Source organism: Onychomys torridus, chromosome 8, assembly GCF_903995425.1.
Source record: "Onychomys torridus chromosome 8, mOncTor1.1, whole genome shotgun sequence".
NCBI classification, from domain to species: Eukaryota; Metazoa; Chordata; class Mammalia; order Rodentia; family Cricetidae; genus Onychomys; species Onychomys torridus.
Window position 1 is genome coordinate 102,828,225 of NC_050450.1, and position 70,999 is coordinate 102,899,223.

At 45.7% G+C, this 70,999-nt stretch overlaps 3 protein-coding genes and 1 pseudogene across 3 annotated transcripts; 1 reads left to right on the plus strand and 3 right to left on the minus strand.

Annotated features, from left to right (window-relative positions):
• Nucleotides 1-4,864: 4,864 nt before the first annotated feature.
• On the minus strand, nucleotides 4,865-12,723 carry Cd300ld (CD300 molecule like family member d). The gene is made up of 4 exons (XM_036194569.1): nucleotides 12,625-12,723; nucleotides 8,294-8,629; nucleotides 7,310-7,424; nucleotides 4,865-5,059 (listed from the first exon to the last, which is right to left on the minus strand). Exons 1-4 carry the CDS (start codon nucleotides 12,683-12,685, stop codon nucleotides 4,930-4,932), a joined length of 642 nt encoding a protein of 213 aa, XP_036050462.1. The 5' UTR covers nucleotides 12,686-12,723; the 3' UTR covers nucleotides 4,865-4,929.
• A 4,381-nt stretch (nucleotides 12,724-17,104) lies between these two features.
• LOC118588786 (CMRF35-like molecule 3) lies at nucleotides 17,105-35,610 on the minus strand. Its single transcript, XM_036195328.1, has 8 exons — nucleotides 35,496-35,610; nucleotides 31,556-31,897; nucleotides 30,452-30,704; nucleotides 24,942-25,119; nucleotides 22,699-22,796; nucleotides 18,893-19,002; nucleotides 18,555-18,671; nucleotides 17,105-17,329 (listed from the first exon to the last, which is right to left on the minus strand). The coding sequence occupies exons 1-8, from the start codon at nucleotides 35,554-35,556 to the stop codon at nucleotides 17,184-17,186; spliced, it is 1,305 nt and encodes a 434-aa protein (XP_036051221.1). The 5' UTR covers nucleotides 35,557-35,610; the 3' UTR covers nucleotides 17,105-17,183.
• A 1,562-nt stretch (nucleotides 35,611-37,172) lies between these two features.
• Nucleotides 37,173-37,940, plus strand: LOC118588314 (annotated as a pseudogene).
• Nucleotides 37,941-40,973: 3,033 nt separating this feature from the next.
• On the minus strand, nucleotides 40,974-51,361 carry Cd300e (CD300e molecule). Its single transcript, XM_036194571.1, has 4 exons — nucleotides 51,256-51,361; nucleotides 43,631-43,978; nucleotides 42,865-42,973; nucleotides 40,974-41,387 (listed from the first exon to the last, which is right to left on the minus strand). The coding sequence occupies exons 1-4, from the start codon at nucleotides 51,293-51,295 to the stop codon at nucleotides 41,261-41,263; spliced, it is 624 nt and encodes a 207-aa protein (XP_036050464.1). The 5' UTR covers nucleotides 51,296-51,361; the 3' UTR covers nucleotides 40,974-41,260.
• Nucleotides 51,362-70,999: the final 19,638 nt, after the last annotated feature.

The following is a 70,999-nucleotide window of genomic DNA, read 5'->3' on the forward strand; positions in this document are numbered from 1 at the left end:
TTTTATGGATTCCGCTGCACATGCACTTAGGGCTCCCATAGCTACGCCACACGTGGACCTAGATTTCATGGTCACACTGCGTGCAAATTATGTGGCCACCCAGCACCCGGATTATGTAGGATGTAAGGCTCTTGCTTGGCTACTGAACAGTGCATGTGCAGTCATGTAGCAACAGGTGTGGCTCAGATTAAAGGTGTGCCATCCAGACTCAGGTCTGGATTAAAGGTATGTCATCCAGCCTTCTCCAATAAGACCATGCTTCCTCCAACAAGGCCACACATCCTAATAGTACTTCTCCCTATGAGCTTATATGGGCAAAACACATTCAAACTACCACATTCCACTTTCTGGCCCCCATAAACCTTTAACAATATCATAATGCAAAATGCATTTAGTCCACTTTCAAAAGTCCCATAGCCTATCAAAGTCTCAGCAATGTTTAAAAGTCCAAAGTCTCTTCTGAGATACATGTAATCTCTTAACTATAATCCCCTGTAAAGCCAAAGCAAAAAAGCAGGTCACATACTTCCAGTGTATAATGGCATAGAATATACATTACAATTCCAAAATGTAGGGAAGGGAGCATAGTGAGGAAATACTGCATCAAAGCCATGTGGCAGAATGTAGATGAACATAAATGGGTTAATTTAAGTTGTAAGAGTTAGGTAGTAACAAGCCTTAGCTATTGGCTGAGCATTTATGATTAATGTTAATTCTCTTTGTAATTATTGGGGAGTGGGCTGATGGGACAGAAAAGTTCTCCTAAATGTGTGTATACACCATTACACACATACACATCACACACACTCAATCATACACACTTAATGATTTTTTTTTAAAGGACAAGACTCCAAGGAGAATAGGAAATACATGGCTGATTTTTGCTGAGGTCTGGAGATACTGCTGTGTAGTTGGAGTTTTTCTGCCAAAGTATAGACTAACAGAAATGGGCTAAATATAAGAGTAAGAGCTAGACAATGGTAGGCCTGAGCTAATGGCCAAACAGTTTAAATAATACAAGTGTCTGTATGATTATTTTATACGTGGGTTGTGGGACCACGGGGGGCTTGGTGGAACCTGGAGAGAAGCTCTCCAACTGCACTGCTGTTTGTAGATCAAGGAGGCTGTGAGATGGGAAGCAGGACTCTGTGGCTTCCACCAATTCCTCTCCTTTTCAGCTACCCCTTCTGGGTTAGTTGTTCTGTGGCCTTAGAGACCTGGAACCATAAGGTTTACATGGGAGTCAGAGAAAGTGTGTTCTAGATTCCAGGGAGAACAAACATGCTAGGAAAAATGACCAACTCCTGTCTCACAAGATACTTCCCCAAGTGTCCAGAATGATGGTGGGGCTGACTCTTTTGGGTCCTTAACAAGATTCTATGTGTGCAGACAGTGCTAAAGGAATTTTTACATAGTGTGGGATCTGTGCTACATTTGTTATTTTGGAGCTTTGGATGGTGTCCTTATAGAATGGGCAGTAATTGGTCAAAATACAATGTGTAATGGATAGAATCAACTTGTACAGCCTGTGGGACAGAGGACACAACTAGACTTGGGATGACAAACCTCAGCTACTATTATCTATGTAGCATGGGGCAATTTTCTTCTTGTTGCCCATGATGTGGGAGGCAAAGAATATGAATTAGTGAGTGGTTGTGTTTTTTCATGATTTGTTTGTGCCAGTCAGAGGTGTTTGAGGAAGATGGGAGTGTGTTTGCCTGACATTTCTGCTCAGGGACATCCATCCCAGAAGAAGTGAGAAAAAAAAAATCTAAATCTATCTTCATATCATGAGCAAATGATAGAGATTTCTGGCGTTCTCCATGGAAGATTTTCTTTCTTTCCATTTATTTATTTATTTATTTAGTTTATTTAGTTAGTTATTTAGTTAGTTAGTTAGCAGCAGGGTTTGTTTGTGGAGCCCTGGATGTCATGGAACTCATCCTATAGAGCAGGCTGGCCTCAAACTCACAGAGATCCCCCTGCCTCTGCTTCCTGAGAGCTGGGATTAAAGAAGTGGGCAACCATAGTCTGGCTTCTTCCTCCCTTCCTCCCTTCCTTCCATTTTTTCTGTTTTGAGACAGTGACTCTGTATAGCCCTGTCTTTACTGAAATAGTCTGTAGATCAGGCTGGCCTCGAGCTCAGAGATCCACCTGCCTTTGACCCCCCCCCCCCCCAAGTGCTGGGATTAAAGGCGTGAGCCACTGCCGCCGCCGCCGCCACCGCCACCACCACCACCACCCCCCCCAGCCCACTTCTTTCTAATACACCCCTCCTACTTACATGACATCTGTGTGTGTGTGTGTGTGTGTGTGTGTGTGTGTGTGTGTGTATACATACCACTGAGTTTAATTAGAATTGCTTGTCTGAACATGGGTAGAACACAGACAACTTACCATCTATGACTCTACTGAAGCAGTGAAAAGCCTTCTCTCAACCAAGGCAGACTCATTAGAAGTCTAAACATGTCATCCAGGAGAAGATGCTCACATAGGGTCTATCCCCACACAAAGTGGGGAGCACATCCCTGTTAGGTGTGAGTTTGAGCTGTGGGTGTCAGAGCCCAGCATGATAAGAAGACTGGGAGTGGATGGGTGCATAACTCAGCACGGCTGAGGCTGGAGAGCTGGGAACAACTATTTTCAGGCTGAGCCTTTCAGTTTCCTCTGGCACTTAACCAGGTCTTTCTTATTTTGAAGCTTGTATTTGGATGGTGTGTAGTGCTTAGAGAGTGAAGAGATGCTTCTGAAGGAACAGGAGGACAGCTGAGTGACCTGGTGTGGGGACCAGCCCTAGAAGGATCAATGGTGTAGCAAGTTTTCCACTGTCCCAACAGCCAGCTACCGAATGACACAGAGACTTCTTTTATTTATGAATGCTTGGCCTATAGCTTAGGGTTGTTTCTAAATAGTTCTTATAAGTCAGATTAACCCATTCTGATTAATCTACATCCTTCCACGTGGCTCGAAGCTGTTACTTCTTCTCCTGTATGTCCTGTTTCTTCTGTATCTGGCTGGCAACTACCCTTCTCAGCATTCTCTCTGCCCCGAAAATCCTGCCTAGATATTGGTCATTCAGCTCTTTATTAAAGCAATCTGACATATCTTCAAATTGTCCAAAAAGATTATTCTACACCACAAGGGGCTGATGTGGACTCATGATTCCTGAGGGGAAAGCAGCCTTCACCAGTTAACTCCCCTGTGGCAGGATTTTCCTTTTTGACCACCAACCAGCTCTGAAATCATGACATGGAGATTTATTATTAGATATATGAATAGTTGACCTTAGCTTAGGCTTGTTTCTGGCTAGCTCCTTTTTTTTTTCTTTTTCTTTTGGTATTACTTTTATTATTGATGAAGATAATTGGCAAGAATCCAGTGGCTACCAGTAGATCCTGTCTAGCTTTAGTGAAGGAAGTTTGGGAGGCATGGGGGGGGAGGTGGTTTACATAGGTTCAGGGAGGCCCCATTCATGCCACTTTACGAGTCTGGCTAGCTTTTATGAATTAACCTATTTCTCATCATCTACATTTTGCCTCTGGGCATTTTAATTTCCTTTCTTTCTGTATGTCTTACTTTCCTGCTGTCTCTGTCTGGCTAGGGGCTGGCCACCTGGCTTCTGGTCTGTCCCTCTCTTTCTCCCTCATTCTCTTTGTTCCACACTTCTCTCAAGCCTGGATCTCTCCTCCTACTTATTCTCTCTGCCTGCCATTGCCCCTATCCCTCTCCTGCCTAGCTATTGACCGTTCAGCTTTTAATTAGATCTACCAGGTGCTTTATTTAGGCAGGTAAGGAGAAACAGCAACACATCTTTACATAATTAAACAAATCTACCATAAACAAATGTAACACATTTTTACAGTTAAAGTAATATTCTGCAACATAAACAAATGTAACACATTTTTACAAAGTTACGATAATATTCCACAACACTCCTCATTTGGTCTCACCAAGCCAAGTATCTGGGCTTCAGGGACCAAGACTGAGCTACACCTTAGGAACCTGGCCAGGTGGCACAGAGACTCAGTCAACTGCTCCATCTCTGTTTGGAGCAAGTGTAGTCACTGAGTTGTGTTGACAAAAAGGCAGAGTGTTTTCTATCCGTAAGCTACAGACATCCAAAATGGCAGCTGCAAACTTTGATGCCCCTGGGTGAAGCCACATTTCCCAGATATTTGGTTACACACCTGTAAGGTGGCCCACAGACTTGGGATGACATGTGTCCTCAAAGGAACTGAGCCCCTGAAAGGAAACATGACTTATCTTGTATTTTCTACTCCATGGGAGGCCATCAGAGGAAGAAAGGCCTAGGAAGGCACTGTCGGATGTTCTGAGAGAGGGAGAACCTGAGTGGGTTCCAGAACCTCAGCTGTCCCTGCTATAGGATGAGGAAGTAGTGTGTGGCCGAGCCCACAGAACCCCAGAGTTATGGTACTGCTGAACACAGTCATTTCCTCATAGAAATATTCTTTTCTAGGCTGGAGAGATAGCTCAGTTGGTAAAGAGCATGACTTCCTTGCAAGGACATGAGTGTAATCACCACAGCCTATGGGTTTTTATTTTGTTTTGTCGTGTGTGTGTGTGTGTGTGTGTGTGTGTGTGTGTGTGTGTGTGTGTGTGTGTGTGTGTGTGTGTGTGTGTGTGTGTGTGTGTGTGTGTGTGTTTTAAAGGTGGGGCAGTTTTGTGTGCTTGTACAGATAGGAGGTAGAGTCAGGTAGGTCCCTGGAGTTCCCCACCAGCTAGCCTGGCTTACTTAGCAAAGGTCCAGGTCAATGAGAAACCCTGTCACAGACATTAGTGGAATAACACCTGAATGTGTCCTCTATGTACACATATGCACCCACAATATGTACACACACACACACACACACACACACACACACCAGGGAGAGAGGTATTATTTTCTGTTTTTTAGAAGGTGTTTCTCTCTTAACCAATTTCACCTCCCCCAGAGAACCTCTGAGGCCTGTTCACCCAGAGGATGGCACTGAGCATGCCCAGGAGCAGGGGCACCTCCACAAAGACCAGGAGCTTGAAGTAGATGCTGCTCAGCAGGGACCTGCAGGAAATGAAGGAGACAGAAAGTAAGGTGTCACCTGGCATAGAGGTCTCAGGCTTCCGCGTGTCCATGTCGTAGCCTTCAGTGGCCAGAAGAAGGACAGACCTGGATGCAAGCAGGATGGCCTCCCTGCAAGTGTGTGGCAGGTCGTGCTGTCTGTAGGCTCAGCTCCTGCCTGGGGAAGCTTTGCCTGATTTCCCACCTCTCTTCTTAAACCATTCCCTTCTCTATTTGGCTGGTTGTGCGAGCCCACAAAGATTTCAACTTGTGGTTTGACTCAAGGTTAGAGGGTCAGAGTTTATGTTGCCCTCCAAGGCTGCATAATAGGGTGCAAAGGCATGGTTCACCAGCGTCTTATACTTCAAGGCCTAATCACAAGATACTTTGCCATGGGGCATGGGTTACCAGATGTTTGGAAGGGTCTACACGTGGCTGTACCTTGTGCTTTGATCTTGAAAGGGGGAGGTCTTTTGCCTCTCCCCTTGCTAGTGTATTAAAAGATCATTAGAAACAAACACATTGACCCAGAGCCCTCCTAAGGCTATCCTGTGTTTCTTTTTCCTTCATCCGACTTCTGTATTTCATGTCTAGCGTTTCTCAAATTCCTCACTCCCTCCTACAAGGGACCCTTCAATAGGTCAGGACAAAACCCCAACCCTGGCCCCCTGACAGCTGGTCTCCCAGAAGTCCTCCTCATCTAGTCTGCATTCCAGTCAGGCTGCAGGCTTCCCTGATCCCTGACCTTTTGACCTTGGCTTCTGCTACATTCTTCACCCAGATGTCCAACCTCATCACTGCCTGTGTGAGAGCTGACATACATCTTAGGAGACTTGGGTACACTACATCAAGAACTGGTTGGTGGCTGCTTCTGCTCTGTCACATTGGAGTTGACACTGATGCTGTAGTTCTTCATGTTCCTTTATTATACCCTGTGGGACCGTGAGGCCCTGAACAGTATTGATCCCCCCTTCCCCACCTCTGTCATCCTCATCCCCTTCCCAGGACTCCATCTCCCTCCTTGACTCTCCTTGATTTCTCCTTTGTCCCAACACAAGTCCATCCTCAGCCCATGGAAAGAATCTACAACTGCAGACACTCTGTGAGTCACAGGTTGGCATGAACGTGTTCCTGGAAGATGGAAGAGCTGCCACTTGTCAGACCATGCATCGGATGTCCTGACATGTTTCCCAGGACTGAGCTCTGTCCATGCTCTACAATCTCTTAAACTCTATACATTTCATGAGCCTCATACCCTCTGTCTCTCCATAACTAACACTCCATCCACTTGCAAAACAAATAACAAAAACACTTCCAAAGCACTAGGAGAGAAAGAAAAATTAAAAAGTAATCCTCAAGATAGCTTACAAGGTTGGAATGTTTTGAGACATGTTTTTCTACCTTAAGATTTGGTGGGCAGAAAGAACACAATAGAGGTGGGGATGGACTAGATAAGACCTGAGGGACAGTTCTCAGGGAAGGTTAGTGAGGTGACCTCTGCCTTGGCTATAGGGGGATGTGTGGACTTGTGTTTTATCTGTGTTCTTGACCTGGAGACTTGACCCCAACAGTCTGGGAAGGAATTAAGCCAAAAGTAGCTGGGAATAAGGTACTGGGAATTCCTCTGGACACCTTCAAGAGTGACGAGCATAATACTGGTCACAGCACAGCCCTCAGCTTCCCATTAACCTCTTCTGCACTGTGTAGACCCCACGCTGGCTCTTGGCAAAGTTGCATTGGAACAAGATTTGTTTATGAAGCTAGAGCAGGATATGATGGGAGAAGAATCTCTTCTAACTCAGAGGAGACCCAACCATGGCCCTCTGTCCTGCCCTCTGGGGGACACATGGGGAGACACCAAAGTCCAGGCTCAGTCTCTTTTGCCACTCAGATAAAAATGTTGCCTTCCTGTAACTGAGGCTTAGAAGGAAAATCTTGGTATACTAAAAGGTAAAAGGGTTGGGAAGTCCACCTCAAACTTTGACACCAGAATACAGCAGCCCCAGTGTCCCTCTAAGATCATTACTGAGTTTAGCAAATAAAATTACAAGATGGCCATGCCAATTTGGTATTCAGATAAGTGACTTTTTCAAAATTATAAATATAGCCATGTAATGCTTGGTTTATAAATAGGCTAGAAATGAAAGGTTTTCATGGATCTTGGGAGTCCTGGGCATCTTGTGTTTTATCCAGGGGAGAGGCCACAGGGACAGCCTAGTGATGAAAGAGCTGCTGGGGTCCAGCTTTGCTTACCAGGTGAGGGTGCCAGTTTGAGTCTCTCCATAGTTGACAGTGTTCTCCATGGTTGATTCTGTGGATGTCAGATCTGGGGCCATGATTGACATTATTTTAGTTGAAGTTTCTGGGGCTAAAGATACAAACAGAACATGGTTCACTCCTCCTGTGGACAGTCCAGCTCTGTGTATGGCCTGATCATTTCCCACTAGGAATTAAGGAATTTGCTCTCCAGTCATCATCCAAACCTTCACATTAATACTTTTCTAAAGAAAGATTATGTGGGGAGCAAAGCAGCCCCCCTTTAAAACTTGTTTCCTTCATGGCTCACTCATTACTGCCTGGTGTGCAATATGCAGAAAAACTCCAGTTTTGCAATATTTGTCTATTTTAAAAAATATTTATTTATATGTCTATGGATGTTTGCTTGCCCATATCTATGTGCACCATATGTATGGGCACAATGTGCCCGTCGTGTCCATGGAGGCCAGAAGAGGCCATCAGATCCCCAGGAACTGGAGTTGAAGATGGTTGTGAGCTGCCCTAGGGATCCAAACCCAGTCCTCTGGAAAAGCAGCCAGTGCTCTTAATCACTAAGCCATCTCTCCAGCTCCAATTTTGTCTATTTTCTTTATTGTAGTTTCAACAGACACAAATCTGATCCTTATCACTCTATCTTATGCAGAAATAGAGCTTCTGTGGCTTCATCTATTTTATGTTAATGGGATGGGGTTCAGGGTGGGAGTTCAGTTCAGGGGTAGAGTGCTTGGCTAGCACACCTGAGGTTCTGAGTTCAGTCCCCAGATCTGTACAAATAAGAATAAGCAAGACACACATGTGGGAGCAGAAAAACAATGCCTCCCTCCCCTCACCTTTATCTCAGTAGAAAACAGAACCAGCAGAGTTGACTGTGTTTATCTTTCCCAGTAAGACTTTTATAATAATGAGTTCAGGGTCCCTGATTCCTCACCCCAGCCAGGATCTTCTGGAATTTTTTCTTACCTGGGTCAATGTTGACATTAACTTCAAAATGGGGATCATGTCCAATTTTCTCAATTGCACACCAGTAAGTGCCAGCATCGCTTATCCTCAGGTCCTCCATGGTCACTGTGACGATGAAGTCGGTCTGGTCGTCCCTGATGGACACACGGTCCTTCTTCACCAACTGCTCTGATGTATCAGTTTCAATGAGGATCTTACATGTACTCCAATCAGCTCCTCGGCACCAGTACTTTCTATTATTCTTCCAGGATGAGTCATAAGGACACCGCACAGTCAAGGAGCCATGCTCACTCACCATGTTTGGACCTGTGATTGGATCCTGAGCAGTGGAGCAGCCTGGAAAATACAAACCTGTGGACCACTGATTTCCCCTTCCAAGAATGGGACACAATATCCTGTGCTGAAAAGAGTTCACAACTTAATATCAATCAAGAGCAATCCCTTTCTCAAGACAGATTATCGCCACTCTCCTGGTCAAAGACTCAAGAAAAAAAAATGGCTGAAGGGCCCAGTTACAGTTACTGACCAATCATGACTTCTTGTCATCCACACCTCTTCATTCCCCAATGGACAATAAAAGTATATTTCAAAGGATCCTTTTGCAACCATCTTTGTGTTATCCTGGAGCAGAGGAAGTGTCAGAAGGAACTGTGCATAGGATGTGATCCTGAGTTCATTTCAGTACCCATGACCCTCAGAAGGTCCATCTGAAGACATTACATTCTGTGGCCATGCAGAGGCCACGTCAGGTAGTCCAGCAGTCTCTAGGGTGTGTGTGTGTGTGTGTATGTGTGTGTGTGTGTGTGTGTGTGTGTGTGTGTATGTGTGTGTGTGTGTGTGTGTGTGTGTATGTGTGTGTGTGTGTGTGTGTGTGTGTGTGTGTGTGTAGGGGGGTACTTACATAGGAAGCACAAAACAAACAAAATAAATACCTGCTTTAAAACTAGTAAAGGAAGCCCTTCAGGGTATTAGATCAACAACAACAACGACAATAACACCGAAGTGTGTTCCTCATGGCACAGGTAAGAAAACAAAAATTACTAAATGTAATTATTTCAAACTAAAATGACTCAACCAACAAAGAGAGAGAGATTCCAGCCTGGAAGAGCATCTTTTCAGACCATGCATCTGACAAGAGGTTAATTTCCAGACTATATGAGCAAGAATTCAACTCAAGAGTCCACCAGCAGTCATAATCTAATAGAAAATGATCTACTGAGGCGCTGTGGTGAAGGCTTAGTCAGCAAAACACCTGCTGTGTTAGTCTAAGCATGAAGAACCTGAGTGTGTGTTCCCGGCAACCATGTAAATGTCAGGAGTGCTGGTGTGTTCCTAGAGCTCAGCACAGAGGTAGACTACAGTGATATTTTATTTGTGCTAAAATGTGATTTTATTTGTATGTTAATAAATAAAGTTGCCTGAGGCTCAGAGCTAATAGCAAGCCATTTAGCAGAAGTCTGGCAGTGGTAGCACATGCCCTTAATCCTGATCACAGCAGGCAGATCTCTGTGTGTTCAAGGACATAGCCAGCTTGGTGATACACACCTTTTATCCAAGTACCAACCATAGAGACCTGGAGGTCTGTATAGACAGGCAATGACAAAGAAGTCATGTGGTTGGGTTTAGAACCAATGAGAAGGCAGAACAGAAAGTGAATAAAAAATACAGACACACAGGAAGTAGGTCTTTCTCAGGGGAAGGAAGGCAGCAGCTGGTAAGCTAAAGGCTATTCCCTAGTGCTCTGATCTCTTGGGCTTTTAATTCTTTATTTGGCTCTGTGTTTCTTATTTAATAAGACTGTTTGGAATTACGTCTACAGTAGTCAGTAGAGATAGAGGATTCTGGAAGCTCCTTGGCCATCCAAGCCAGCTTCAGTTTCAGAGAGGAACCCTGTCTCAAAACATAAAGGTGGGAGTAGGGTATGGTGGTGCATGCTTTAATGCCAGCACTCAGGAGGCATCGGCAGGCAGATCTCTGTGAGTTCAAGGCCAGCTTGGTTGACAAAAAGAGTTGCAGGCCAGCTGGAGCTACATAGTGAGACCATGTCCCCTCCCCAAAAAAATAAGATAAAGTTGTGCATGCACACTTGCTCACACCTACACACGTATGAGCAGATGAACAGCACACAGTTCTCAAAGGAGATACAAATGGTCAATAAATATATGAATAAATGCTCCATTTCACTAATTGTCAGGGAGATTGATGCAAATCAGGATCACAGAGAGCTGTCATCATCCCCCAGTCAGAATGGACATTACCAAAAAGACAAAATATAATAACTGTAGATGTGCATGTGGGACAGTCTCACATGCTGTGGGTTGGAATGTAAATTAGACATCTGTGGGAAAAAGTGTGGAAGTTCCTCAAAAAGCATAGAACTGCCACATAAGCCAGCAACCACACTTGGGGATAAGGCCTGGGTTAGATACTTCTTGTCAACCTGACTCCATCTTGGGGCATGCAGAAAGAAAGACATCAATTGAAAAGATGCCTCCATCAGGTGGGGCCTGTAGGCAAGTCTGTGGGGGCATTTTCTTGATGTGGGGAGGTCTAGTCCACTGTGGGTGGTGTCAGTCCTGGATAGTGAAAAAGAGCAGGCTGAACGAGCCTTGGGGAGCAAGCCAGAAAGCAGCACTCCTCCAGGATCTCTGCTTCAGTTCCTGCCTCCAGGTTCCTGCCCTGCTTGAGCTCCAGCTCTGGATTCTCTCCATGATGGACTGTGATCCGGACATGTAAGTAAACAACCACCCCCCCAGCTGTTCTTGGCCATGGTCTATTTCACAGTGATAGAAAGCAAGCCCAGAGCCCAGAGAATTCATGAGTGTACTGCAGTGATTCTTCCCCCTGTGTTTCCTGCAGCAGATTCACAACAGCCATGGCACAGGATCAGCCTCAATGTGGATGGATGGATCAGAAAGTGTGGTACATAAATGCAGTGGAGTAGCAGTGTAGAAGGACTGAATTCCATCATTTGCAGCCCAGGGATGGGATTGGGAGGTGAAGTAAACCAGACTTAGAAAGACACTACTACATGTTTCTATTTATATGTGGAAGCTAAAAAGTTATTCTCTGGGTCTAGGGGATGGAGAGATGGACAGATCAGTAAAGTGTTTGCTGCAGAAGCAGGAGAACCCGAGTCTGGATTCCCAGAGCACTTGGGAAAAGCCAGGTGAGGTGGGGTGAGTCTGTAGCCCTCAGAGCTGGGAGCCAGAGCCAGGAGGATCCCTGAGGATCACTGGACACATAGATGAGTCACTGTGGTCCAGATTCAGTGGAAGACCCTGTCTCAAAAACAAGGTGGAGAGTGATAAAGGTATCCAAGGCTAATCTTTGGCTTCCACATCTATGTGTGCACCCACATACATGTACCTGAGCATACATATACACACACTAAACATTTACATGTGAATATACTTCATGACACATATTTTTTTCAAATTATCAAAAGTTCACTTCAAAAAAGTGAAAAGAATAGCTGTTATCAGCCTGGGAAGGGTGACAGGAAAGAAAGGGGGGGGGGGAGAGAGAGAGAGAGAGAGAGAGAGCGAGAGAGCGCTTAGGATGTGGGGTCCTTTGGTGAGAGTGACAACGTCTAGTGGTGTACAACACAGCTGAGAAATATGGTTGACAATTCAATATTTTGAATTACTTCATAGAGAAGATCTCAAATGCCTCTAGTACAAAGAAATGACAGACTCCTGTGATGGATGGTCAGCTACCCGTATCTGACCATCACAACCTATATACACAAGTGCAAATAGCACATTGTATCTATCAGTTTCTTTTTTCTTTTTGAGACAGGTCTCCCTGTGTAGACCAGACTGGCCTTGAACTCACAGACGTCCACCTACCTCTGTCTTCTCAGTGCTGGCATTAAAGGCATGCACTACCACACGCCTATAAGTATGTTTAATTACTGTGTCAATTAAAAATCAGAATGTAACTGGAAATTGAGGTGCATCCTAGAAATCCCAACACTCAGAAGGTAGAGGCCAGAGGATCACAAGTTCAGGCTCACCCTAGACTGCAGTGAGATCCTATTTCAAGGTACCAGATATAAAGCTATAAACATGTTTTAAAAGAATTAGTTTGTTTATTCACTCATCCTCCATTGTGGAGCATCAGGATTGAGAAACACACTCTGGAAGGTTTTGTAAATTTTGGTTTTGTTTTCCTGACGCACTCATAGGATCCATCAGATGCCAAAGATTTGCCTTTTATTTAGGGAGTAAGCAGCTGATGAATGAATTAGCCTTTCCTGTTTTCTCTAACCCAGGGCAGACTCTGTGTCCTGCCCCACTGACACTGATGTCTTAGCCCCAGATACTTACCTGGGAGGAAGAGGAGCAGAGCAGGGAACAGCCACATGGTCCTGTCTCCTCTCCTGGCCATGGTGGTGACAGATGCCAACACCCTGCAAGGACTTGAAGCTCAGCCTGAATTTCCTTTAGGTCTCTCTCATTCACTTCCCTGACAACTTCTCGATTGTGCTTATTTAGAGAAAGAGGATGTCAGTCTTTAAGAAGACCAAGTTATCGTACGTGTGGTGCAGCTGGATGAACAGGGAACTTCCTCTGCTGCATAGATTCAAGGCTAGATCTGAACTTGAGAGATGGGTGGGAAGACTCCCAAGGGGAGACACAGATAGACTGGATAGTAGAGACAGATGCAAACTACAGAACACAACAAACCCCTCTGCTCAACTGGAACACATGTGAGTGCAGGGCATCATGGGAGAGGAGAGCAACCATAGGTAGCTTGTCTGCAGTAATGAGGGAGCACAAGGCAGCCCAGGCTAGCCCAGTGGTGAGGGGTACCGCTGAAGGCTCAGCCTAGGGCAACAATGCTATGAACTCAGAGCAGAGATTTCTCTGGCTAGGGACACCTGTCATAATGACTACTAGGGCCACAGGTGTTTGCTCAGAGAAAGAGGGAGAGTTTGGGTTTGAGGCAAGGTCTCATGCAGCTCAGTCTGCCTTGAACCTCCTTCCTCCAGCACCAAAGTGCTGGGATTCCAGGTAATCACCACCATGCTCAGTGTTATGAGGGGCTGAGGACTGAACCCAAGGTTTCACGCATGTCAGCAAGCACTCTACCCACTGAGATGAATCCACAACCCCTTATTTTGTTTTATAAGACAGAGTTTTGCTGTGTACCCCAAGTTGTCTTCAAACTCTCTACAGTGTGAGCCTCCCAAGTGGTGGGAATCTGCAGTTGGTTTAAATCCAGAGGACAAGTTGTACATGTCGATAGATATAGGTACAGAGTAAGAGTAAGCCTGGTATCAAATTCATGGGAGGAAAATTTAAGTATATATATATATACTTAATATGGTTAATCCTCATTGCCCACTTGCCTGGCTTTGAAATCACCAAGGAGAATACCCTGAAGGTGCATCATTGAGGCTGTGTACAGGGGAGTTTGAATGAGGATGTTGGCAGCTCTAAAAACTCTAGGCTGAGGTTTATATTCTGTCATGCTCATAGACTGGCAACTACCCCAATGGTCATCAGAGAGCCATTATCCAGTAACTGGTGGAAACAGGTGCAGAGACTCACAGCCAAGCATGGGTCCCAGGTTGGGGAATCCTGCTGAAGAGAGGGAGGAAGGATTGTCCCAGCCATGAGGGACAAGGACAGCACAAGGGAATCCCCAGAAACAACTAACCTGGGCTCATAGGAGCTCACAGAGTCTGGATCAACAGCCAGGGAGCTTGCATCGGACTGACCTCGGCTTTCTACACATATGTAATAGTCATGTGGCTTGGTCTCCTTGTGTGACTCATAGCAGTGGGAGTAGGGGCTGTCCCTATGCTTTGGCTGCCTTTTGCAAAACTCTTCTCATACTTGGTTGCCTCGCCCATCCTTAATGCAAGGAGAGGAGCTTAGTGCTACCTGAACTTGATATGCCAGGCTTTGTTGAGATCCATGGGAAGCCTGCCAAACAGAGGAGGAGTTTATGGGGTGGATAGAAGTGAGGTGGGGAGAGAAAATAGGAGTAGAGGGAGGGGGAACTGTGGTCAGAATGTAAAATAAACAAAGTTAATTTAATAAACGATGCTGAATGAAGGAAAGATTAAGAACACACTGCCATCTACTGGCCTAAGCCACCTCAGAAAAGCCACCACAAGGGGAAGAAAGATTGAACCTGACAAGTAATAGGAGGTTTTTTTTGGTGGGGGGGGGGTTGAGACAGGGTTTCTCTGTAGCTTTGGAGCCTGTTCTGGACTACTAGCTCTGTAGACCAGGCTGGCCTCTAAATCACAGAGATCCACCTGCCTCTGCCTCCCGAGTGCTGGGATTACAGGCATGCACCAACGCCGCCGAGCTTGTAATAGGAGTTTTAAAGAATCTGCAGCCAGGACATTGAACTGCTACAGAAAAGGGTCTTAATCTAGGACCATCTCATTGCTTATTAGAAGGACACCAAGACCTGAAGGTATGACACTACACATGCCCAGTCACAAGCAGGCAGAAGAGCTGAATCTTCCCTGATGACTGATCCTCACCTCATCCCCACAGGCCCATCTGTGCACTTTAGATCAGTCCCCATGCCTGCTGGGAGCACCATATGGTCCAGGCATACACCCAAAGCTCTGAAGTCTCCATCCTTTTCATCCTCTCTGAGACTTTTCTTTGTTTGTTTACAAATGCTCTCACTTACTTTAGGTGCATGGAGGTTTGTGCCTCTGTGCATGTCTTTGCACTATGACAGTGCTCAGAGAGGCCAAGAAAGCGTGTTGGATCATCTGGAGTTAAAGACAGGTGTCAGCTGCCATGTGGGTGCTGGGTATCAAACCTGGGTCCTCTGGAATAGTAGCCAGTGGTCCTAACTGCTGAGCCATCTCTCCAGGCCCTGCTTGTTTTTGGACACAGAGTCCTATGGAGCCCATGCTGAACTGGAACTTAGGATATAGCTGAGGATGACTAAACCAGATTCTCAGCTCTCTACCTCCCAAGTGCTGGGATTACAGATATGTGCTTGGCTTGATGTTTATAATTTCTTAAATGAGAGGCAAAAAGTATAATCAGTAGACTAATTTGGTACATTATAATTAAAAGCCATTTATCAAAAGATATATATATATAAAAGGTGACTGGGGAGGTAGATCAGTCAACGAAATGTTTGCTGTGTGAGCAAAAGGACTTGAATTGGATCTGCAGAACCCACACAAAAAGCAGGCCTTTGGGACACATGCTTACGACCAGAGTCATCCATCTGTAATCTGTTTCATCACAAACACAGGATGGGGGTGGGTGGGAAGAGGAGGAAGAGGGAAGGAGGCAGAAGAAAAGGAAAAGGATGCTCTAAAGTGTTTAACCGCAGAAGAAAACTGTGTAACAGTGTGCTAACACAGCCAGCCAGAGCATAACAACAAGATGCACATTACAGTGTCAACACAGCAGTGTGCATGGACCTCCAAGACACAACAATGTCCAATGTAAAACCAAAGACTTGGAAATGAGGCATGCGAACTGGGCACAGTAGCACATGCCTATAACCCCAGAACTGAGGAGGCTGAGGCAGGAGGGTAGGAGCTGGAAACTAGCCTGGGCTACACAGTGAGGCCCTGCTAATGAAAGAAAGGAAGAAGGAAGGAAAGAAGGAAGGAGAAAGGGAGAGAGATATAGAGACAGACGCACCATCAGACAGACACACAGATATATAGTTAGACAGAGGAAGAGGGCTGGGGTATATCTCTGTGACAAAGTGCTTGTTTGCATGTCAGGCTTTGGGTTTACTCCTGAACACTGGGGGAAAAGAGGGGAACACTGGTACAGGCATCTGGTGCAGGTGAATCTCTGTGAGTTAAAGGCCAGCTTGGTCTATAAAGTGAGTTCTAGACCAGGGCTCCGTAGTGAGACCCTATCTCTAGGAAAAAAAAAGTATAACTCTGTCTATATAAAATCCCAAACAGAGACACTAAACAATACACCCTGGGCAAACCCATGTGCATGTATGTGATAAAACCTTAAGGCAGCATAAAAAATACCAGGTTGAGGTTGTCACCAAGGAGGTTAGAAAGCAGGAATGTGACATCAGAGAGGAGGATCGTCAGTGTGGACCATATTTTATCACTGCATCTGGAGGAGAGCAAAGTGCCAAGAGTACTTTCATGTGAGGTGTATCTATTTATGAGACATGCTGTCAAACTGCCCTCTAAATATCTATATCCATAAACTCCGATTAGCGCTGCCCTCAGCCTGGGGTGGAGAAGCTTCCTTCTGCTGTGGTCTAAGAGCTGAGAAAAAGTGTCAATTGAGTGCTCAGCCCTAAATAGGACATCTATATCAAACCCCCATTCTATCCCAAGGTACCTCTGCCCTACCAGAAGGCACCCCCATCCTACCTCATGGCTCAAAACGTTGTGGAATGAAGAAGGAGAGGACAGCATTCGACAGCCAGAGGTGAGGAGGAGAGTGCTGTGAGATGCTGGCATCTGGCTGAACATGGTCACTGCACTCATGACACTGTAGCTGTGGTCACCGGCACAAAACAAAGATAGCAAGATCAGTTAGCATTCCAGCAGGTAGCACTTACTGGACTCAGTGGGTTAGGAAAGAAAGAGAACAATGGAAGGAAGAAAATAGACATGAAGGGGAGGAGGGAACACATGGCTGGGGGAGTGGGAGAGTGGGGTTGGAGGTGGAAGTGATAGAGTGATGTTGTACACGTGTGAAATTATCAAAGCATAAGTAAAGATATTCTATTAAAATATGTATGTATATGTATTTATTGGGCACATACTTTTATGTGTTTAACACATCACAAAGAGTCTTCTAAAAAAAAAATCTCAGAGTATTCTCAGAAACACAGATTTATTTGTTGTCCTCTGCCATCAGAAGAGCTATGTCTAGGGACATGGACAGGGCTTCGATGTCAACAGCCCTCACTGACTATCATAATCAGGACAATGCTGCTTCTCCCCAGAGCACCGCTGAGGCCTGTTTACCCAGAGGACCACACCGAGCATGCTCAGGAGCAGGGGCACCTCCAGAAAGACCAGGACCTTGAAGTAGATGCTGCTTAGTAGGGGTTTGTGGGAACAAGGTCACAATAAGCTCCATGTCCAGAAGGTGATGTTGGGTGTCCTACCCAGGTGTGTGTCCAAGGTGCTCTTTTCAGATACAAGGACAAGGCAGCCCTATCAATGACCAGTGTGACTGATAGCCCAAGAAGTAGCCTGGAACTGTGAATCTGGCTCAATCTCTCCATGGACCTCCACAGCTAAGGCCCCTATCCAGGCAGGTGCTGCCTTCTCCACCCAGGCCCCAACTCTCTTCTAAAGTGAGTTCCTTTATTTCCTCCTGGTGGTTGCTATTTATTATTTATTTGTTTGTTTATTTGTCTGTTTGTATGGGGGCACGGTCTCCTTTTAAATAGCCCAGGCTGTCCTGAAATTCACCATGTAGACCAGGATGGCCTTCAACTCACAGAGATCCACCTGCCTCTATCTTCCATGTACTGGTGTTAAAGGCTTGCACCACCACAAACCAGTGACTCTATTTATTTTCATTAGTTAATTAATTAATTTACTGGTGTGTGTGTGTGTGTGTGTGTGTGTGTGTGTGTGTATGTATGCAGGTGCACATGTGTGTTCATGAACTTGGAGGCCTTGGGTGTCATTCCTCAAGAATCATCACCTTGTTATGTTGGTATGTTGGGACAGGTCTCACTATGCAGCTCTGGCTAGAATGAAATTTGCTGTGTAGTCCAGGCTGATTTTCAGCTCATAGACTGGTCTACCTTTGCCTCCCAAGTGCTGGATTAAAGACATGAGTCACTACTCCTGATCCATCTGTTTTGTTATCTGACAGGACCTCACTTTGGCCTGGAGCTTACCAAGTAGGCTAGGCTGGCTGGCCAGTGAGTCTCAGGGATCCTTCTGTCTCCATCTCCACAGGGAAGTATTTGAAGTGTATGCATGCACGCATGCCCGATATGTGGGTGCTGAGGCTCAAACTCAGATCCTTGTGCTTGCAAGGCAGGCACTTTACCAGCAGAGCCATCTCCCCAGACTCTGGGTGTGTTTTCTGTAGTAACCTCTTGGTAGGAAACTAACTCCATCTCAGCAGGTCTGTGTCTGGGTGTCATTGCTGTGTCCCAATCTGTAGATGAGCAACTGTTGTTCACAAGACACTCCCCCTGGTCAGTGTGGGATTGGAAGATGCAGGAGATGCCCAAGGAGGGAGATCCAAACCCTTCTACCTCCCCTCCTCAGCATTACCCCAATCCAGAGCCCTCAGGGTATTGGTTCCTCACCGGGGTTGTAGGCTGGGACCAGGAGTTGTGTCCTCTGTGGTCACACTGGGCTGAGTGTGCACTGGTGAGGATGTGGGGGACCCCAAGGTATTTGTTCTGTTCTCAGGGATAGAGCCTGTGAAAGGAGCAAAGGATGGAAACATAGACTGCCCCAGTGACCTCAACCCCATCTCCTCCCCACTGAAACCTCTGCAGCTCTGCTGCACACAGATCCCTAGGGACACGGTGGACCTCTGTGTGACAGCCTACATGTCCCATGGCCCCACCAAGGCCTGATCGGGGCTTCTCTTCCCAGTCCTCCCCATGGTGCATTGGGGCTGGTTGGCACTTTCTCACTTGAGGCCAGTCTTCCTGTAGAGGTGAGTTGAAGTGTCAATGACAGGACACTTGGTGCCAGGTCCCTTCCGGCCTCAGGCACACATTTTGCCCCCTTGTCTTCCATCCTTCTGGGGACATCACAGAGTGGTTGGAGTCTGTCTGCCTGGCACCTTCATTCCCACACTGTCACCCCGACAGGCCACTGGACAGTCTTCTCTGAGGAATGGCCAGATGGAAAGTTCTAGAAAGACAGATGCTTGAAGGACCCTGTGGAGAGTGGCCTCTACTGAGGGGAGCTAGAGACATCAGTGGGATTTGGTTCAACATTCCTCACTATGAACCCACAGAGAGTGTTGGAGGGAAGCTGTTATGAGGAAGACAAGACTGAGAACTAGAACAGGAAGCTGGGTGTGCTGATGGGAGCCTGTAATCCCAGTGCCAGAGAGGCAGAGTCAGGAATATCAGTCACTCAAGATGAATCTCAAGTACACAGTCAGTTTGTGGCCAACCTGGGCTGCACAAGACCCTCTCTCTGAAAAGAAAAAAAACTGGAATAACTGAGCAGTTCATCCCCTCCAGCCCCTGACACCACCCTACCCTTAAAGAGATGCACTAATTAGGGTTCTTTAAACAAGGGAGGCTCCACTCTTTAAACAAGGGAGAAAGAACTGCAGACATGGAGAACATTGGGACCAAAGGAGCTGAGAGCCTGTCTTCCATCTGCTTGACCCTCTGCCAGGGAAGGACCACTTTTGAGGGATTCTCTGAGTTACTTCCTGTAGTAAATGGTTTCTCAAATGGGGGGACACAGGGAATCTTAGAGGGGTTGAATGGATTCCTTGGCAATCAAGAACCCCAATATCCAATCTAGGTTCCTTCTTGTGTCTCTGGTTCCTCTCAGAAGCCCCAGAACCACTGTGATGAGGCTGCTCCCTCAGGACCTCCATGGAAGGGGAGTGTTCACTCAGTCCCAGGCCAGAGCAGCCTTTGAGAGAGGGGAGCAGATATGCTGGGTGCTGTTCCCACAAGAGAGAGTGACAGGACCAAATGAGACCTGGGAGAGAGGACTTGTCTCCTACCAGGACAGGAAGTCACAGAGTGCCAGTGGTTCAAGCCTGTCTCTAGGCCTGAGACTGTCACACGGGACACACAGAGTCTCCAACAGGGCCTGGTGAGAGAGCTTGGTGGGGAAAGACCCTGCTTGTCAAACCCGATGACCTGAGTTTGAGCCCCAGCACCACACTGTAGAGGGAGAACTAAGTGCCAGTTCTCAGACTGACACACACTGTGGGTGAGTCTAGATAGATAGATAGATAGATAGATAGATAGATAGATAGATAGATGGATGGATGGATGGATGGATGGATGGATGGATGGATGGATGGATGGATGGATAGATCAGCAGACAGACAGATCTGCTCATCACACCCCTTCACTGACACGCAGGGTGGCTTTTTCCTATTTGTGAGTGACACTCTTACCTCATAATCCAATTTCTGCCTCTCTCGGTGCCCTCTCATCATCCTGCTTTTTTTTTTCTCCTGAGACAAGATTTCTCTATGTAGTCCTGACTGCCTTGGGACCCTCTCTGTAGACCAGGTAGGGCTCAAACTCACAGAGATCCGTCTCTCTTACCTCCCGAGTGCTGGGATTAAGGGCATGCATTTCCACCACCTGGCTCATTTCATGGTTTTAAAGTAGATTATTTGGCTACCATTCTACAGCATTCCCCTCATGGGTCCCAGATGAAAAGCCATGTCCCCAGAGAGGACTTGTGTGACCACCCTACATCCCTCTTCACATGGCTTGGTTCCTCCATTGAGCTTATTGCAACTTGCAAGTCTTTGTGCTTGGGACAGAATGTAAGCTCCATTCTAGCTTTTGGAGTATACCAGGGCTTGGCACTTAGTAGGCTCTTACTAGATATTTCTTGAATAATAACAAAGGAATTACTTTGAGATACTTCCCATAATTCTCAGTGGGGCTAGGAGAGAATCGTTAATTTGTTCATCAAGCCTTTTCATTATTAATTGATGTGGCCAGTTTGGATACATGATGGACAGTTTCTGTCCTTGTCAGAAACCATGCCAGTGGCTGGAGAGATGGCTCAGTGGCTAAGTTGTTGTTCTTCCAGAGGACGTGGGTTCAATACCCAGCACCTACACAGAGGCTTACAACCATCCTTAACTCTAGTTCCAAGAAAGCTGACGCCCTCCTTTTGCCTCTGTGTGGCACTAGGCATGCATATGGTACACAGACATGTGTGCAATCAAAAAGACACATACAACATAAAATACAGGAATAACAAAAAAAAATTTTTTTTAAATGGGTGCTGCTCTTGCAGAGGACCTGAGTTCAGTTCCCTGCATCCCCCACCCCACCCCCCACCAAGTGGCTTACCACCACCTGAGCTCCATTTAGGGAATCTGCACCTTTTTCTGCATTCCCTGGACACCTGCACTCACATGCACATACCCACATACAGGTACACATAATTTAAAATGATAATAATCATAAATAACTTTTTAAATAAACTCACGGCAGGAACTGGAAAGATGGCTCAGCGGTTAAGGGGACCTGCCACTGTTCCACCAGCCAGAATTGATGCCAGCATTTATAGAGCAGCTCACAACCCTCTGTAACTCTAGTTCCAGGGGATCCTCTGGCTTCTTCTGGCCTCTGTGGGCACTAGGATCACATGTAGTACACAGAAAAATATGCAGGCTGAATATCCATGCACATAAAATAAAAATTTTAATTACAAAAAGAAACTCATACCAGGGTTCCTGGCAGTATGGTGACTGCGATCTCAGGACTCCAGTGATGCTCTGGCCTTGAGGTGGCTCCAGAATCTGCCTTCCTTCCCTTCCCCTACACTTGGCACCAGCTGTTCCTTGTCACGTTTCTGAGCCCTGAGCCACTGTATCTTAAGGCTTGAAACTGGGAAGAAGTTGAAGAATTTAACAAAAAAGCAGAGGGAGGAATTTAAAAAACAAAAACCAAGGAGTGAAATTACTGTTGAGTAAGCAAATGCCAGCACCCCTAGTTCTGTCCCTGGGACCCAAGGAAAGGCTGCAGAGAGGACCGATTGTATAAAAGTGTTCTCTGACCTCCAAATTTGTGCTATGGCATGTCCACATACACTATAGGTGTGTGCATACTATTACACACACACATACATACACATTCACACACACACATGCTTAATTATTGTTTTAAGGACAAAACTCCAAGGAGCATCAGATAGGATGTGGATGATCTTTTTTGAGGTCTGGAAATACAGCTGTTTGTAGATGAAGGAGGCTGTGAGATAGGAGGCAGGACCCTGTGGCTGCCACCAGATCTTCTCCTTTTCAGCCCCCTGGTTCATTGTTCTGTGGCCTTGGAGACCTGGAACCCAGGGCTCAGGTGGGAGTGAGAGAAAGTCTGTTCTAGACTCCAGGGAGAAGAAACATGCCAGGGACCATGGCCAGGACCTGTCTCACAAGATCTCTCCCCATAACAGACCTCAGCTACAGTTTTCTGTGTAACATGGGGAAGCTGCTTCTAGTTTTCCCTGATGCAGGAGGCAAAGGAGATGGATTAGTGGGCTGCGTGGTTTCTTCATGATCTGTTTGTGCCAGACCAGGGGTGTCTGAGGGAGACAGGAGTGTGTCTTCCTCACACTTCTGCTCAGGGACATCCGACCCAGAAGACTTGAGGAAAGATCTGTCTTCATATCATGAGAAAATGACAGAGACGCCTGGTGTTTCACCACCAGGGCAGATTTTCTAGGCCTCCAGCCACAGACAATCACAGCACGAGAGGAGGAGGAAATATAGTACCCACGGCCTCTAGAATAGCCAGACACATCATGGTGAAAGTCTGCCAACAAGGCAGCAAGTTGAGCAATAAGAAAAGGAGGAGCTGGGGGGTAATGAATCTGCATAAACAGGAAGGGTGGGGACAACCCACAGGGAGGTCTGCAGAACGGGTCATAAGGATCTCACGCACAAAACGTGCTGTGCTGACAAAACCCATCCTGGAGAGAAGGTGGGGACACTCAGATGGGAAACTCTTCCCTTTTTAAATTTTTATTTTATTGTTTTAAAAAAATGTTTACAGCTTCATAAGTATGTACAATGAATTTTAGTCATCTCCACTGCTATTACCCATCCTCAACTCCCTTCCTGTTCCCACTTCTTTCTTTGTTTTATTTTTATTTTCTTACTTTTTTTTATTTTTGAGACAGGGTTTCTCTGTGTAGTCATGAAACTCATTCTATAGACCAGGCTGGCTTTGAACTCGGAGATCTGCCTGTCTCTGCCTGCCTCTATTGGGATTAAATATTTGTGCCACCACCTCCTTCTAATGAGCCCGTCTCTTGATTACCTGTCATATCTCTCTCTCTCTCTCTCTCTCTCTCTCTCTCTCTCTCTCTCTCTCTGTGTGTGTGTGTGTGTGTGTTCCACTGGGTTTAATTAGGATTGAGTGTGGGTGGGGATTATTTACTGGACATGGGCAGCTGACCAGCGGCTACACCACTGAAGCAATACAAAGCCTCCTCTCAACAAACGCAGACTCCCTGGAGGTCCAAATATGTCATCAAGGAGAAGATGCTCACATGGGGTCTCTTCCCACACAAATGGGGAGCACATCCATGTTAGGTGTGAGTTTGAGCTGTGGGTGTCAGAGCCAAACAGAATGAGAAGAATCTGTGTGTTGTGGGGTGCATAACTCAGCACGGCTGAGGCTGGAGAGCTGGGAACAACTATTTTCCACCTGCGTCTTTGCCTTTGCACCTTTCAGCTTCCTCTGGCATTTAACCTGGTCTTTCTCATTTTGAAGCTTGTATTTGGATGGTGTGTAGTGCTTAGAGAGTGAATAGATGCTTCTGAAGGAACAGGAGGACAGCTGAGTGACCTGGTGTGGGGACCGGCCCTAGAGGGGTTAACAGGGTGAGATGAGCTCCTGACTCTGAGGAGACAGCAGCCTTCACCCAGTTCACTCCCCATTTGGTCTCACTAGGGAGAGTCTAGACTTCAGGGAGCAAGACTGAGCTGCCCTGTGGGAACAGGTGCACAGAGACTCAGCCAACCGCTCCATCTCTGTTTGGAACGCACAACACTGGGTTGTGTTGACAAAAAAAAGAAAACAGAGTATGTTCTCTGTGTAAGTTACAGACAGGCATGTGACAGTGGCAATCTCTCATGCCACTTGGTGCCACTTGGTGAGGACACATTTCCCAGATATTTGATCAAACACCTGTAAGGTGGCCCACAGACTTGGGATGACATGTGTCCTCCAAGCAACTGGGGCCCTAAAAAGAAACATGACTTATCTTGTATTTTCTACTCCATGGGAGGCCATCAGAGGAAGAAAGGCCTAGGAAAGCACTGTCGGATGTTCTGAGAGAGGGAGAACCTGAGTGGGTTCCAGAACCTCAGCTGTCCCTGCTATAGGATGAGGAAGTAGTGTGTGGCTGAGCCCACAGAACCCCAGAGTTATGGTACTGCTGACCACAGTCATTTCCTCATAGAAATATTCTTTTCTTGGTTGGAGAGATGGCTCAGTAGGTAAAGAGCTTGCCTTCCTTGTAAGTACAAAGACACGAGTTTAATCACTACAACCTATGTTTTTATTTTGGTGTGTGTGTGTGTGTGTGTGTATGTGTGTGTGTGTGTCTGTGTCTGTGTCTGTGTCTGTGTGTGTGTGTGTGTTAAAGCTAGGGCAATTATGTGTGCTCATATTGGCAAGATAGGAACTGAGGCAGGTAGGTCCCTGGAGTTCCCCACCAGCTATATTGGCCTACATGGCAAAGGTCCAGTCCACTGAGAAATCCTATCTCCAACATTACTGGAATGACACCAGATTTGTCCTCTACATACACATATGCACCCACAGTGTAAACACACACACACACACACACACACACACACACACACACACACACAAGATATAGATAGATAGATAGATAGATAGATAGATAGATACATACATACATACATACATAGATACATAGATAGATACAGAGAGAGAGAGAGAGAGAGAGAGAGAGAGAGAGAGAGAGATATTATTTTCTATCTACATGGAGGTATTTCTCTCTGTACCAGGCATCAGAACTGTGGACCTTCAGCAGGCCAATTTCACCTCCCCCAGAGCACCTCTGAGGCCTGTTCACCCAGAGGACAGCAATAAGCATGCTCAGGAGCAGGGGCACCTCCACAAAGACCAGGAGCTGGAAGTAGATGCTGCTCAGCAGGGACCTGCAGGAAATGAAGGAGACAGAAAGTAAGGTGTCACCTGGCATAGAGGTCTCAGGCTTCCGCATGTCCATGTCGTAGCCTTCAGTGGCCAGAAGAAGGACAGACCTGGATGCAAGCAGGATGGCCTCCCTGCAAGTGTGTGGCAGGTCATGCTGTCTGTAGGCTCAGCTCCTGCCTGGGGAAGCTTTGCCTGATTTTCCTCAATTCCCCTTTGACCACTATCCTTTCTGTTTGACCGGTCTCCCAGAAGTCCTCCTCATCTAGTCTGCATTCCAGTCAGGCTGCAGGCTTCCCTGATCCCTGAACTTCTGGCCTTGGCTTCTGCTACATTCTTTACCCAGATGTCCCTGCCCAACCTCATCACTGCCTGTGTGAGAACTGACATACATCTTAGGAGACTTGGGTACACTACATCAAGAACTGGTTGGTGGCTGCTTCTGCTCTGTCACATTGGAGTTGACACTGATGCTGTAGTTCTTCATGTTCCTTTATTATACCCTGTGGGACCATGAGGCCCTGAACAGTATTGATCTCCTCTTCCCCACCTCTGTCATCCTTATCCCCTTCCCAGGACTCCATCTCCCTCCTTGACTATCCTTGGTTTCTCCTTTGACCCAACACAAGTCCATCCTCAGCCCATGGAAAGGATCTACAACTACAGATACTCTGTGAGTCACAGGTTAACATGAACATGTTCCTGGAAGATGGAAGAGCTGCCACTTGTCAGACCATGCATCAGATGTCCTGACATGTTTCCCAGGACTGAGCTCTGTCCATGTTTCACACTCTTGGACTCCTATTCTATACATTTCTGGAGCCTCCTATCCTCTCTCTCTCTCCATGACTAACACTCCATCCACTTGAAAAACAAATCAACAAAAACACTTCCAAAGCACTAGGAGAGAAAGAAAATTTAAAAAGTAATCCTCAAGGTAGCCTACAACGTCGTTACACTGTGGAATATTCCTTTACACTGCATGAATATGTCACTGTGATTGGTTTAATAAAAAGTTAAACAGCCATTAGGTAGGTAAGATTTTGAGGGCAGAGAAAACGCTGGGAAAAAGGGTGGAGTTTAAAAGTCACCAGCTAGATGGGAAAGAAGCAACATGAAATGATGAAATAAGTAAGCCTCAGGGCAGCACATAGATTAATAGAAATTGGTTAATTTCAGTTAAAATCACTAGCTAAAAGCAAGCCTATCAGCCGAGGATTTATAATTATAATAAGTCTCTGTGTGGTTATTTGGGAGTGGCTGGTAGAACAGGGTGGTTTGTCAAAAAACTCTGCCTACAAATGGTGCCCAAGGTGGGGCAAGGCCACTCTTATCCACATAATACCTTAAAAAAAAGCTTAAGAAAGCCTTCCAAACACACAAAAACAGAGCCAAACTCAGTTTTCTAGTCCCCCAGTCCTCACCCAAGCTATAGTACAAAGAGGTTTCTCTCAGCCACTGCTTGCCGGCTTGAGGCCCCAGAGTGAGCCCCGCCAGCACATCATGAACTAAGTAAGCTGCAAGGGTTTAAGTTTTGCTCATACAGACAGAAAAGATCACTGACACACAGTAAAGGCAGATCCAGACAGAAAAAAAAAAACCCTCTAAACTGATTACAGTGTGTTTAAAAATATACATAGTGTAGGAGGCCAGCTTCCACTTTTTCTCAGGATACTCTTGAGGAGAGAGGGATAAGAAATATTAGATAGAAGGAGAGTGTGGAGAAGAGACAGACAGAAACACAAGATAGCTTTGGGAGGGCCTGAATCAATATCCACCCACCCCTTCTGTCTCTTCTAAAGGACTTTTTATAGGAATACCAAGGGGTGGTGTAAAAGATTTTCCCCTAGCACAGCCAAGTGCAGACCCTTCTAACCACCTGGCAACCATGCACGGTCAAGGCAGCCCTGTTGGGTAAAGCAAGCTCAGATCTCACTAGGAAACTTCTGTGAGCTCCCATAACATAGGTTGGGAGAGAAAAGAGAAAGATTATTAGATATTCATAGAAAAAAAGTTTAAAGACAATAAAGTCTTTAAAAAAGAAATAAAGTAAAAAAAAATGTAAAGATGAAAAATACACAGGAGTCTGGATCCTATGTCTTATTGTGTTGTCCTTAATTTTCTGATTGCTGATGAAGGAGCAATAGCTGCTAAGAGACATTGAATTATGAAAACCAGCCTATATATTTAAAAAATATCTTGACTTCAAAATGGAAGTCAAATGGTATGTTGCTTTGGGAGAGAGATTACACTTTCATTTCCACAGGAAATGAGAGGCTGTGGATTAATTCCAGGTTGATATGGCTCAGGTTTGATCAGGAAAGACCCCCGCCCTGGAAATCCTGGCTACAGACATAAAGAAATAAATCTTTAAAAAAAAAAACAAACTACAAAACATGTAAGGTATCTTTTTCCTGGTAAAACATAAAACAAAAAAAAATCATCTTTGACTAACCTGTGCACGACACACAGTCTATACTTGTATTGGTACAAATATGTATGTTACCTTTAAAAGATTATGTATTTTCAGAACTAGGAGACCAGACACCAACAAAAAACTTATGTATGGCCCAAACGATCCAACATCTCAGAGTGCCTCTGTTGTGGTTTCCTGAGAGTTCTGGATCCAGAACAGCTTCAAGGCTGCTGGCTAAGATGGTCTAACCTAACAAAATACTACATTCAGGACTTGACTATAACCCTGAATTTTCTTGCATAATGCCAGTGCCCCCAGACAATAGGAAGCAGTCTAAAAAAAACAACACTCACATTTCCAAAAGATGGGTTATGGATGTTTGTTATCATTTAAGGGGGGGGGGTTGGTTACAAGTTGTTATTGGTTGTAATAAGGAAAAAAGCTAAACAAAAGAGTTAAATTCAAAGATCTCCTTCGAAAGGAAGAAAAGGGGGTATGATATAGGAATGATAGGAAAAACAGGTAGATTATTGAATCTACTTTAATCCAGAAAACAACTATTACTCTCAAAATATTTTACATTGGTATGGATTTTAGTGTATTGATACAAATGTAAAGTTATATTTGCCATGTTATATGTGTGTTTCTACTCTTGTTTGGGGTATTGTGTTTATGCAACTCATTTAAAAATATAATATAATTTAAAAATACAGGTTAATTGTCATCTATAATACTCAAACTTATAGTCATGTTAGGTATGTTTTCAGGGTTAGACAAACAGATTTAGGTAGATGGTAGTCTTTAAACACTTCAGAGACCTACAGAATATGGCATTTAAGGTGGTTAATAACCCAAAGCTTTTCATGACACTGAGACATGTCTGCTTCTGACAGCACCCATTTACTTCAAAAGAAGATAATGGGAATCGAAGAACTTCCATATTGAGTTTGATTTCTTTATGGCAAAATCTAGCCCTTTGGGCAAAGAAACTGCCCTTATCTCAATTGCTGATGGTATGCTGTCCAAACTGGACCAGAAGGATGCAAAAAAGTGACTGCCAAATTTTGCCAAGACCAGGTAGTACAATCTTTCAAAGTTCCCTGCTTCTCAGAAAGGTCTGTGAGATATACTAAGCCTGTAGGCCAAAGATGGATGCCCCAGCATTACAGAAGAACTTTGGATGACTGTCCAGGCAGCCAGATATTGCTGTCATTAAGTAACATTATATCCTCCTAGGGTCTTTGATGGAATTAAAGACTAAACAATTAAACTTAAAGTTTTCCTTAGTTATGATAAAAATTAAATTAGGTATAAAACTTTGAACTCACAAAGATAAGATAAATAATAGAGAGTTTTCTCCAAACATGCCAAATACAAATGGACTGGATATTATAAATGTAATTCTTACCTACAATTGTTCTTATTGTCTATAGTTTTATTATGTTAGAGTTTAAACCTTTACCTTTCTTTCTTTCTTTTTCTTTTCTTTTCTTTTCTTTTTTTTTTGGTTTTTTTTGAGACAGGGTTTCTCCGTGTAGTTTTGTGCCTTTCCTGGATCTCACTCTGTAGTCCAGGCTAGCCTCGAACTAACAGAGATCCACCTGCCTCTGCCTCCCAAGTGCTGGGATTAAAGGCAGGTGCCACCACTACCCAGCAAAACCTTTCTTTTTTATTCACACTAAAAGGCAGAAATGTAAAATATTCCTTTACACTGTGTGAATATATGTCACTGTGACTGGTTTAATAAAAAAGCTAAACATCCAGTAGCTAGGTAGGATTTTCAGAGCAGAGAGAATGCTGGAAAGAAGAAGGGTGGCGTCTGGGGGTCACCAGCCAGATGTGAACGAAGGAACATAGAAAGTGCAGAGATAAGGTAAATGAGCCTTGGGGCAGCACATAGATTAATAGCAATGGGTTAATTTAAGTTATGAGAGCTGGCTAAAAACAAGCCTAAGCTATCAGCTTAGCATTTATAATTAATAATAAATCACTGTGTGGTTATTTCAGAGTGGGTGGCAGGACAGAGCTGATCAGTGGTCCCTAGGAAAAACTCTGCCTACAGAACACTTTGAGACATGTTTGTCTAGCTTAAGATTTAGTGGGCAGAAAGAATACTATAGAGGGGTAGGGACTAGATAAGACCTAAGGAACAATTCTCAGGGAGGGCTAGAGAGGTAGCCTCTGCCTTCAAGGTAGGGGTACGAGGAGGCTTGTGGTTTAGCTGTGTCCTTGACTGTGGTGTAATTATGCCAAGGTAGCTATACCATGCTGGGAATTCCTCTGGACACCTTTGAGAGTGAGAAGCATCATACCAACACAGCACAGCCCTCAGTCACCCACGTCCTCCTCTGCACTGTGTAGACCCTCACATTAGCTTTTGGCCAAGTTGCTTTGGAACAATGAAATTTATTTATGGGCTGCAGTCAGCAGCTGATGGGAAAAGAATCTCTTCTAACTCAGGGGAGACTCAACCATGACCCACTCTCCTACCCTCTGGGGGACACATAGGGGAGACATCAAAGTCCAGGCTCAGTCTCTTCTACCACTCAGAAGAAGATACTGCCTTCCTATAACTGGGCTTAGAATGGAAGTCTTGGTATACTAAAAGGTAAAAGGGTTGGGAAGCCCACCTCAAACTTTGACACCAGAATACAGCAGCCCCAGTGTCCCTCTAAGATCATTACTGAGTTTAGCAAATAAAATTACAAGATGGCCATGCCAATTTGGTATTCAGATAAGTGACTTTTTCAAAATTATAAATATAACCATTTAATGCTTGGGATATACTTAGGCTAGAAATGAACTGTTTTCATGGATCCTAGGAGTCCTGGGTATCTTGTGTTTTATGTGGATGCCCTCCCAGGGGATAGGCCACAGGGACAGCCCAGTGGGAAGAGCTGCCAGAATCCAGCTCTGCTTACCAGGTAAGGGTGCTGGTATGGGTCTCTTCATAGTTGCCAGTGTTCTCCATGGTTGATGGTGTGGATGTCAGAACTGGGGCCATGGTGGTTGATGGTGTGGATGTCAGAACTGGGGCCATGGTGGTTGATGGTGTGGATGTCAGAACTGGGGCCATGGTGGTTGATGGTGTGGATGTCAGAACTGGGGACATGGTGGTTGATGGTGTGGATGTCAGAACTGGAGTCATGGCTGTCATTATTATAGTTGAAGTTTCTGGGGAAAGACACAAACAGCACATGGTTCAGCTCTGGGTATGGCCTAATCTTTTCCCACTAGGAATTAAGGAATTTGCTCTCCAGTCACCATCCAAACCTTCACATTAATTCTTTTCTAAAGAAAGATGATGTGGGGAGCAAAGCAGCCCCCCCTTTAAAACTTGCTTCCTTCACAGCTCACTCATTACTGCCTGGTGTGCAATATGCAGAAAAACTCCAGTTTTTCAATTTTTCTCTATTTTTAAAATACACTTATTGATACGTCTATGAATATTTGCTTGCACATATCTATGGGCACCATGTGCACGTGGGGCTTGTGGAGGCCAGGAGAGATCAGATCCCCAGGAACTGGAGTTGAAGATGGTTGTGAGCTGCCCTAGGGGTGCTGGGATCCAAACCCAGTCCTCTGGAAAAGCAGCCAGTGCTCTTAATCACTAAGCCATCTCTCCAGCTCCAATTTTGTCTATTTTCTTTATTGTAGTTTCAACAGACACAAATCTGATCCTTATTACTCTATCTTATGCAGAAATAGAGCTTCTGTGGCTTCGTCTATTTTATGTTAAAAGGATGGGGTGGGGCTGTCAGGATGAGAGTTCAGCTCAGTGGTAGAGTGCTTGGCTAGCACACCTGAGGTTCTGAGTTCAGTCCCCAGATCTGTACACGTGAGAATAAGCAAGACACACATGTGGGGGCAGGAAGACAAGGCCTCCCTCCCCTCCCCTTTATCTCAGTAGAAAACAGGACCAGCAGAGTCCACTGTGCTTTCCTTTTCCAGTAAGACTTTTATAGTAATGAGTTCAGGGTCCCTGATTCTTCACCCCAGCCAGGATCTTCTGGAATTTTTCTTACCTGGGTCAATGTTCACATTAACTTCAAAATGGGGATCATATCCAGTTCTCTCAATCGCACACCAGTAAGTGCCAGCATCGCTTATCCTCAGGTCCTCCATGGTCACTGTGACAATGAAGTCGGTCTGGTCGTCCCTGATGGACAGACGGTCCTTCTTCACCAACTGCTCTGATGTATCAGTTTCAATGAGGATCTCACATGTACTCCAATCAGCTCCTCGGCACCAGTACTTCTTATAATTGTTCCAGGATGAATCATAATGGCACCGCACAGTCAAGGAGCCATGCTCCTGACCTCTCACCATGTCTGGTCCTGTGATTGGATCCTGAGCAGTGGAGAAGCCTGGAAAATACAAACCCATGGGCCACTGATCTCCTATTCCAAGAGTGAGACACAGTGCCCTGTGCTGAAAAGAGTTCACAACTGAGCCACAATCAGTACAGAGCTAACCCTTTCTCAAGACAGCTCATCATCATTCTTTGGTCAAAGATTCAAAAACTGGCTGACGGGCCCAGTTACAGGTCTCAGAAGTTAAAATGGTGACACTGAGCGACCATGACTTCCCATCGTCCGTCCCTCTTCATGCCACAATGGCCAATGAAAGTCCATTTCAAAGAATCTTTTTGCTACCGTCTTTGCATTGCCCTGGAGCAGAGGACGTGTCAGAAGACCTTGTCCACACAACGAGATCCTGCCTTCATTTCTCACCCCACGACCCTCAGGATTCCATCTGAAGAAGCCACATCCTACGGCCATGCAGAGGCCACTTCAGGCAGTTCCAGCAGTTTCTAGGGGTCCCCGCGCCCCTGGATGAATGACTTGGAAGCTGACCAAAATGACACCATCAATCTGGTATTCCTGTGGTGCAGAGCCCACAGCACCCAGATCCTGTGCCGTCTTTCAGATCCATGTAAATCTGACCCAAAGCTCCCAGTGAGGGTTGAGGATGAAGCTCAATAGGTGGGGTGCTTACATAGCATGTAAAAAAGGAAACAATAACAAATATCTGCTTAGAAATGATAAAGAAGAGCTTCATGGTTTTGGATTCAACAACAACAATTAAAAAAAAAAGTATGTTCCTAATGGCACAGGTAAGAAACATAAATTACTAAATGCCATTATTTCAAACAAAGATAACTCAGCCAACAGAGTGGAGAGACTGCTTGCAGTGTGGGAGAGCATCTTTTCAGACTATGCATCTGACAGGAGGTCAATTTCCGGACTATATGAGAAAGAATTCAACTCAAAGAGTCCACCAGCAATCAGAATCCAATAGAAAATGATCTACTGAGGCACTGTGGCGAAGGTTTAGTCAGCAAGACACCTGCTGTGTTAGCCTAAGCACAAAGAACCTGAGTTTGTGTCCCCAGCAACCATGTAAATGTCAGGAGTGCTGGTGTGTCCCTGGAGCCCAGCACAGTGGTGGACAGTAGAGACAGGAGATCCTGGAAGCTCCTTGGCCATCCAAGCCAGCTTCAGTTTCAGAGAGGAACCCTGTCTCAAAACATAAAGGTGGGAGTAGGGCATGGTGGTGCATGCTTTAATGCCAGCACTCAGGAGGCATCGGCAGGCAGATCTCTGTGAGTTCAAGGCCAGCCTAGTTTACATAAAGAGTTTCAGGACATCTGAAGCTACATAGTGAGACCATGTGCCAAAAATAAAATAAAATAAAGGTGGGCATGCACACTTGTTCACACCCACACCCACATGAGCAGATGAACTGAGCACATAGTTCTCAAAGGAGATACAAATGGTCAATAAATATATGGAGAAATGCTCCATTTCACTAATTGTCAGGGAGATTGATGCAAATCAGGATCACAGAGAGCTGTCATCATCCCCCAGTCAGAATGGACATTACCAAAAAGACAAAATATATTAACTGTATATGTGCATGTGGGACAGTCTCACATGCTGTGGGTTGGAATGTAAATTAGGCATCTATGGGAAACAGTATGGAAGTTCCTCAAAAAGCATAGAACTGCCACATAAGTCAGCAACTGCACTTGGGGATAAGGCCTGGGTTAGATACTTCTTGTCAACCTGACTCCATCTTGGGGCATGCAGAAAGAAAGACATCAGTTGAGAAGATGCCTCTATCAGGTGGGCCTCTAGGCAAGTCTGTGGGGGCATTTTCTTGATGTGGGGAGGTCTAGTCCACTGTGGGTGGTGTCAGTCCTGGGTAGTGAAAAAGAACAGGCTGAACGAACCTTGGGGAGCAAGCCAGAAAGCAGCACTCCTCCAGGATCTCTGCTTCAGTTCCTGCCTCCAGGTTCCTGCCCTGCTTGAGCTCCAGCTCTGGATTCTCTCCATGATGGACTGTGATCCGGACATGTAAGTAAACAACCACCCCCGCAGCTGTTCTTGACCATGGTCTATTTCACAGTGATAGAAAGCAAGCCCAGAGCCCAGAGAATTCGTGAGTGTACTGCAGTGATTCTTCCCCCTGTGTTTCCTGCAGCAGATTCACAACAGCCATGGCACAGGATCAGCCTCGATGTGGATGGATGGATCAGAAAGTGTGGTACATAAATGCAGTGGAGTAGCAGTGTAGAAGGACTGAATTCCGTCATTTGCAGGCCAGGGATGGGATTGGGAGGTGAAGTAAACCAGACTTAGAAAGACACTACTACATGTTTCTATTTATATGTGGAAGCTAAAAAGTTATTCTCTGGGTCTAGGGGATGGGGAGATGGACAGATTAGTAAAGTGTTTGCTGCAGAAGCAGGAGAACCCGAGTCTGGATTCCCAGAGCACTTGGGAAAAGCCAGGTGAGATGGGGTGAGTCTGTAGCCCTCAGAGCTGGGGAGTCAGTGACAGGGGGATCCCTGAGGATCACTGGACACATAGACTGATCAGTGAATCAGTGAGCTCTGTGTTCAGTTTGAGACCCTGTCTCAACAAACAAGGTACCCACAGTTAATCTCTGGCTTCCACATATGTGTGTGCACCCACACATATGTACTTGAGCACATACGCACACTAAACATTTACACATGCATATACCTCACAGACAGATTCTTTTAATAAAGAACAAAAGTTAACTTCAAAGAAGTAGTGAACAGAATATTCGTTATCAGCCTGGGAAGGGTGCCAGGGAAGAAAGGGGGGGGGGAAGAGAGAGAGAGAGAGAGAGAGAGAGAGAGAGAGAGAGAGAGAGAGAGCGCTTAGGATGTGGGGTCCTTTGGTGAGAGTGACAACGTCTAGTGGTGTACAACACAGCTGAGAAATATGGTTGACAATTCAATATTTTCGAATTACTTCATAGAGAAGATCTCAAATGCCTCTAGTACAAAGAAATGACAGACTCCTGTGATGGATGGTCAGCTACCCGGATCTGACCATCACATCCTATATACACAAGTGCAAATAGCACATTGTATCTATCAGTTTCTTTTTTCTTTTTGAGACAGGTCTCCCTGTGTAGACCAGACTGGCCTTGAACTCACAGACGTCCATCTACCTCAGTCTTCTCAGTGCTGGCATTAGAGCATGCATTACCACACCCCTATAAGTATGTTTAATTACTGTCAATTAAAAATCAGAATGTAACTGGAAATTGAGGTGCATCCTAGAAATCCCAACACTTGGAAGGTGGAGGCCAGAGGATCACAATTTCTGGGTCATCCTAGGCTGCATAAGATCTTATCTCAAAGTGCCAAATATATAGCTATAAATTTATTTTTAAAAGAATTAGTTTGTCCATGGACTCAATCACTTTTGTCAAGCATCAGGATTGAGAAACACACTCTGGAAGGTTTTGTAAATTTTGGTTTTGTTTTCCTGACGCACTCATAGGATCCATCAGATGCCAAAGATTTGCCTTTTATTTAGGGAGCAATCAGCTGGTGAATGAATTAGCCTTTCCTGTTTTCTCTAACCCAGGGCAGACTCTGTGTCCTGCCCCACTGACACTGATGTCTTAGCCCCAGATACTTACCTGGGAGGAAGAGGAGCAGAGCAGGGAACAGCCACATGGTCCTGTCTCCTCTCCTGGCCATGGTGGTGACAGATGCCAACACCCTGCAAGGACTTGAAGCTCAGCCTGAATTTCCTTTAGGTCTCTCTCGTTCACTTCCCTGACAACTTCTCGATTGTGCTTATTTCGAGAAAGAGGATGTCAGTCTTTAAGAAGACCAAGTCATTGTACGTGTGGTGCAGCTGGATGAACAGGGAACTTCCTCTGCTGCATAGATTCAAGGCTAGATCTGAACTTGAGAGATGGGTGGGAAGACTCCCAAGGGGAGACACAGACAGGATAGTAGAGACAGATGCAAACTACAGAACACAGCAAACCCCTCTGCTCACCCAGAACACATGTGAGTGCAGGGCATCATGGGAGAGGAGAGCAACCATAGGTAGCTTGTCTGCAGTAATGAGGGAGCACAAGGCAGCCCAGGCTAGCCCAGTGGTGAGGGGCACCGCTGAAGGCTCAGCCTGGTTCAGCACTGCTATGAACTCAGAGCAGAGATTTCTCTGGCCAGGGACACCTGTCACAATGGCTACTAGGGCCACAGGTGTTTGCTCAGAGAAAGAGGGAGAGTTTGGGTTTGAGGCAAGGTCTCATGCAGCTCAGTCTGCCTTGAACCTCCTTCCTCCAGCACTAAAGTGCTGGGATTCCAGGTAATCACCACCATGCTCAGTGTTATGAGGGGCTGAGGACTGAACCCAAGGTTTCACGCATGTCAGCAAGCACTGAGTCCCAGGTGAGCAGAGGGGTTTGCTGTGTTCTGTAGTTTGCATCTGTCTCTACTATTCTGTCTATCTGTGTCTCCCCTTGGGAGTCTTCCCACTGAGATGAATCCACAACCCCTTATTTTGTTTTATAAGACAGAGTTTTGCTGTGTACCCCAAGTTGTCTTCAAACTCTCTACAGTGTGAGCCTCCCAAGTGGTGGGAATCTGCAGTTGGTTTAAATCCAGAGGACAAGTTGTACATGTCGATAGATATAGTTACAGTGTAATGTCTGGTATCAAATTCATGGAAGGAAATTTACACACACACACACACACACACACACACACACACACACACACACGTTGGGGGGGGATGTTTATTGTGGTTAATCTTCATTTTCAGCTTGACTGGCTTTGAAATCTACCCTGTAGGTGTTTCTGTGAGGGTGTGTACAGAGAAATTTGAATGAAGAGGAACAACCAACCCTGAATGTAGGCAGTTCTAAAAACTCTAGGCTGAGGGCCACAAGATGCTGATTGGAGATTAAGAGCCACACTGCCATCTACTGGCGGAAGCTGTCCTGGAGCACCCAGATCAAGGCGAAGGAAAACTGATCCTGATGAGTAATGGAAATTTAAAAGAATTTGCAACCAGGACATTAAACTGCTACAAAAAAGGGTCTTAATCTAGGACTATCTCATTGCTTATTAGAAAAACAACAAGTCTCTCTGGTTCCTCCCTGACAAATGCGTTGGGAGTGTGAGCCAAGGCACCAGCTGCGTGCAAAGAAGGACTATGAAACTTCCTGCTCACTGGTACACCAGGGGTTGGAAAAACCACAAGAGGCAAATAATTTGCATCAAGATCAGGACTGAAGTGCATTAATGTGGGTGATTTAGCTCAACAAGTCTGATCACCGGATATCATTGAGTCTGGCAAGATGGCTTTTACCAAGAGCATGCCGAAAGATGCAGAGATGACGGCACAAATCCTGAAGGACAGGGGAACTGCAGAACATGAGCCAAGAGTCATAAATCAGATGCTGGAGTTTGCCTTCCGATAGATATGTGACCACAACTCTAGAGGATGCTAAAATTTATTCAAGCCATGCTAAGAAAGATACTGTTGATGTGAATGATGTGAGTGAGGTTGGCAGTCCCGTCCCGTGCAGACCAGTCTCTCACTTCTTCCTTGAAAACCAGTCTTTCACTTCTCCAGTGAGAGATTTTTTTATTAGATGCTGCAAGATAAAGAAATCAAACCCCTTTGCCATTGAGCAAGCCACACTCAGCTCCTCAATTGCCACCTGATAGATATTGCTTAACTGCCCCAAACTACAGCCTTTATTTAAAAAAAAAAAAAAAAAAAAAAGGCAAGAGGAGTAACAGTTGCAGTGTGAAGTGTTGGCTCAGTTTCTAGCAGACCAAATATTCCCGCACTAGGCACTCCATTCCAACTAAAGTAGGCACACCAGTGTCCCTCACAGGGCAAAGGTTTACAGTACAGATGCCTGCTTTAAAAGCTTTAATTCCTGCAATATCAGCAGTTCAGAATGTTCTAATTAACCCATCACTAAATGATCCCCATTGTTATTATTACTAATAGGGTATCACAAAATGCAGCCAATGAGTTGGCAAATGTGCTGAAAAGAAAACTTGAAGAAGAAGATAATGATGATGATGATGATGATGACTATGATAATTTGTAATCTAACTGTGATGCATGTAACATGCGTATTTGGTCTTGAATCCTTTGTACTGAAATTAAACAAGCATATTAGATGTTTTAATGCTGTATTTTAGAAAATGGTATTTAATAAGTATACTTACTATGCTTTTTAATTGAAATGTTCAGTTGTAATAGAACTAGCAATGGTTTTTCATCAACTTTTATATATAAAAAATTAAAATTGTCATCTATAAAAAAATTAATAAAAGAACAACAAGACCTGAAGGTATGACACCGAGAGCCCCAGTCACAAGGCAGGCAGAAGAGCTGAATCTGCCCTGCTGACTGGTCCTCACCTCATCCCTGCAGGCCCATCTGTGCACCTTAGGTCAGTCCCCATGCCTGCTGCGAGCACCATATGGCCCCAGGGATACATCCACAGCTCTGAAGTCTCCATCCTCTAGTCAGAGGTCACAGACTAACATCTGAGGTTCTGAATAGACTAACAGACATGTTCTGGTTTGCCCACAATAATTTAAGGGAAATTTGTTGTCTGTGGAAGTTCCACTGTGTGTCTTGGTCCAGAACCCATCTTTTGGTGGCTCCATCTCTCCTTGGGCTCTAGATAATGTCACACATCTTCCACTCAAATGTGTTTGATTGTTTTTTTTTCTTTACAAATAGTTGGGTTATTTACTAGAAAACTAAACATAAACTCACTATATATCTTAGTAGTTGTGCAAGCATACACACTGGAGAAATAAAAATGCATGATCATATGAAGAAAAATATGTGTGAATACGGATAACGGTTTTATTTGTAATGGAAAGGACCCAAATACTCCAGTGAACAAGTAGTTAAACAAACTGTTGTGAATTTATTCCACTTTACAATAGGATCATACCCAGTAATAAAGAGGAATGAATTATTTCTAACTACATCTGCTTGTAGGGATCCCAGAACCATTGTAACTTACCAAGCGGGAAGGAAAGCTGATCCCAAAATATAACATTGAAATGCTTCCATTTCCAGAACATTCTCAAAGTGACAAAACCAGAGTTGGAGAGTATATTAGTGGTCTCTAGTGGACAGTCGTGGGGTAGACTGACATGAAGCAGATTTTGTGATGATGAAGCAATTCTCTGTTTTGACCTTGATGGTCATTACATGGATGTACACAGGACAACAGTGTATAGTTAAACACACATGTAAATGAACACACGTGAAAACTGTTGAGAACTGAGTAGGAGTTGCAATGCAGCTCACAATATTGTGCCGACACCTCACACTACATACATACAGTGCACCCCTAGTAGGGGAAGCTGGAAGAAAGGGTCATAGGACTTGTGAATTATAGGCACGAGGTCTCTAGAGGGTCCAGTAACTGTGCATGTCAACTTCAGTGGCCCTTCATCCTAGCTCACTTCTGCCTTTTTACACTACCTTCTGCCTTCAAACAGTTATGGTTGGCGTGGTTGAAGAGCCGCCGTGGTCTCTGTCCTTGGTCCTGGACGCCTACCTCAGCGGCTTCACCTCCCCTCCGGAGCTCTGTTCTTGGTCCTGAAGCTCACTTGGTGATTTCACTTACCTCTGGGCACCAGGTAATCTCTCCTTGTTCCTTCCTCTCCAGCCCTCAACATTCTGCTAGCCCACACCTCTAGACTCCTAGTCGACACCCCCTGTCTGGTAATGCAGTCATGCACAGACAAACTAGGCTCTGCATCATCCAAGCCCGCCCTTTTCTTTCCCACACCCAGCAGTTACTCCTATTTTACACTTAGACCCGACACTTTCTGACTCTTTCCTTGAAGATGATGCATCACTGGCTAGATAAACTCTCCCATATTACATCCAGGGTCTTGGTATGCTCAAGTGTACCCAATGTTCAGAAGAAAAATGTAAGCAAGGGTTGATGCTGAATCTGTACACTCCATCTGAACTGTTAGAAGGAAAACTTCACTATGCTGGACTGACAGACAGGCCTCATTCTAAGAAACTATGTCCATGGTGTGCTCTATCAGTGGACAGAGCTTCCATGGAGAACTATCATTGTGAGAGTTACCCCTTGGGTCTTTACATTCACTTACAATGCTCCTATAAATATGTCCTCTCTGTGGAAATGGGCATCACTAGTTCAAGGCAAGCCTGAGCCTGAGGGTGGAGAAAGAGGTCTGTGGTGAATGCCTGGAGAGAACAGAGATGGTGATACTTGTAGCTAGCCCTGTGAGGCCCCCTGCAAAGAACATCAAGGAAGAAAACTGGCAAGCATTCAACAAATCGGCCTTTTCCTGAGCTGAGGATGTCCAATAGATGCCCAGATGACATGATATCTCCTCACCACTAGCCCTGCATCTGTCTTTGAATATCTATCTTTATCCTTAAGGTGGTTTCAGCCCATTTCTAAAGTGAGCAGAGATGGACACTAACTTAACACTATGCACAGGGGACCCCTGGGCTAGGAAATACAGAGTGACATCAGAGGCACTCCTCACCTTTTTCTACTGCTGAACTGAGTAACCACAGAACTTCGCCTTCAAGCTGATTGGCCATTTTCAGCCCAGTCAAGCATGTGCTGAACTCTGACACATGCTCTCTGGTCATAGGACATAAGAAGGCTTCAAGATCATGTGAGCTATAAGGATCAAATGAGGTTTTTATAAAAAGTTGTGTGCTTGAGAAAGTGGGCTGTGAAGATGCTCTGCCAGAAGCCAAAACCTCTGGGATTATTCTAGAAGAGGGAACATGGCCTGTGATCCAAATCTATGAGGGATGTGTTCATCAGGAACCTCTTCTCTGTAGGAAAGAGGTGATTGTTGCCATCAGAGACAATGACCTGAGAAGTTTTTGTTTCACAGAGATCAAGGGGGCTAGACTTGTGCTCAAGAACCTTCTAGAGGGTTCTTACCCTTTGAAGCTGACATGAGAGCAGAAACCAAGAAATCTGGAGAAGGGAAAGGAGGATCTCTAACACAAGGTTCCCTTTTTGGGTTAGTGGAGGATGTTTGAGACTGAGTCTTCTTATATAGCCCTGGCTGTCCTGGAACTCACTATGTAAACCAGGCTAGCCCAGAACTCACAGAGAGCCACCTGCCTCTGCCTCTCCAACACTGGGATTAAAAGTATGTCCCAACCCTGTTCCCTGTTTATGCTGAGGACTCCACAGGAGTCTGATTTCTAGGACTCGCTCTCAGATAATCAGGACACTCCCTTAAGACATGGGAATAGTGAAGTCCAGAATCCAGGCACTGCTGCCTCCGTGCAGAATCAATCCAGAGTCCAGTGTGTCTCTCACCCAGTCTGCAGGGCTGAGTCCCTCCCAGAACATTCCTGGGATGCTTCACTTCATAGCTCTTGGGCCGTTCACTCTAAATTTCCCTCAGGGATCTTCTGAAGCCTGTTCACCCAGATGACAGCACAGAGCATGCTCAGAAACAGGGGTAGCTTCAGGAAGACCAGGACCTGGAAGTGGATGCTGCTGAGCAGCGACCTGTGGGCATGTGGTGATGGAAAATGAGTTCAAGGGGAGGTTCCAGGACCCATCTGTCTCGTCCCATGTTTCCTCAAAAGCCCAAATGACCCAGAATCAAACTAAGCAATCGAGGAAGTCTGCCCCTGTGATCCCACCACCCTTCCTCCCTGCATCTCTTGTTGAGAGGTGACTAGTGAAGAGAGGAAAGGGTTGTAGGTAGACACAGTTTACTAGAAGCAAGGCCCAGAGCTACCTACTGTCTTCCAGTTATTAATTGACATTATTAGTGGTGGGGCAGATCTCACACAGCGCAGGCCTGCTTCCTGACATAGTTACATTTGAACTGCTGTGTCTTCAGAGGTCAATTCCCTAACGCACATTATAGATGTGCACTACAGCACCCAATCTATGCAGCTCTGGGGGTCGTACCCTGGGGTTTGTGCATGTTAGGCAAGCATTGTAGCAACTAAGCTACATTACCAGCCTTCAGTTGACTTCTTGAAACTAGTTCTCCTGAATTTCCCCGCCTCAGGGCCTAAAGGCACTGTCTTAGTCAGGGTTCCAATTGCTTCAACAAAACACCATGACCAAAAAGCAAGTTGGGGAGGAAAGGGTTTATTCAGTTTATACTTCCACACTGCTGTTTATCACCACAGGAAGTCAGGTCAGGACTTCAAGCACAGCAGGAACCTGGAGGCGGGAGCTGATGCAGAGGCCATGGAGGAGTGCTGCTTACTGGCTTGCTCCCCATGGCTTGCTCAGCCTGCTTTCTTATAGAATGCAGGACCACCAGCCCAAGGGTGGCACCACCCACCATGTGCTGACCCTCCCCCATGCATTAGTTTTTAAGAATTAAGAAATGTCCTACAGCCATGTTTTATGGGGACATTTTCTCAGTTGAAGTTCCCTCCTTTCAGATGACTCTAGCTTGTATGTCAAGCTCATATAAGACAGCCAGCACGGGCATCATAGCCCTTTCTGAGTACCTCTGGGAGAGAAGGAAGAACAGCTGAAAACTTCAGCCTGGAGCTGGGTCTGCTCCTCGTGAACAACTCCTGGGAGCAAGAACCCCGGCTGAACAAAGACCTTTACACCTATTTGTTTATTGTGGGGCTCGGAGACTGAACGAAGGTTGTTAGACTTAGTGACAAGCACCTTTACTCACTGAGTCACCTCCCTGGCCTTCAACGATGACCTTTGAAAAGTCTACACAGAGCTAGAACTCCAAGTCTAGAGTCTGGTGGGGATGGATAGAAAAGAGAGGGGTGAATGGGAAAGGTCTGTGAATCTACCAAACACAGACTCTGCCTCAAGCCTGTGTTCCTTGAACCCCTCCTCCATACTTGGCATCCACATGCAGGCTTGGAGAATGTGGAAGCTGAGATCAGAGAGGGAGGAAATATCACTCAATAGTAAGGTTTCCTCAATATGGGTGTCACTGCCAACCCCCCAGAATCCTACAGCTCCTGACTCTCCTCAGGCCTTGGACCCTTACCATAGTTGGAGGAAGAACAGCTCTGTGGTGCTAATCCTCAGATGTCTGGTATTCACTAGTGGGAGGGTGGGAGTTGTTGCTGGGAGTGTGGTCTCCGTGGGAGTTGTGGCTGTCAGAGATAAAGATACACATCGGGTCACTGCTTGATCCCAAGCCTGCACTAAATGAGTGTCTGTGTGGGTCTGACATCACACAGAACCATACATTCACAGAGGGTTTCAAGAAGTGCTTTAAACCATATCCTGGGTGGGGCTCTCAAGGGCTGAAGGGGCCTTCCTACCAAAAGACTGACCCTATGTGTCATCTCAGACTTTCCTCCCATCCCTGTCTGCCTCTGCCCGAGGGAGGGCAGAGAGGTCTTCCAGGGTTCCCCCTGCTTGGTGAGGAGCCCAGGAGAGAGAGTGAAGGAACACAGCTCAGCTTGTGGCCTAAGGATCCTCCCAGAGACCGTGGAAGGTTCTCACGCATCCTTCATACGGGAACAATTAAAGATCACTTTAACGCACACTGAGGAGGAATTAGATTGTCTCTCAGCTCCTCCTAGAGACATCAGGAGTTGGGTCATTTGTGTGACCTATACCTCAACCACTCCTTCCTCCTATGGCTGAAAGGTCAGCCATCTCTCTCTATGTCTATACCACACTCTCTCCCCAGCCCAAGTGAGATAAGGACAATATTCATAGGCACACTTCAAGACAATGTCCATCCATGTCCAAAGCACAGACCCTTCCTAAAAGCTCTGTGGCTGGAGCCAGGATAGTCTTACCTGGGAAAACATGTACCTTTACAAGGACGGCTGGGTCACGTGACCATGAATCCCAGATGAAGAAAGTTTGAATCTTGCACCAATAAGATCCAGCGTCATCTTCACTGAGGTTCTCCATGGTCACTGTCATGGTGACATTCTCAGGATGGTCTCTGATGGACACTCGGCCATTCTTCTTTTCTTCCCCATCTCCTTTGGTTTCCACAATGGTTTTACATTTCGTGTCATACTCTCCTCGACACCAGTATTTAAGATGGTTCTTGTGTGATTTTCCATATTGACACTGCACATGAAGAGACCCTCCCACGTAGCCAGACACAGAGCCAGGGCCCTTTAGAGATAGACAACCTGGAAAACGTAAGCCTGAGTCAAGATCTCCTTCCCGATGGGCCCAGAAGTGAGTTTCCCTGAAGCATGGAGAGATCCAGGAAGAGGACCAGGTGGGACATTTGGACTTGGTACCCAAACCAAAAGGACTGGAGGCTGTGGCAGAAAGACAATGAAAATCTGTCCCCAGGGGACACTGGGCACCAAGTGACCACACAGGGAACCTGCCTTTAGGGACTGGTTAAGTGAAGTCAAGGCTGGCATAAAGTTAGGTCATAGGCAAATCACTTCCTTTGGACTCATACCTCTGCATTCTGGAATCTTCTGCATGTCAAACTTGCTCTTTAAAAAATTAACTTCTAAATTGCTTGTGGTGGAGCCTTCCTAGCACTCAGGAGGCTGAAACTGGAGGATTTTGAGTTTGAGGTCAGCCTCATCTACATAGTGAATTTCAAGCCAGCCTGAGCTATGTAGCAGACCATTTTAAAACAAACAAAAAACCTGATTTACTCCACTATTGCGACCAGGCTGTGTGTGTGCCTTGACATAAGTTACTTCATATTGTTTAAAATATTTTTCCAGATTGTGTCTTGCCATGAGAGACACTATATATATATATATATATTAGTTTTTTTTGAAGACAGGATTTCTCTGTATAACAGCTGGAACTCACTTTGTAGACCAGGTTGGCCTTGAACTCACAGAGCTTCCTTGCCTCTGCCACTCAAGTGCTGGAATTAAAGGCATATGCCACCACCACCCAGCAAGACTCTATTTTTTTTTTAAGATTTTTACATTTTTTTTTGTATGTGTGAGGCATACATGCCCACAGAGGTAAGAAGAGGATCCCTGGAACTACAGTTACAGAAGGTTGTGAGCATCCTTGTAGGTTCCAGGAACCAAATCCGAGTCCCCTGTGAGAGCAACAAGTGCTCTTAACTACAGAGCCCTAGTCAGTCCCAAGAGACTGCCCTTTGCAAGTAGCTTTTGACTCTGTTTTGAGGGTGGAGGATAATCGCACACACCGGAATGGACACAAACACCAGCATCCAGCACCACCCACATGGCTCAGGCTGATAGCTGACATATTCCTGGAAGTAGAAAGGGGACACCCTACAGATTTATTGGGGTAAACTGAGACTTTAGGGGTACATGGGCAGTATAGAAAGAAAGGGAAATTATGGGTACATGAGAAGGTGGTGGAGCCTCATTGTCCTAGAGTCTGATTGGAGCCTCTCACCAGCAAATGAAAACATTCCAGCACAATCAGTATTTGCTGTAAAGGCTGCTGTCATAGACTTGGCATTCCTTTCCTATAGAGATAGTCAGTGGTAAAGTAGTAATGGCCCAGGCTTAAGGCTTGAACCTGCCCTTGGGTGAGGTTTCCTTCCTTTCCTCACATTGCCCAAGAAGGTGGTATCTTAGAGAAACCCTGCCTTGAAAAAACAAAACCAAACAAACAAAAAACAAAGGTAGCTTTAGGTCGACTAACTGGCTAAACCTTACTCCCTTGAACTCCAAGCCCAGCTAAGCCCTTCCTCCCTGAAGTTGCTTCTTGCCAGGTGTTTTGTTACAGCATCAAGAAAACTAATACACTGTAGCAGCGCAGCCAGCAGGAAGCATCCTGAGCTGTTTCTTGAACATACAAGCTTGTCTTGTTTCTAGTCACTTCCGTAGCCAATGGTGAGAGCTCCTAAGGCCGACTACCAAGGTCCAGCAATCAAAAGCCCCCTTTGGTTCACCTAATTAACATACCCCATCAAAATGAAACACCTCATCCTAACACAGGGTTTCCCCCTTTACCTTTATAAATCGCCTTTGGCCCCTGTACCACATCTGTCTCCCCTCTATCCAGAGGCAGTCCTTTGTCCCCCCAGGACAAATCCCACTCCCCTTTCCATTGTCCCCTTCCCATCTCCTTTACCATCACATCCCAGCCCATTCTAACACAGACCTCCCCTTCTTCTCCTCCTAAAAATGACACCTTCAAGGTCATTTGCTGCTGTTTTCTGCCTGGGCAGGAAGCAGCCACTTGAACTTTTCTTCCCCGCTTAATAAAGGATCTCTCTGTGAAAACAGGTGTTTGTGCCTAATTCAGGGCTCAGGGGGTACCCCCGCTGAGTGTGGGGGCCTCCTTTAGGTGCCTCTTACTGTGTGTCTGTAAAATGGGAGCATTGCTGCTGCCTTCTCTGCCTCACTCACAAATGGCTCATAGGCTTACATGGTATTAACAGTCCCGATGAGATCATCTACTGTGGGCTCCCTGGGCTGCTGAGAGCACACGGTGCTCAACATTCTACACTTCAATTATTGCCTTTTTTATTAGTTTCTCCATTAAAAATTATTTTATTCACTGGGCATAGTGATGCATGCCTTTAATCCCAGCACTCGGGAGGCAGGGGCAGGGGCAGGTGGATCTCTGTGAATTTGAGGCCAGCCTGGTCTACAAACAAACAAACAAACAAGCAAGCAAGCAAGCAAAAAAAAACCCTAAAAACAAAATTATTTTACTCAAATTATGTTTTCTCAAAGAGAAGTCTCTGTGTGAGTCATCTTTGGAAGCTGGCGTGCTGTTTCAAAGCCACATTTGCTGAACTGAGCATTTTAGATAGACCTGGTGTCATCTCCACTGGAAGACAGTGAATGACAGAATGAAGGTGAACACCGTACACCATCTTTTGTGTAGAGCGAGAGCCTGAGTCAGCTGAGGACATGGCAGCACTGGCTGCAGGAGTCTGGGGAGCCAGACGTTCGACAATTTCACCCAAATTCCAATCTGAGCATTTCTACAACGTCCATGGCTCCCAATGGTGACTGCCTTCTCTCTCCAGCTCCTCGACACCAGGCAACGGGTCATGGTGGTGCTCTCAGCACCTCCATGCAGCGGTGGGGGAGGTGGGCACCTCAAGTCACAGGCCAGGACTCTGATAGCTACAGGTCTAATCAAACCTAAGAACCTTCTAGGATTTGTGGGAGGGAACCTGCCTCTCCACTACATAGCAACAGAGCCAGGACAGAAATGCCTTTTGTGTTTTTGTTTTTGAGATAGCGTTTCACTATTTTAGCCAAATCAACCCTGAACTCAAGATCCTCTTGCCTCTGCTTCCTGAGTGCTGAAATCACAGGCGTGAGGTATCACACCCAGAATGTTATTTTATTTAATATGATGTCTTCAGGTTCATTCATGTTTTGATAAATGTCAGTACTGATTTGATCACTGAAAAATGTGTGCATACATCAAAATAGCATATTGTACCCCATAGTGTGTGCAATCATCATGTCAATCAAATAAAACTCTAATAACATTACAAACTTGAAAGTGTGAACTATAAAATATACAATGAATAGAAGTTCTAGTTTCTCCCTGAAGGGCCAAGATCCACAGGCTGACTGGCCCAGAGACCTAGGATAGAACCAAACACAACTGTAGAAAAATAAAATGTCAATGTAATGATGCCTAATAATATTCTGCTATACTCATAGATTGGTGCCTAGCCCAATTGTCATCAGAGGGGCTTCATCCAGCAAGTGATGGAAACAGATGCAGAGACCCTCAATCAAACATTAGGCAGAGCTGGGGAATCCTGCTGAAGAGGAGGAGGAAGGATTATAGGAGCCGGAGGGGTCATGGACATCACAAGAAAACCCACAAAATCAACTAACCTAAACTCATAGGGGCTCACAGAGACTGAACCAACAACCAGGGAGCCTGCATGGGATTGACCTAGGCCATCTGAATATATGTAACAGTTATATAGCTTAGTCTTCTTGTGGGACTCCTAACAGTGTATGCAGGGGCTGTCTTTGATTCTTTTGCTGGCTTTTGAGATCCTATTCCTCATACTAGGTCTCCTTGCCCAGCTTTAATACAAGGAGAGGTGCTTATTCTTACTGCAACTTCATAGGCCATGTTTTGTTGATATCCATGGGAGGCCTGACCTTTCTGAATAGAAACAGGAGGAATGGATTAGGGGTACAGAGGAGGTGTGTAGGGAGGGGCTGGGAGGAGAGAAGGGAGGGGAAACTACCATCCAGAAGTAAAACAAATAAATACATTTAAAAAAAGAAGTTCTAGTTTCTTGTTAACTTTTTGTTTTTTTTATTGGTGGGGGCGCGGTATTCATAGAGGTCAGAGGACAACTCCAGGGACCAGACTCGAGGTGAGGCTCATGTGGCAAGCACTTTCTGCCGTGGACCACCTCACTGGCCCTAGATTTGTTCGTTTTATTTTTATTTTTGTTGTTGGTTTTTTCTTTCTCTTTCTTTCCTCCTCCTCCTTTTTCTTTAGACAAGGTCTCTCTGATAAGCCAAAGCTGGCCTCAAATTCACAATCCTCTTGTGTGTGTGCCTACAGGTGTGCGCCACCCTGCCTGGCTATTTCTGTTGGTTTTCTGTCAGAAACCACTTCCTTTCTCTTTGCCTCTCCCCGACTTGCTCTGGAATTGTCCTTTCTGTCTTTCTTTCTGTTCTTTTCTCGTTCCTCATTCTCAGGCTTACGATGTCAACCCTGGTGGGTCTCCTCCATAAATATAAAATGCCTGCCTTTTCCCAAACTGTCTTCACAGCCTTGGGTGGGTGCAGTGGGTGGAGGGGGGTTATGAAAGTAGAGGGTGGGTGATGCCAGGGCTGAGATGCAGGAGAGTGCACTTTGTCAGTACAAATTACTGCAAAGCTGAAATCTAGGCGTGAGCACTTGCCTGCCCAGGTGCAAATATAGCCTTGGTGAAAAGTTGAATGGGTCTGGTGGTGAGGCCAGCTAGCACCTGAGGATGAGTGAAAGGGTTTCCTCTTTTCAGTTAACTAATGTAAACAAGCTTACTCAAAGAAGCAGGAGTGGTCCTGCTTCGTGGTGTTCACAGATTACTGTGGTGTCCATATTCTCATCCCATCTGACTTTAAGCTGCCATTTGCTATAAAGAAGGGAAAAGCCCATTGCTGGGAGGTGTCTTTCTGTATGCTGGGAATGTCTTTCCCATTGGTTAATAAATGGGCTGCTTTGTCCTATGGCAAGGCAGCTTATAGGCAGGTGGGAAATCCAGGACAGGGACAGGAGAAGGAGAGGCACAGGCAGAGAAGAGATGCCAGCCGCCACCAGGAAAAGCAAGATATAAATTACCAGTAAGCTATGGCCACATGGCAACTTATAGATTAATAGAAAGGGTGAAGTTATAGGAGCTAGCTAGCGAGAAGCCTACCATAGGCCATACAGTTTGTAAGTAATATAAGCGTCTGAGAGTTTACTTGTCTGAGAGGCTGTGGGACAGGCAGGACACAGGAAAACTTCTGACTACAGCCCATAGTCATCTCCTGCAATCTGGGACAAGGCAGCTCCAAACATCATTGTTTTGCAATCTACTCCAGTAATTACAAAATCTCCACCACACATTCCAAATTGTATGAAGAGTATATCATCATCATCATCATCATCACAATCATCATCACCATTATCGTATTCACCATCCTTGCTACTATAATCACCACCATCCCTGTCACCATCTCCTCCATCTCATCACCCTCATCATTATCATCATCACCACCACTACCACCACCACCGACACCACCATCATCATCATTATCATCATCACCACCACTACCACCACCGACACCACCATCATCATCATCACCTTCAGTTAGGGCAATTCAAGGCCCTCCTAAGGATAACACTATACATCTAATTGTCTTACTTAGCCTAAAGATCTAGATTTTGTTTTGTTGTTTGTTTGTTGTTCTGTTGTTTTAAACCAGACTCTCATATAGCCAAAGCTGGCCTCGAACTGGCTATGTAGCTAAGGATGTCCTTAAGCTCCTGATCTTCCTGTCCGTCTCCCAAGCGCTGAGACTACATGGGTGTGAAGCAACTCCTGGTGAAAAATCTAGATCCTGAAGGTGTGGAGGGATCTTGGGGGTTACCCAGTCTCCTCTCACTTTACTCATGAGAAAGCTGTTTGGGGCCATCAAGATGTCTCTGTGGCTTGCTGTACAAACCTAGCTGTCATAGTTAGGTCCCTAGAATCCCCATAAAGGTGAAAGGAGAGAACTGACTACAGAACTGGCCTCTGACTTCACATTTTCACCCATAACCACACACATGTTACACACATAATAAAAAATTAAAATTAAAAAAAGGAAAAGAAAAGCAAACTATGTGTGATCAGAGTCACCCAACTGGTCTCATCCTTTAAATCCTAGCCTTTAAATTCTATGTACTGTGAGGGCCCATTAAAAAAAAAAAAAACCAGCCAGGGAGTGGTGGTGCACACCTTTGATCCCAGCACTCAGGAGGCAGAGGCAGGCAGATCTCTGAGTTTGAAGTCAGCCTGGTCTACAAAGAGAATTCCAGGACAACAAGGACTAAACAGAGAAACCTTGTCTTGAAAAACAATAACAACAAAAAAAATCATAAAAACTCATCTGTAAGGAAGAGAAATATTCTTTAATTTTCATGCTGAAATATTTCCCATAGAAAAATGTGTTTCCCTCATTTTGTGTCTGTTTCTTAAGACAGGGGTCTCACTATGCAGACCAGAGTAGTCTTTTGATCACTGAGATCTGCCCTGCCCTTATCTCCCAAGTACTGGGATTAAAGGCATACACCACTGTGCTTGGCCTAAGTATCTTTTAAAGGCAAGTATTTTTTTTAAAGGCAAGATCTCACTATGTAGCCAAGGCAGGCCTACAACTTGCAAACCTCCTGCCTCAGCCTCCTGTGTGCTATTATTACTGGTACACACTCTCACATCTATCTATGCATTATTTCTTACAAACCTTTCCAACCTCTTTAAACTGAACTCCAGTAAGATAAAGCCATTGCTACTTCTGTACTTTCCATAATCTTTAAAATCTCTATCTGCACTAAATGTAAAGTATTGCTTTTCTGTTTGACAGCTGTTCAATCTTCAAGACTGACTTCTATGAAGCCTCAATGAAGCTTCTATTCCTCTGAGAGAAAAACTTGGGGGTGGGTCCCTGATGTAGTCTATTTTCTACATCAATGCTCTGTGTTGTAGCAGGTCCAACACTGTAGTAAAATTACTTGACTGCCTCACTTAAATAGGATTTCCTCAACTAAGGAACTTACTTACAGTTGTAACATTCAGAACAATCCAGGCTTGCAGTTTCTACTTAATAAAAGTTTGTAGAGTCCGGGGATGAATGTTGGAGTATACAGATAAAGAGATGGGTGCATGGGTGTGTCCCCTGCCCCTCTTCTGCTGACTCCTCATTTCTGGCTTGAACTCAGGACTCCTACTCTCCCACCCTCTGAAAAATTAGGTTCACAGACCCATAGCCCCACTCACCTTGAAGGCAGAAAAGGAGCAGACCTGGGCACAGCCACATGCTCCTGCCTCCTGGGTGCTGCTGCCTGTAGGAAAAGGCAGGTGGCAGCTGGACTCCAGATGTGTGTAACAGCCCTGGCACCCACCTTCTTGCCCCACTTTCCTCTGTGTTTTTCTCTCATCTACTTCCTTCCCACTCTAAGCTACTTCCCAGTTTGAAAAAAGAGGAAGATGAGCAAGAGCCACTTCAGAGAATGAGCTGATCCACCACATAAGCCTGTACTAATGAAAGCACCGGTTTTCACAGCCGAATCTTCAGGAAAGCCAGTTGTTATGTGTGAACACTCCAGTCCAGGAAATCCCTGTTTTTCCCACTCCATTTCCTGGTTAGTACACTTCCTCAATCTCCATAGCTTCCCTTTGCTATGTCTATCAACTTTGGGATCATCAGAGATAAACACTTGGTGTCTCTCTCAGAAATTATCTCTGTGCAGTTGACTCTAGGCCTCTTCATCCACCCCAGCATCCCAGTCTCCCTTCAGACTCAACGTCCTGCCCTCCTGTGGGCCAGCGCTACTGAAGTTATCAAGTGTTCACCTAATTCAGAATCAAGATCACCACTCAAGGTGGAGACTCCCATCATGCCAACTCCAATCCAGTTTTCATCGTTTTATAACATTATCTATTCATCTGTCTACTGTGTGCACACATGCCGAGGTGTGTACGGAGACTAGAGGACAACTCGCGGGAGTCAGTTCTCTCCTTCTACCACGTGGGGCTTAGGGGTCAATTCAGGTCATCAAGCTTGGCAGCAAGCACCTTCACCCACTGAGCCAGGCCCCCATTTCCGTCATCGACCAACAGTGTGCCTCCGAGCCTGTTGTGGACTCATTCTTCCCTCCAGCCTCCTCATCTATGAAGCAGAATAATCACAATTCTTTTGTTGTTGCCTTTGCTTATTCATTATTCTTCAGCAATTTCATGTGTGTATAGCATATTTTATTTTCACTTGCGTTACTCTCTCTCAACTTCCACTCCCACTAAACTCTTTTTTCCTTCTTGACAAACCCCCCCTCTTATTTCCATGGATTGGTTTGTTTGTGTTTTGTTCTGTGACCCACTGAGTTCAATCACGGCTGCCTGCATGAGCATGGGTGGGAGGCTACTTCCTGGAGCATGGACAAGTTCCCTCTTCCAGCAAAATTGTGATGATTCGTTTTTAAGAGTTTATTCATTTTTATTTTGTTGTGTGTGTGTTTACCTGAATGTATGTCTATGCAATGCATGTATGCTTGGTGCCTGCAGGGGCCATAAGAAAGCAACAGATCCCCCCCGGAGATAAGACAGTTGTGAGTCACTACATATGTGCTAACAAGAGGAGATTTCAGGTCCTCCCACCAAGAAGGTCTAACCAAGGACTGCAGAGATGGCTCATCAGTTAAGACCACTTGTTGCTCTTCCAGAAGACAAGGGTTCAGTTCTCAGCACCATATGGAATCTCATAATAGTCTATAACTCCAGTTCTAGGGCATTCAACACCATCTTCTGGCCTCTGTGTTTAAGAACAAACAAGATTGCGGGGGGGGGGGAGGCACACCTTTAATCCCAGCACTCGGGAGGCAGAGGCAGGTGGATCGTTCAAGGCCAGCCTGGTCTCCAAAGCGAGTTCCAGGGAAGGCACAAAGCTACACAAGAAAAACCCTATCTCGAAAAACGAAAAACAAACCCCAAACAAACAAACAAACAAACAAAAAACCCCACAAGATCAAACCAGTCTCCAGCTCTTTCCATTTGGCTGTTTGGTTGTGTGTGTGTGTGTGTGTGTGTGTGTGTGTGTGTGTGTGTGTGTATCTGTGTGTGTGTGTGTGTGTGTCTGTGTGTGTATGTCTGTGTGTGTGTGCCTGTGTATGCCAGTGTCTGTCTGTGTCTGTGTGTGTCTGTGTCTGTATGTGTTTGTGTAGCTGTATGGTTTTCCTTACCTAATCTGATTTCTAGAGTTGTTTATTTAAACTAAAACATATTACATAAATGTCTGAAATTCTCAAAGAATAAATTAAATTCTGTAAATAAAACCAGGCAGTTTTAAAGAAAAAAGAAAAAAAAAAATGAAAACAAAATGGAAGCTTGGTGTGGTGGCACACGCCTGTAATCCCAGCATTCCTAAGGTAGAGACAAGACGATTGCCATAAATTTCAGGGTTAGCCTGAGCTACAGAAGTGAGTTAGGGGCCAACCTAAGAAACATAGCAAAACCCTGTCTCAAAAAACAAAAAAGCGATAAATAAATAACAATAAATGGAATGGGAGTTAGCAAAGGTAAATATGAGTTAGAGCCCACAAAATAAGTGACATTATCTCACTGCACCCCAAATTCCATAGGCATCAGTAGGTTGGGTACATAAGAGCTTCCCCCAGAGGCTCCAAATATGGGAAGTCTCTACAAATTGCAGACCCAAAGTTTTCGTTTGCAGTGAGTCAAAGTCAGGAGTTGGAACTGTAAAGGGAAAGGCAAGGCTGTGAACAAGAGCTGGTGCCAGGGGGCCAATGGGGAAATGGCCTTGGGCTGTAGCAGGGCCGGAAGGGGGAATCTAAGAAGGCACGATGGGAAAGAAGCCAACAGCTTAAGCCTCTGCCAGAAGAGGACCAACAACTGAGTTCCCTCTGCAAACTGGGATCCTCTAAGGGTCACTGCAGCCACAGACAGCCAGTAAAGGGACTCATGGTAGCACTGAGGTATCTTGGGAGAGTCATGAGCCACTAGAGAGTCTCCCAGAAGAACAGACACTTAGGGACAGCGAGACAGCTCAGGGGGTAAAGGTGCTTGCTGCTAAACCTGAGGACCTTAGTTCTTGCTCTGTTCCAAGGAAACACCTTCCTTGATAAGGGAGAATAGGAAGTTGAAAGGTTGTTCTTACAGGGCTGTAAAGATGGTTCCATCAGTAAAGATCTTGTCACGAAGTAATGAGTACCTGGGTTCAGATTCCCAGCACTCATGGTAAAAAGCTGAGCGTAGCTGTTTGCCACACAGTGGGAAGGCAGAGAGGCACGAGGAACCTTGAGACTTGCTGGCCAGCCAGTTTAGCTGAATCAGTGAGCTCCAGATCCACTGAAAGACCATGTCTCAAAAAATAAGGTGGAGAGCAGTTGAGGAAGACACCTGCATTGATCTTTGACCTCCACATGTGCACATGTGCACACACACCCAGCTACTCTTGCCAGCTTTTCGGATTTTTTTTCCTTCTATTATGGAAAAGCCATAGAGGACCAAAAAAGGGGAGAAATTCATAAAGAAAGTGTTCAGGATAGGCATATTGGCACATGTCTTTAATCCCAGAACTCAGACTCAGGAGGCTGAGGTGGACAGGTATCTATCAGTTCAAGGTCAGCCTGATCAACATAATAAGTTATAGAATGGCCAAGAATACACAGTAACAACCCATCTCAAAATAAATAAATAGAAAAAGAGAGGTCACCTAGAAGATAAAAAGATACACGTAGGGTCTGAAGAGATGGTTCAGTGGTTAAGAGCACTGGCTATTCTTCCAGAGGGTCTGAGTTCAGTTCTCATCATTCAAAGATGGCTCATAGCAGTGAAAGTAAGCACTTAGATCCCAGCATTCAGAAGGCAGAGGCAGGTGGATCTTTGTGAGTAGATGAGGCCAGCCTGATCAACAGAGCAAGTTCCAGGGCAGCCAGGAATACACAGAAAAAAAAAATCTGTCTCCATAAAAAAAAGGCACTTGGGCCCCCAGCATGATGGGAGATTGTAGATCGATCTCTCTCTCTCTCTCTCTCTCTCTCTCTCTCTCTCTCTCTCTCTCTCTGTTTTTACAGCGAGTCTGGTGAAGAGGACAAAGGCTAACTCAATGGGATATGCCCCATCACTGAAGGACACCATTCTCCCTTATTGACAGGGCTATGGCTTGCAACTGCCAAACTTTGTTAGGACTAGGTAGGACAGTCCTTCAGAATTCCCTTCTTCACAAGAAAGTCTGTCAGATTTTTTAGTCCTGTAAGCCAAAGATGGATGCCCCAACACTGCAGAGGAACTTTGGCTGACTGTCCCAACACTGCAGAGGAACTTTGGCTGACTGTCCAGATAGCCTGATGTCCCTGTCATTAGATAACATTTCACCCTTCTGGGGTCTTTGATGGAGTTGAATATTAGATAGTTATAGTTTTCTTTAGTTATGATAAAAGATAAATTAGGTACAAAACTTTAGAGTCACAAAGATAAGATAGATAATAGAGTATTTTCTCTAATTTTGCCAAATACAAATAAACTGGGTATTGTAACTCTAATTCTTACTTGATAACTGTTTTTGTTGTATATAATTTCACTATGTTAAAGTTAAAACTTTCCCTTTTACTTTAATTGGACAAAAAGAAGAAATGCTGTGGAAAGACTGTAAAGAATTGTCATTCGAATTGATTTAATAAAATGCTGATTGGCCAGTAGCCAGGCAAGAAGTATAGGCAGGTTGACCAAACTAAGGATGATGGGGAGAAGAAGGGCAGAGTTGGGAGTCACCAGCCAGAAGCAGAGGGAGCAGGAGATGAACATGCCATGCTGATAAAGGTACTGCCGTGTGACAAAGCATAAACAAAAATATGAGTTAACTTAAAATGTAAGAGCTAGTTAGTGATAAGCCTGAGCTATTGGCTGAGCATGTATATTCATATATAAGCCTGTGGTAGTATTGTGTTCCCCGAAATATTGTGCAGGCTAATAAACTTATCTGGGGTCAGAGAACAGGACGGCCACAATATTAAACATGAGGATAGGCAGTGGTAGCACATGCCTTTAATCCTAGCATTCCAGAGACAGAAATCCATCTGTTCGAGGATACAGCCAAGCATGGTGACTCACGCCTTTAATCCCAAGGAGTGATGGTAGAAAACAGAAAGGTATATAAGGTGTGAGGACCAGAAACTAGAAGCATTTTGGCTGGTTAAGCATTCAGGCTTTCGAGCAGCAGTTCAGCTGAGATTCATTCTGGATGGGGACTGAGACGCTTCCAGTCTGAGGAAACAGGATCATCTGAGGAACTGGAGAGGTGAGGCAGCCATGGCTTGTTCTGCTTCTCTGATCTTCCAGTATTCACCCCAATACCTGGCTTCAGGTTTTATTAATTATTTTATTAATAAGAACTTTTAAGATTCCTGCTACATAAGCCTCTACATGTTTATTTGGGACCAAGCAGTTAGGACAGGAAAACATCAGATTATAGGGAACTGGAACTTTTCCCAGGCAAATGTGAAGCACAAGGAAGCATCTCTGGGAAACAGGAAATAGCTGCACATCAGATGTTTTACCACCTATGGCTGTAAATCCTGACTGGATTTGCAATTACCTAGAAGACTCATCTTTGGGTGTGTCTAAGAGGTGTTTCCAAAGAAGTTCAATTGAAGGGAAAAGACACTCCCTGAGTGTAGGTAGCACCATCCCTTGGGCTGGACTCCAAGACTGAATAAAAATGGATAAAGGCACTTGCTGCCAAGCCTGAGGACCTGAGTTCAATCCCTAGGAACCACACTTTGTGCACCATGCTACACACACACACACACACACACACACACACACACACATGCACGCACTCACGCACGCAAGCATGCACGCACGCACGCACACACAATCGGCAACCCGTGATTTTCTTTTTATTTAAGGGAAAAAGGAGAAAGCTAAGCCAGCACCAGCATTCATGTCTCTCCGCTTCCCACCTGCAGACACACTGGCTGGCTGCGTCCGCTGTCATCACTCCTTCCCCGTCATGGTGAACTGCACCCTCAAACTGTTAGCCACAGCAAACACTTTCCTCTCCTAAGATGATTTTGCTTGTGCTTATCCCAAGAGAAGAAAACAAATTGGGACAGTGTTCACAGCTCAAGGGTCATTCAGCAAGAAAGTGTAAATCAAAAATCAAAGGTCATCTGCCAGAACGGACTTCCGGTGTCTCCAACAACTCCCTTGAAGCTCTTGGCGCCTGTCTGCTGTGTTCCATGTGCTGCATGGCAGCTCCCTAAGAGCACCCCAGTTGTAGTTTACCCTGGGCTTAGCCCATTCTCGTGTAAATGAAGTTTGGCTATATCTTTCCATAATACTAAAAGCCCAGACACTGGCCTCTGAAGAACTCCCATGGGGCAAGCTCACTCTGTCCTGCCCATTGCCAGCCTCCTGCAGCCTGCTTTGCCTTCCCTTTCCACAAGAGTTAATCAGTCAACACTGCCTTCCTGTCTCCACTGAGATTCCCCTGGTGTTCAGAGCAGCTGAGATCTAGCCGTACAGTCAGTGGCCCCACTATGTGCCACAAGTCTTGTGTGTGTTTGGAGCTGGAAGCACAGTCTTGCTCTCAAAAGCTCCCCACACATACCTGTATTGTCCCTGGACCTCTGGACAACCAGCCTGGCTGGGTGGCTTTCCTTGGATCTCTGATGAGTAGAGATCCCCTTCCCACCAAAGGATCTCATCTTCTCACTCCCTAGAGCAGCCCCACCCCCATACACTCTGGCCCCATACGACCAGGCCAGGCCTCCCCCACTGACCCAGAACCAGAAGCATCTTCCTGTCACTCTTTCTCTCTCTGTCTCTGCCTCCTCTGTGAAAACTGGGGCTGAGCCAGGGGCTCCTGCCAGCTGGACTGAGACGTCCTGATTTTCTCCTCCACACTCAGGTTTTGTTTCTTCCTCATCTCAGGAGGAGAAACTACGGCTTCCCAGAAAAAGAAGAACTGCCAGTAGGAAAACAACAGAGACGTTGTGGCTTTGAATCTAATAATAATTAACATAGGGCCCCCAGCTTCCCCAAACAGACAAGCCACACTTTCATGCATCATTGAGTTGTCAAGTGCATGGGCAAGCAGAATTATCTGCATTCAGGACAGGAAATTTGACACCCAATTGCAATTTCTTTCTTTTTAAAAAGTGTGTGTGTGTGTGTGTGTGTGTGTGTGTGTGTGTGTGTGTGTGTGCAGTTCCTGCATAGGCTAGAAGAGGGCATTGATCCCCCAGAGTTGGGGTTACAGGCAGTTGTGAGCAACCCAACATGGCTACTGGGAACTGAACTCAGGTCCTCTGCAACAGCAGTATCTGCTTTTAACCACTGAGCCATCTCTCCACTTGCACACTAGCAAATCTTGGCACGATATTGCTGACACGGCCTGTGTGACATACATTATTGTTAACTGCACAACCTGTCAGTGACTGGTTTAGTTAGGTTGCCACTGTGGGCCTGAAGGTGAAGAGAAACGTAGGTGTCAATGAGCATCCCGGTTAACAGTCAGCACACTCAGATGCTCAGTGGAGGAGAGCGAATAAGGAAAAAGGTAAGGAAAATCAGCAGGAGACAGAAAAACAAGAAAACAGGACTACTGGCAACAGGAAGCCCTTGGCTCTCTAACAAGATCTCATCAGGGGCTGAAGAAGGCCTTCTAGCCTAACGGGTGGGTTACAACCGAGCAGGCCCCAGCAGGGGCGCCTTCAGAAATACTAGGGACAGGGAGGGCAGACTCACGGCCTACAGAGGGCCATGAGGACAGGAAGGTGGATTGCTCTTTGCTCTCCTTTCTTCAATGTCCCCTGTGACCCCTGTCTCCACTCCAAGCAACACCAGCTGGAATGGCTGGCCCCAGTAGAGCCATCAAGAGGCTCTCCCGAGTGAGAGGGATGCTGAAAACAGATCTCAAGCCAGAGACACCTCTATGTCAAAGACATCTGTACCAAGGCAGGCCACAGAGTCACCTGGTCTATGCCAGGTCTCCAGAGGACACTGCAGACCACAGCATGTCAAACTTCTCCAAGCCCTTCTGCCTCTGACATCTGACATTCTCTTCCCAGGAACCCTATGGACCATTTGTTCAACACAAATAAGCCCTGGGGTTAGAATGACTTCAAAAACTATCACTTCCAAGCTCTTATTTATTTCATTTTTAGCTTTCCTGGAATTTTTTTAAAACTGCTTTTCTATCTGAAATCTATTTTGGGGTTGTTTTCTGTAAATCTCTCCAATAAAGGTCTCTTTGGGGTTCTTTACTTTGGCCAAGAAAGCTTTCTTCTGGTGCCAGAGTTCATTGGCTAGCTCTCTGAAGGCCAGCGGAGTGGAGCATGTGAAAAGCAGAGCCAATTTAGAATGTCCTTTTATATCCCTCTTACTTGTCGATGAAGCATCTCAAAGCCTGGGCTTAGAGCTCTGTAGCAAGAGATGACACAGATACACACAGCACATAGGCCTTTAGAGGGTGCCCCACGTGGCCATGGATGAATTGTTGTATGTGAAGTATGTATTAAGGGAGCCTCAGTACCACATATCAGATTCTATAAAGTGGGAAAGGCAGCCCCCAGCCCCAGTGGGACCTGCCTGTAGTAGGTGGAGGCACACACATCTAACCGTAGCACCACGTGACAGGGGCGATGGAGACCAGAGGAGGGATGAGGAGGCTTCCGAGAAGAGATGATGCTACACTACATGTCAGGAGCAGTTTAAGAGCCAGAGTTGATGCGTAGAAGAAACTGTCTCATCTCCGGACCTCATAGCTGGGTAGATGGAACATGCTTGAAATCCCAGAACTAGGGAGGCAAAGAGAGGAAGGTTTAGGGTTCAAGACCACTCAGGGCCAAGAAACCCAAGACCACTTAGGGTCACAGAGAGAATTCAAAGACAATTCTAGGCTCCATAGTGAGACCTCTTTCACAAAAAACAAGGGAGATGGGCCAGCAAGATGGATTAGTGAGTAAAGAAAGTTGTCACTAAGCCTGACAATCTGAGTTAGATCCCCAGGGCCACATGATGGAAACAGAGAACCAATTCCTCCTTCAGGCTGTCCTCTGACTGCCTATGTGTGCACATAGGCACACACAAACACACACACACACACACACACACACACACACACACACACACACACACACACACACACGCATGCATGCTTGTTTGTTTTTTAATGTTTAGGGGGGGGTTAAAAACCACTGCTCATAGCATGCATGTTCCCAGTCAGGGACCTGGTTTGACTCCAGGCAAACCCCTCACCCAGCCTGATGCCTGATGTGCCAGTGTAGCAGATGTACTGTGAACCTGCTCCCCCAGGAGAAGGTTACTAGACGGTGCTGCCTCCAGTCCTTCCCAGCCTTCACCTCTACCAAGCCATCGTTGGAAAAACCAGTCCCTGTCTCCACTGTTTGACTCTCCCCAGAGGAGCCCAGCAAAACGTGGCAAAGCTGAGAAGGCAACACCTCCTGACCCTCTGGTCTCCTCGTGAGCTGAGGCTGAGGGGCACCATCTTCAGACCACCCAAGGCTCTGCTCTCCAGTCCCCAAGCCCGCCTTTCTGAAACCCACCTTGCACTACACCAGTGAGCATGCACACTCAAACATGCACTTCAATGTCATGTGTAACACATGCCCATAAAGTGGACAGACACACAGACCCAACACACCAGTGCACACAGAACTAAAACCAAAACATATTCATCTGACAGGCACACACATATCTGATATCCTGATTCAAAACACGACAGACATGACATGAATGCATGTAACAGATACCCAAGATACGGTCATATTTCCATCCAATGTGGTTGGCCATCTTCATGGTCAATGGGATTCAGAATCACCTAGGAGGGTATTTCAAGCAATTTAACTAAAGAGGGAAGACTCGCCTTGAATGTGGCTGGCACCACCCCAAGGGCTCATGTCCCAGACCAAATAAAGGCGAAGTGAGCTGAGCACCAACGTGGTGCTGCTTCCCAAGTGTGGCTACAATATGGCTGCTCATGCTCTGATCCATGCTTCCTTCGATAGTGGACCAAATCCTCCAAACAGGAGCCCACAACAAACTTTCTCCTCCATTCTTAAGTTATTTCCATCAGATATTTTGCCACGACAATGAGGAAAAATAATTAACACAGACCATAGGACACACAGGACTCTAACACACATATATAAGAGATATAGAAAAAGCACACAGGGCTGTTGAGATGACTCAGTGGGTAAAGATGCCTGTCACCAAGACTGATGACCCGGAGTGTGGTCCCCAGGACCCACACGGTGGAAGGAGAGAACCGAATCTCAAAAGTTGTGTTCTCACCTACACACAGTGTAGCATATACACTTTCCATGCTATATAAATAAACAAAAGTAGTAAGTTTTTTTAAATCACAGATGCACACGACATACATACAGAGACAAAAAGCAAATGAGAATTCAGCACACACAAGCACAACAGATACTGATACATACAAATACATACACAATCAGGTGTGATGGTGCATGCCTATAACTCCAGCACTGGGGAGATCGAGGCAGGGAGATTTTGTTTTAAGGCCAGCCTGGGCTACATGACAAGACCCTGTCTCAAAAATAATAATAGAGTCGGGTGGTGGTGGCACACACCTTTAATCCCAGCACTTGGGAGGCAGAGGCAGGTGGATCTCTGTGAGTTCGATGCCAGCCTGGTCTATAGAGGGAGTTCCAGGACACACTCCAAAGCTACACAGAGAAATCCTGTCTCAAAAAACCAAAATAATAATAATGATGATGATGATGATGATGATGATAATAGGAGGAGGAGGAGGAGGAGGAAGAAGAGGAGGAGGAGATTGGAGAGGTGATATATCCACCTTTAATCCCATCACTTAGGAAGCAGAGGCAGGTGGATCTCTGTGAATTTGAGGCCAGTCTAGTCTATGTATTAAGTTCCAGGCAGTCAGGCTACACAGTGAGACCTTGTCTCAAATCTCCAATAATAGTAACAAGGATGGTAGCTATACTCATAGTACTGACCTGTGTTTTCTGAGAGACTGCTACTGTATCTATGATATCATTCCATGCTGACAGTCACCTTGAAAAAAGAACCAATTCTTACCCCATTTTGCACAGGAGAAAATTGTATTGTAGAGAGAACAACTGATCCACACTGAAATGAGAGCCAACACTCATCCCAGTCAGAGTCAAGCGCTGGTCCCTCCCCTTTTGAACCCTACACCTTCGGTCAGTTTATTCACAAAGTCTGTGACTGAACCAGGACCACGAAGGCTGACTCCCACCCCTAACCTTTCTGTAAGTGCTCTGAATTCAGAGCTGTGTCACTCACAGTCCACTAGGTATCGGTCAGTAGAACAACAGAAAATAGCCTGATATTTGGGCATCTCAATGACCCACATGGTAATCACTATCAGGAACTGGCCGACATGTCTTGCACAACTCCTTCCAGGCCCAACCTGAAGTTTCACACCCACAGAAGTTTCGGTGTGACCTCATGTGGTGAGGAAGAGGGCTGGGGTATAGGGGTTCATCCAAGCAGAAAGGTATAAACCAACAATAAGCCCTAGCCACAGAGCAACTTGGGACCTTTTGGAATTGCTAGAGAGGAGAGTACAGCGTATTAATGATCTTATGTCCACCAAGTCTATAAGCAAAGTTACATAATGATCAATGGAAGTGTTAAAAAGCCCAGGATTAGACTCAGACATGGTCAGTTGATCGCCAACCTGCTGTGGGCCGCAGGAGTATATCATAAGAACTCAGCTGGTTATGGCAAAGTCACTACCTGGAGGAATCAGGAAATTCCTCCAGAGGAAGCCAAATCCCAAGGAGTTTTTGGTGTTACTTGGCTTGTTATATATCAGCTGTATTCTGTTATGAAAATCATGTGTGCCTTCACAGTTTTCCCAATTGACTTTTCCCTAAGAAGGGCTAACAGTGTGGACTGATCATTCTCTGGACATACACATTCCAGGAATTTGGAGAACAGCCTCAGGAAAGGCTTTCTCTGGAATCAGATATCTCCCTTAGCCACTTCAAGGACTACAGGAAACAACCCAGGTGGGTGCCCAACTTCTGAGGACTAACAATGACAACAGCCCACATGCAAGTCTCCTGACTTAACATAAATTCCACAAGGAGACACAGCCCAGGTAGGCACCCAACTTTCAAGGACTAACAGTGATAGCAGCCCACATACAAGTCTCCTGACTTAAGGTAATTTCCACAAGGGGACACCGCCTAGGTCAGGTGGACATTAAGTAATAGCTTTACACAATGTAGCTCGGACCCTCCCTTTTTTGTACCAGGACTTCCAGGGCAGGGAGAAGAGAAAAGAGAATGGAAGAACCAGATGGGTAAGAACTTGAGAGGAACAAACCGAGACGGGGAAGAACTAGATTGAAGGACTAGAAGAGAGTGCTAGAGGAATGAGATGGAAGATGAGGAAGAGCCAGATGGGGAAGTACTAGCTGGGTAAGAACAAGCTAAAAAGGCCCTAGGTGAGGCAGAATTAAGACAAGAGAATTAAAATAGAACTTAGAGGGAGCAATAGATAAGTATAGAGAGAAATCAGGCAAGAAATGAGCTAGGCATGAGAACAGAACTGAAGCTGTGTATACAGGATATTATACCAGAGGAATTAAAGCAAGTGGAATTAAATGGAGTTTGGTGTGCTGAGATTTTATTTCCTGAAAATAGTCCTCGCCATTAGTAGTTCTCTCTCCTGAGCCCCTGGGATGTATAATATTGAGGCTGGTCCATCAAATATTATACAAAACCACCCAAGACAACAAGGCAATCAGACAGGGAAGCAGTAATTTCTGTGGCTGGAGATGGTACCATTGGTAAAGTGCTTGCTCTGTGGATGTGTGGGCCTGAATTTCATCCTCAACAGGCAAATAAAAAGCCAGGGACAGTGGTACACACTTGGAATCCCAGTGCCAAGGAGGCAAAGACAGGAGGAGCCCTGGGGTTCCCTGGCCAGCAAGCCTAGCCTAGTCAGTGAGCCCTAAGTCCCAGTGAGAGATCCTGTCTCAAAAACCAAGGTGGGCAGTGCCCAAGAAACCATATCCACAGTTGTCCTCTGGGCCCCATATGTACACACACACACCACAGTTCCCTTAACAAATAGAGCTGAGAGCTGGTCACGATAGCACACAAGTGAAATGCGAACACTTGGAAGATGGAGGAGGCAGAAGAAGATCATTTTAGGCTGTCTTAGGCTATAGTTGTGAAATAAATGAATTATAGTGCTGAAGGCTGGTGAGAAAGCTCAGCATGGAAAGGCACTTGCTTCCAAAGCCTGCAGACCTAAGTTCAAGTCCCAGAACCCACGTAAAGATAGGAGACACCTGACTCTGACCTCTACATGCATGCCACTGAGGCACCCCACCTCCATATCCATGTACATATACAACAATAATAAAGTTTCTAGTGGGCAAAATAGTAAATTTATACTATGGAAATTTTACATTAAAAGAACAGACAATAAGCACATAGATACTTAAGAGGTTTCCTGAGCATGCATGTCATAATCCTTGGGAAAGATGTGGCCATACATAAAGAAACTGCGCTACACACACACACACACACACACACACACACACACACACACACACACACATCAGGGATAAAACAGGCCCAGGCTGCAGGAAACCTGCTGGTCTCTCAGGCCAGTAATGGTTTGCTTTCACTGTTCTGCCGCTGAACTGAGTCTGTTCCTTTCTTTTTCTCCACTGACCTATTTCTCAGAATACATACACATATGCTCATCCCCATTCTAGTTTCTAGTTTTCTCCCTGTTTAAAAACTGTTAAGACAGCTGCTTCTTCTTCTTCTTCTTCTTCTTCTTCTTCTTCTTCTTCTTCTTCTTCTTCTTCCTCTTCCTCCCCCTCTTCTCTCTCTCTCTCTCTCTCTCTCTCTCTCTCTCTCTCTCTCTCTCTCTCTCTCTCTCTCTCTCTCTCTGTTTGAATAAGCATGAATGCCCATGGATGGATGTACCCGTGTGTGCACATATGTGTGAAGGCTGATGTGCAGTGCTTCCTCCTAGCTCTCCACTTTATTTACTGAGGCTGAGTTTCTCCCTGAACCTGGAACTTGAAGATTCAGAGTCCATCTAGCCAGCTTTTCCCAGGAATCCTGTGTCTCACGTCCTGAACACTGGTATTACAGGTTAGCCAGGTGGCTCACCCTTTATTTATGTGGCTCCTAGGGATCCGAACTCTGGTCCTCATACTTGCATAGTGTCTAATTAGGTTTTTGTTTTGTTTTTTGAGGCAAGGTCTCATTATGTAGCCTTGGATATCCTGGACCTCACTATGTAGACCAGCCTAGCCTAGAACTCACAGAGATTCACCTGCCTCTGCCTCCTGGTTAGTTTTTTTGGGGGGTGTTGTTGTTGTAGGGAGCCGCCATTCTAAGATGGCGCCGACTTCCTGACAGCTTTGCTGTAAACAACTCCATATTTGGCTATGCTTGCTGGGCTGCGCGCCTCGAGGTTTGTGCATGCGCGTATATGGTAATTTGGCCTTATGTCCTCAGCCTATCCCGTGGCTCCCCGTGCTTGCATTCTGGCGGGATCCAATCACAGATTGACCCGTTCGCTTGGTTCCCTATATAAGCAGCTGCTCTTTTGTTCTCGGGGCCCCTCACCTCCCGCTCTCCCTCAATCAAGAGGCGCTCCAATAAAGTGTGATCTGAGAAGAATCCTCAAGTGGTGGTCGTTCTTCCTCGCTGGTCGAGGAGGTGTTGTTGTTGTTATTTTGGTTTTTTGGTTTTTGAGACAGGGTTTCTCTGTGTAGTTTTTGTGCCTGTCCTGGATCTTGTTCTGTAGACCAGGCTGGACTCAAACTCACAGAGATCCGCCTGGCTCTGCCTCCTGAATGCTGGGACTAAAGGTGTGCGCCACCGCCGCCTGGCTCCTGGTTAGTTTTTATCATCAACTTGACACAACTCAGAGACACCAAGGAAGAAGAGTCTCACTGAGGGACTGCCCAAAGCAGCCATGTCTGGGGGGGGGGATCGCTGTGATGGTGACTGATGTAGGAGGGTCACCCCTGGGCAGGTGGTCCTGACTATAGAAGAAGCTGGCAGAGTCATTAGCAATGCTCTTCCATGGTTTCTGCTTCAGCTCCTGCCTGACTACCCTTGGCGATGTCCCGTGACCTGGAAGCGTAAATGGAAACAAAGCCTTTCCTCATCAAATTGGTTTTCAGTCATGGTGTTTATCCCTGCAAGGGGAGAACAAACTAGACACACAGTAGAACTTTGTCCACTGAGCATGCCCCCAGCCCTTCTTCATGGCAGGGAGAACCATGCCTTATCCTCTGGATAGAAAGACACAGAGACATCAAGCTTCAGCATGTGTTAAGAATCCACCAGACCCTCCACGCTTGGCTGAGCTGTACACAAGCCTTCTAGATCATTCTTGTTCCCAATATTGCTTGCTTTTCACTTTCTCTCTTATCTCCAGAGAGGCTTCCTGCTTTTCAACCCTGTGAGACATCACCACCAATCATGTTTAATCACCGGATACTGCCCTGCCAGACACAACAGGGTGCATTTTATCAGCCTCTTCATTTGGTGTATTTTAGGTAGAAGAAGCAATTCCCTCCTCTGCTTCTATTTGGAAAACACAGTCTCCTTTAGAGAGAAGAAAGAAAGAAAAGAGAGAGAGAGAATATGAATGAATTTGGAATCAAATGATGATGAGAAGGGGGTGGAGCAACTGTGTGATAGATAGCATCTGGATTTCAGAGAATAAAGAATGCTTAGGTGGAGAGGCTCCTGAAGAAGCCAGAGGCTCGTTCTGAATGTTGCTCAGCAGAAACAGAGTAAGTCACTAGAACTGACAAAGTCCGCCTGGGTGGGCCTTGCTGTCTGTTTTGTATTCTATTGCTGTCTGTGTTACCTGAGCAATACGCTGCCACTTCCTGCTAGATGGACACGAACATATTGTCTGTCCCTTTGGTTTTTCTAGATTCTTTCCCGGTTGTTAGCTGTACTTAATGCTCAGCCTGTCTCAGAAACAGAAAAGGGAGCAGGGAGAGGAGGAAAGAAGGGCAGGAATTAAACAAGAGGTGGAGGAGAAGGAAGAGTGAGAGAGAAGGAGGAGGAGGAGGGGAGAGGAGAGGAAGGAGGAGGAGGAGAAGGAGGAGGAGGGGGAGGCTTTCCTGAGTGGGTGCTAGGAGTATGGCTTCTCACACGTGGCTTCAGCCTGTGGCCGGCGGTGACCACTATTCCCCAGGAAGTCTGTCCCTCCAGTGGATACTGAGGCTTTAGGTTGAGGTACCTGCTAAAAAAGGTTCAAATAAGTCACACAGTTAAAAACAGTCACATGTGGCCAGGAGGTGTCGCACACCTTTAATCCCAATATTCAGGAGGGGGAGGCAGGTGGGTCTCTGTGAGTTCAAGGCCACCCTGGTCTACAGAGTGAGTAGGACAGCCAGGGCTGTATAGTGAGACCTTGTCTTGAATCCCTCCCTTCAAAAAAAGAAAAAAGAAAAGAAAAGAAAATCTTCATGTGCATGTGGAAGCTGGAGAGGTGGCTCATTGGTTAAGAGTACATACTGTCCTACAAGGATCCCAGCTCAGTCTCTAGCACCTTGTCCAGAGGCGTATGATAGAAGCCTGGGTGGGATGTCTGTTCCCTGAGAGCCCGCCCTGGCCAGGACGGTTTTTTTGCAGGTATCATAAACCCACCCAGAACACATAAGGAAATGGGGACATGCATTAGAACGTTGGGTCATCACACATCCTTCATCAAAGACCATCCTTGGATACTGAAGCTTGGGGACAATGGGAGCCAATCAAAAGCCTGTCCCCCACCAGGGTGTCTCTTTCTGTGTCCTGAGGCTGTTTTCTCCTCCCTCCACACAGCCTCCTCCAAGGGATAAGTTATACCCACTGACACAGCCCAGATTTCTGTATCTCTGAGAAAGTCTGTCCTTCCTTAGTCTCAATTCAAAGAACAATGAAATTCCGGGAAGAACTGAAATTGGTTTGACAATCATCCCAGGAGAGCCCTGCAGCTGGGGGATAACCAAGACTAAAAGCAGTGGCTGATCCTAAGCACTGGGAGGTATGGAGAGGGCTGGAATCATGAAAGTGGCTGAAACCAGTGAACATGTGGAAAGAAAAGTGGGATGAGGGCAGGGAGAGGCAAAACTCGGGGGGGAATAAAATAATAAAATATAAAGAATGAAAACGAGGCATCCTGTAAGGAAAAAGGAAGTGATCAAACGAGAAGAGAACCAGACACCCAGAACCACAGCACAGGAGCCAAGAAGTCTAGAGCCCGAGGGTGGAGACGGGAGATATGCAAAGGAGGCCTGGGATGCGTGGAATGAGACCATCAAGATCTGTTCAAATGCCATCTTAGTGCAGGGGTGGCATGGAGGCCAGGGAAACGCAACCGCAGGAAGGAGGGACAGGGGACATTTCCCTCCACTGCAGTACCAGGACACTAAGGCCTTTGCATGCAGCCCACCCACGAGTCAGTCAAACCACAGCAAATGCTCATGTGTACAAACAGACAGCGGCAAGAAACAGTTTCTCCTAATAACAGCTAATTCTTCTCATTGTGATTCACACTGATCTGACTCAAGGTCACATTCTCTTCTTCCCAAAGACACTCTTGGCATGAGTCCTGGAACTCTGACTAGGGGTGAGGGGATGAAGAACGGACAGACACATATTCAGGAACACTGAGGTCAGGTGAGGTGTGGTCACTCCGGTGGCGTGGCACTGACGACTGTGGGACCCAGAACCTCAGCGTGCTTATTATGAACAGCACAGGGAGGGGCTAACTAGTCTTGCCAGGAGATCTCTATGGGAGAGCAGTCTCCAGCTGTAAACATCTGGGAGGAGGAGGAAGCTGCAGTTGCTAGTTTGTGTACACACTGACCAATCATTTGTAAACACCATACTTGGACAGAGGAAGGCTTTGTCAACTGTGAGCCTGGCCCATATAGAGAACAACTTGGCCATTTTCCCATGGGCCTGTGCATTCAAGTCTTTGGCATGGCTGTGCCCATGTCAACAACCCATATTTACTAAGGATTTCACTCACTCAAGGTTCCTCTACTCCCTACAATCCACCTTTTTTTTTTTTTTGGCATGTGTATACATATGTGGTATTTTCACATGTATTGTGCATGTCATACATGCATACCTCTAACATACACATGAAGAGGCCAGAGGTAAGCACTACATATCTCCCTTGGTCACTCTCCACTTTATTTCCTCAGACAAGTTGTGATGGTTGGTTTTGTCAACTTGACATAATCTAGAGTTACCTGGGAAAACAGTCTCAAGAGATTGTCTAGACCAGGTTGGCCTGTGGACATATCTATTAGAGATTATCTTGATCATGTTAATTGAGGTGAGAAAACTTGTCCACTGTGTGTGGTACCATTCCCTAGGCAGGTGATCCTAAACAATGAGAAAGTGGAGAAATCTAGCTGAGCACAAGCATGCATGCATTCATTGATCTCTTGCTGATGATGGATGTGATATGGCCAATTCCCTCAATAGCGGCTGCTGTGACTTCCCCGCTATGACAGACCTGGAGCTGTGAGCTGCAATAAACCCTTTGTCCCCTAGGTCCTTTTGGTCAAGGTATTTTATCACTCTGATAGGGAAGAAGACTGAAGGTTTCTCCATAAACTCGAAGCTTGTTGATTTGGCCAGCCTAGCTAGCTAGCTTGCCCTGGGATCCACCTGTGTCCACCTCTCTAGTGCTGGGATTACAAGAGGGTTGCCATGCCCACTCTGGTTTTATATGGGTGCTAGGGATTCAAACTCCAACCCTCACATTTGCAAGGCAAACATTTTATGTACTGGGCCATCTTCCTGGGTCCCTATCCTGTGCCTGTGATCTTGCTGTGGTCCTCAGAGTGGAGAGACCCTAAGTGTATAGGTAATCCATCGGGCAGTGATAAAGCAACATGGGAACTCTTGCCCACAGACCTAGGGTCTCCACCCATACATAGCCACCCACCTCCACTCTACACAACCCCACCAGCCCCAGAGAAGTAAAGCTCACTGAGCTGTTTTCAGGCCCAAGCATTCGTTTTGAAGCAAACAGTAATTCCACACAACCACCAAATACAGTTTGCTAGCCTCCATCCTGCCCCGTGGAGTCGCCTCCTACAATAGGGAAAATGCAGGGTAGCAATAAGGTCGTGAAATGATGGGGTACCTCAGAGAAACAGACAGTGTGAGACTCAGGAAGACTATTCTGGGCCGGCTTTATTTAGTGTGTCTCACAGCCAGCCACCCATTACCCGGCAGCCTAAGATGTCACGCCGACAGAACAACACTATAATACAGTCATGACCCTGCCCTGTGGCCCCAGGAAACGGGCAATACATGGGACCAAAGCCCTGTCCACTGTCTTTAAATTGTCCTGTGTTCAGCCACATCCCCTGCCTGGTGGCCTCACCTCCAATGTAGTTGGATGTGAATATGTGCCTTACCTGACTGTCACAGGCTCTGTCCCTTATCACCTTCTCCCTGTAGAGGACACTATTTTTTTCCTCCATGCCCATCCATGCCTAATTTTTAGGGCAGATGAAATAAGACTTTCCATTTGTTCCCACTTCTAAAATATCAGGTGTAAAGAAACATTGTCTGTGAATTAAAAGCCTTCCACTTTGAAGCATTAACTTGAAGGTAACTATGTACTTTCCCCTTATTTCTTCTGCTCTTCCCATCATCCCTCTGGTCCATCCCTATGTCCCCTTCCATTCTATAAGATAACTGGTTAAATATCAGCAGGCTTGATGGTAATTGAAGATGGACCTCCTCCCTCAGTACCAGCAGCATATAAAGCCAGAAGGAAAACCAAACCCCCTCTTCTGGTTACTGGTCTAAAGGTCAGGATCTGAGTTCTGTCTCTGGTCCTAGCTGGGAATGTGTCATTTAGAACTGCATGGAAGGCTGTGAGATTACCCACAGCTGACGCTTTCTGGTAAAGACATACCATGGCCCCCTCCCAGAAGAGTCCATCA

Bases quoted from the DNA above. Each gene is read 5' to 3' on its own strand.
- Cd300ld (XM_036194569.1), bottom strand. From the start codon at position 12,685: ATGGCCAGGAGAGGAGACAGGACCATGTGGCTGTTCCCTGCTCTGCTC. The intron at 8,630-12,624 runs GTAAGTATCTGG...TGTATTTTCCAG, and splicing joins TCTGCTCCTCTTCCTCCCAG to GCTGCTCCACTGCTCAGGAT. The intron at 5,060-7,309 runs GTAAGCAAAGCT...CATTTCCTGCAG, and splicing joins CAAACTGGCACCCTCACCTG to GTCCCTGCTGAGCAGCATCT.
- LOC118588786 (XM_036195328.1), bottom strand. From the start codon at position 35,556: ATGGCCAGGAGAGGAGACAGGACCATGTGGCTGTTCCCTGCTCTGCTC. The intron at 22,797-24,941 runs GTAGATAGAAAA...CTGTTTATGCAG, and splicing joins ACAGAGAGAAATACCTCCAT to ATTCATTACCCCCCAGCTCC. The intron at 17,330-18,554 runs GAGGAACCAATA...GTTCCCACAAAC, and splicing joins TCCCAGCCTACAACCCCGGT to CCCTACTAAGCAGCATCTAC.
- Cd300e (XM_036194571.1), bottom strand. From the start codon at position 51,295: ATGTGGCTGTGCCCAGGTCTGCTCCTTTTCTGCCTTCAAG. The intron at 43,979-51,255 runs GTGAGTGGGGCT...TACGTTTTCCAG, and splicing joins GCTCCTTTTCTGCCTTCAAG to GTTGTCTATCTCTAAAGGGC. The intron at 42,974-43,630 runs GTAAGACTATCC...TATCTCTGACAG, and splicing joins AAAGGTACATGTTTTCCCAG to CCACAACTCCCACGGAGACC.